Source organism: Hordeum vulgare, chromosome 2H, assembly GCF_904849725.1.
Source record: "Hordeum vulgare subsp. vulgare chromosome 2H, MorexV3_pseudomolecules_assembly, whole genome shotgun sequence".
In the NCBI taxonomy this organism is placed as follows: domain Eukaryota; kingdom Viridiplantae; phylum Streptophyta; class Magnoliopsida; order Poales; family Poaceae; genus Hordeum; species Hordeum vulgare.
The window spans coordinates 296,608,223-296,680,311 of record NC_058519.1 but is presented as its reverse complement, the minus strand read 5'-3'; positions in this window follow the sequence as shown (position 1 = coordinate 296,680,311).

Here is a 72,089-nt window from a genome sequence, read left to right as displayed (position 1 = left end):
CCTAGGGATCAAATCTTCCACAAGCACTCTCCAATGGCATAGTTCTGGTATTCCTAGGTTGCCACGTGATCAAACAAACAAGTATAGGTGGGGTGGTGCAAGGAAACTCACCACACCACCAACTATGCACTCACAAGCTGCAAAACAACAAAACTATGCAATCTATCATAAACAACATCATAGCAGTTTGAGAGCAACATACAAAGCACCTATATCCACCCAAATGTGCCAAACAAGATATGTGGCAAAAGCTATTCGAAATCTCTACAATCATGAGCAAAAAGATAATACAAAGGAGTTATACACAGAAAGATCTACATGTGCTAACTTGGACAAAAATAACAGATTTCAGGGACTTAGTGAAAATCTCAGATTCTCACCAGTTGTTTATGCTCTGAAGCATTTTGACAGCCCCCAAAACAATATCTATAGGAAATGAAAGTGCATGAAAATTGACAGAGAGCTAGACAAACACAAAATCTCCAACTCTTTAGTTGATTGCAAGGGCTGATTCCCAACACATGAACCTTTGCAACCACAACTACACGGGAAGAAAATAACAGCAGTTTCTCACACTTAGTGAAAATCACAGATTTTTACTAAGTTGACAATTTCAGCCACAAGCCTACTTTGACAATGCACAACTTGCACATACAAACTCCTAAGCATAAAGAAAAACCACCATGTTGTAGAGGGGTTCACCCACTACTAGCACATCAAGGAATCATCCTCTTAGGCTCATCACACCACATGGCACCAAGCTCTAAAAGTAGATCAAAACAGAAAAATGACATCTCCAAAAAGTGTCCAAAACAGAAATATGAATTCACCTACGGACTCCTTGGATGATTCTACCCCAAAAACATATATAATACCTAGGTACTTGCATAGAACAAAAAGGCACAAAGTTGAAAGGAAAAACTACATGGAATCACATAGATGCAAATAGTGCCATATCATATGTGATACACACTAGTTCATCACCTACACATGCACTTGCACACACCCACAACTCCAATGCTGACATGAGGGTTTAGACCGCATGTATGTGTGCCATAGCACATCACCATACACACACTTACATCAAGCATACACACACTAGCACCTACACATGCTAGTTCTAAAACACACACATACTTACACTCACACCACTATCACTAAAACACACACATACATGCTTGCACACAAGTGCTCACTAAGGCAAACCATGCCTTGGTCATGTGTGTGTCACACACAGATGCACACACACACACATAAGCACACACCATATGTAAGTTGCACCACATGACCAACTACACACATACATAAGAATCACTAACTCCCTACACATGCACACTAACTAAAACAATATGAAACCTACTGGTTTAGATATCTTAGGCAACAAAACAGTGTTGCCCAAGCAAGCTACAGCAAAAACTATGAACAACAAAGAAGAAAAACAAAATAAAAAGGGGATGCTTGGGGGGTCGAACCCTCAACCTACTGCCTCAACACACAACACCAAACCACTGCACTACCTTCTCTGGCTCGACAGAACAAAGGAAGGAAACAGGGTATGCTCACTCTGCTGCTACTGTGCCACAAAATCAATAAAACAAAAGGGGCGCCACTTGGTTTAGAACCCACGATCAACTACTGCGCAAAACACCACCTACCACTCTACTAGTCGCGCGAAAGTTAACAGAGAGGGGGGCTTTGCTCTCTTGAGCAACCCCTTCTGGATCTACTACAACCTGACGGTGGCCGGAACAGGGGAAGGTCACCGCCGGCGCTCCACTACGAATTGGACACGGGCTCATTGCTGGAAGGGAGAGGGATCTCCCACGGTTCCATTCCACACATAAACACGTCGAGATAACCCCTACAGCTACTGCTCCACGAGCACGCGGCGGCGCTGACGACAGAGAGATACACGGTGGAGTTGCTATGGAACTACACGCAATCTGCTGACAGGGGAAGGGGGACGAGTATTGCTCCTCACCACTGGCCGAGGAGGGTGCGCCTGTCGGATAGGAAGAAGGGGACGTCGAGGAAGAATCCGTTGCGGAGGTGGTCGTCGGAGCGGAAGGGGTCGTCGTTGAAGTAGTTGAAGCAGGGGCGATCGGCGATGTTTAGCCGCAGGAACGGACTCCCATGAGGTCCGGCGTGTTCGTGGATCACTTGGAGAGGAAGGAGGTGTACGGCAACGACGGCGACGAGCTCATTAGAGATTGGCCATGGCGGAGGAGGAGCTCGGCCCGCCTACTGTCGATCCAGGGAGAGGGAGGAGGAAGAGGAAAGAGGTGGCGGCGGCTTGGAGGAACCCTAACCAGGGCACGCATGCCAACGATTAAATAGCGGGCGAGGGAGGCCGCCTCGACGCCCGTGAGCCACGGCGTTAGCTCTCTGTCTCGCGCTCTCTCTGAAGAACTGACGGAAAGGAGGGGGAAGAAGAAGACAACGTCAATAGGAGAGGGCTGCCGCGCGAGGAGGTAGCTGGGCCAGCGAGGAGGAGGAGGCCCACTCGTAGGTGCCAGGTAAGAAAGGAAAAACCCACTGGGGTTTTTCCAATTAAAACAGCCACAGCAAAAAAAATCCTAGGGAAAATCTATGAACCTAAAAAAACAAAAAAACATGACCCTAGGCATAAGGGAATTATGCCCCAAATAAATAAAATGCAAAGAGGATTTTTGGAGCACTTAAATATTTACAAACAGAATTCAATAACCTGTTTTGTGAATATTTACCCCACTTAAATAAAGTTTAAAACACCTTAGATCTAGCACCACATCCCACAGAAAATATCCTAAAAGATATACATTTTTGAACCAGGGTTAGAGCAAGTAAAACTTGAGCTTGAGAAATAGAGAAGGGGGGGGGGTTTGAAACCTAGTTGAAAAACTACCATAGATGAAACCCCACTTTCAAATACACCACTTCAACATCACATAGCACATCAACATCACAACCACATACATGGATTCACAATAAAAACAAACACAATGAAGGCATGGATGATATGGATGCATGAATGCCAAGTGGAGACAAGGTATGAACACATGAAATAACACAAGCATATATCTCACAAGGCAATGACATGATGGACCCACATACATGAAGGTTCCAAATATGGCAAGTTACACTCTGGGGCATTACAGGGATCCCCTTGCCGCCCTGGCGGCCGACGGAGGCCGGCCCCGTCCCCTAGCCATGGTTAGGGGTGGGTGCCACCGACAAAGCTGAAAGAAACAAGAGAAGACAAGGCGACAGGCGTGGAAGGCGTCGAGAGTAAGATGGGTGGGAGAAACCTCCGCGCAAACACCCTAATTTATAGGGCAAAGCTCGGAGGCCACCCTCCTCGCTCCAGAAGCCACCGCCCCTCTCGCCCAATCGCCCTCAAGTCATGAGAGGAACATGGAACCGCCGTGATGCGCTAATGCATGCAGGGGCGGGTCCATCCACGCCCGCGTCTTTTGAGGCCACGATCGCCACTTGCCCGACCGTCGCTGTGCATGTCCTACACGTGGCAGAGGCATTTTCAGGGAATAAAGGGGGCCATCATGCGCATGCCGCGCACCCTCCCACTTCGCGCGTTCAATGCACGGCGTGGGGAAAGAAATCCTGTAATGGCTTGATTCTGATAAGCCCGACGCCTGTGAGTCCGTACATCACTTTGGGCCTGGCCCAACCACGCCTCGCATGCGTGTGTGGCCCAGGCCCGGGGGCTCCTGTCAATGCACTAAAGACCGGGATCTCAAGTGCCCCGGACTAGTGCATGGACACCGGCAGCCCCTCTCCAGCCGCAAGGCGCGTCGCTGGATCTTAGGGTAGAAGCAAGACTCAGGAGCCACCAAGTGCAAATTACAAACCCCCGGCAAGCACTCGCTTGCTGGGAATGAAGACGAGACCCGGGTAGGAGCTCGCTGCCGAGGAGATAGACAATGCCACGGCAAGACCATCCCGCCAAGAAAGAAGGACTGAGCCCCGGCAAGCCATCCTTGCCGGGAAGATTGACAAGGCCTCGGCAGGCCATCACCTCCCTGCTGAGAGGAACAAGAAGTGCCGCCAGCAAGGTAACCCTGCCGAGAAGGAAGAGAAGGCCCGAAGAGAGGCACCGGCCCAGGGCGCCTTCGTGACCAGTTAATGCCTCCACCGACAAACATGCCACCGCTGATGCATGGACCACGCGTCCACCCGCACGCCAGCGCAACACCCCGAAGTTGCCATGTGTGGGTACGTGTCCAAACCCCCCTGGCGAGGTGAGGGAAGTCTGTCGAAGCATTCAATGGACCGCAGTAACACTGTGACTGTCGGTCGGTGTTGTTCCACTTGTGAACCCACTATTCACCTACTGAGCCACTATGGTGACCCCTTCGCCTATAAAAGGAGGCCCGAGGCTCAGTAGTAAGGACTTTTGGCTTTTTGACCAATCGAAAGGTTGTAAAATGGACAGATCTACGGTCTATTGAATTGCTTTGGCCACGTAGTTTGGTACTTCTTTAGTGAGAGGGGTGCATTGTAGTGGGTTCAACCTCATGAGTTTCTATATCTCAGTGACAGGCGGGGACAAGTTGCATGTTTGTGCTGCTGTCATTAACGATAAAATGATATGATTGATTCATATTGGTTGAGTTTTGTTTGTCTAAATCATGTCATCGTTCTCCAAAAATTACTCTACTTGTCATGAACTTAATACGTAGAGAGGAAAGCATAGAAGCGCTCTTGAAGTGGAGTAATAGTAGTAGGTGCAGACAGGAGTCGGCCTATTTTCTTATGGATATGATGCCTATATACACATGATCATTACCGTGAAATCGCATAACTATCCGATGTTCTGTCAGTTGCCCAACAGTTTTGTTTACCCAACGTATGTTGCTTTCATTTGAGATGCCACTAGACATCACTATGGCCCCCGGGTCTATTCAATTATATATTCAGAAAATTTATAATTTCCCCGATTTTATTATTTGTATTTTATTTTATTTTCCAATATGCAATTCTCTACAATTATTTACACACCTCATTTTCTTTCAAATAACGAGATCAAGGGGATTAACCACCTTCTTGCGTGCGTTGGGTGCAAGTTGTTTGCTCTTTTGTGAGCACCCGCTAAAGAATGTTGAGGATTCATATTCCTATTGGTTCAAGAAATGATGGTTTCTTAAGTGAGGGAAATCCTTACCTGTATTGTGCTGCAATTACATGTTCCTCTTCACGAAAATCTCAACGCAGATCACAAGTATGAGAGATACATCGCAACGCGACTCCGTTCGTGCGGTGGCGACACATATCACCTTCTTTCATGTGGTAGAGCATAGCTTGCCACACCACACGCTCTGCTTCTGCGTTAATCCCCAAGAGGATGATGCCCTCCAAGTAAGAATTGATCTCCATAGTCCAACTCTTAGTCTGCGACTCAATCGCTAGCAGTAGCCGGGTGCCTGAGGATGGTCTGCAGTCTGGTGTGCCCATGGATGGTGCGAGTGGGAACTCCTAATGAGGCGCCGCAAGGCTGATGTCCGGGGGCGCTACTGAAGGCTTCAGGATCCGCTCCTCGAAGACGTCGGGGCTCTCGGGATCGCGTCGAGAACCGCACTTGGCAATGTCATCCGCCTCGTTGTTATTTCCGCAAGGGATGTAATGAAGCTCCATGATCATGAATTTCTTGTCGATCTTGCGCACCTCCTCTAGGTTGGCCTCCATGTGGTCATCCTTCAGCTTGTACTTCTTGTTGGACAAGTTGACAAGGAGCTACGAGTCCCCCTAGATGATAATGCGCCTAACTCCAAGCGCGATTGTGGCTTTGATCCCGGTGATGAGTCCCTCATATTCGGCGATGTTGTTCGAGACCTTGTCAATGCACCTGAAACAAAACTGAATTGCGTAGGTAAGCTTGTCACTTGTGGGGGTAGTGAGAACCAAACAATCCCCCGTGCGCTCGCGTGCGAAAGGCACGCCGACACACATGCTCCAGCCTCCGGAGATGGTCTCCTCGGGCAAGGGAAACACCTCCTGAGGCTTGTCCTGGCGTGCGCCCGTCCCTCATCCAAGAAGTCTTCCAAGGGTGCACCATTGATGGTCTTGGTGGTGAGGAACTCTAGATCGAAAAGATAAAACTCGATGTTCCATTCAGCAACACGTCCGGTTGTGTTCGGGCTCCACAGGATGTGCTCCAGCGGGTAGGAGGAGATCCCTGGATGCCATGAGGAGTGCGAGGAGCTTTTGCTGCATGGGGTATCGCTCGTGCGTGTCTCCCAGCATCGTGCTGACGAAGTAGATGGGGTGCTCGACGAGGCGTGTGACCGTCATGTCCAAGTCGTGCTCACCAGGGAGCACAAGCAGCATTAACATGAGGGTCTCTGGAAGCGGGACTACACAGGCCTCCTACGAGGGTGCTGAGGCATCCGGAGGAGGGCCCTCGAAAGGCGTGGTCAGGGCCATGAGGGGCCCAAGCGATGTCTTCGTGTAGGTGTACTATGGAATGAGGGCCCTTAGTCCTCGTGACTTAGGCACGGGCAGCCGTTGCCCCAGGCTAGAAACTCCTTGTCGGGGTCATCCCATGGCCGCAAGGAAAGAATGACCAAGGCTAGGACGGGGCGGCAAGGCCCTGCTGTGGCAACAAAAGTCCTTCCCTGGTGCTGCTACCAGTCCCCGGCAATGGCACTACAGGAATGTTGATGACGTGTCCCTGACTTTATGCCTCCGCGGCAACAGAGCTAGAACTGCTCCGTGTTGCTCAACAATTAGCAATTGTCTTGCAATGGCCCACCAGCGCGTGGGTTCGCGGCAGTTTTCAAGGGTAGAGTATTCAACCCAAATTTGTTGGTTCGCCCGACAGGAAGTGAAAGGATACTCTCAAGTATTAGCAGCTGAATGTGTTAGATTCAACCGCACCTGAAAGATTAGTATCTGCAAGCAAACTATCAGTAGCAAAGTAGTATGATAACAACGGTGTCAGAAACGATCTGTTGACAAGACAGACTATTCCTAACTGTCGTATCAATGGCGGCAGAAGTTGACCGTGGACGGAAAATATTCTTTCCCGTCAATAGCGCGAGGAAAAGTATTGTAGCAGGTAGCAGCAGCGTAACGAGTAACAGAGTGGCAAGGAACAACAGTAGTGACAGCAGTAGCAAGTAGCAAAAGTAGCAAGTAACAACAGCAGAGCAAAGCAAGTAACAGAAGCAGAGCAAAACAAGTAACAGCAGAAGTGGGACAAACTCGTAGGCAATGGGTCGGTGATTCGTTTGGATGACATTCATCATGCAACACTTATAACACGGAGAGATATGTGGCTAGCTCCCGTTCGTCAATGTGATGTAGGCATGCATTCCGTGTGTAGTCATACGTGCTTAGGGAAAAGAACTTGCATGACATCTATTGTCCATCCCTCCCATGGCAGCGGGGTCCAAAAGGATACTACGGGATATTAAGATTCTCCTTTTAATAAAGAACGGGAACAACGCATTAGCACTTGGTGCACACATGAACTCCTCAAACTATGGTCATCACCGGGAGTGGTTTCGGTTATTGTCACTCCGGGGTTGCGGGTCATAACACATAGTAGGTAACTACAACTTGCAAGATCGGATCTAAAACACACATATATTGGTGACAACATAATAATTTCAGATCTGAAATCATGGCACTCGGGCCCTAGTGACAAACATTAAGCATGGCAAAGTAGTAGCAACATCAATCTCAGAACATAGTGGATAGTAGGGATCAATCCCCGTCAAAACTAACTCGATTACATGATAGATCTCATCCTACTCATCACCGCCGTGCGAGCCTACGAATAGATTACTCACGAACGATGAAGAGCTTCATGGAATTGGAGAGGGAAGAAGGTTGATGATGACGATGGCGATGATTTCCCCTCTCCGGAGCCCAAAACGGACTCCAGATGTGTCCTCGAGATGAAGAACAGGATGTGGCGGCGCCTACGTATCGCAAACGCGATGAAATCTTCTCTCCTGATTTTTTCTAGACGAAAGTGAATTTATAGAGCTGGAGTTGGGGGCGGCAGACCCACGTGGGCCCCACAAGCTTGGTTGCCGCGGCCACGGGGGCCGCCGCAACAGCGCTTGTGGCCCACTGACCCATCCCCTCTGGTGGATGTTTGCGTAGGTATTTTTCATATTTTCCAGAAATATTCTCCGTAAATTTTCAGGACGTTCCGAGAACTTTCATTTCTGCACAAAACAACACCATGGAAATTCTGCTGAAAACAACGTCAGTCCGGGCTAGTTCCATTCAAATCATGCAAGTTAGAGTCCAAAACATGGGCAAAATAGTTTGGAAAAGTAGATACGATTAAGACGTATCGAACTCCCCCAAGCTTAAAACCTTGCTTGTCCTCAAGCAAGTCAGTTGACAAACTGAAAGAGAAAGAAAAACTTTGACAAACTCTGTTTGATCTTGTTGTTGCAACTATGTCTAACTCGTAACCAGAATTTCAGCAAGATCACAAGTTAACCACATAAGCAAGTGACACAAAGGTCTCACGGTAAACTAATATCAATGGCATAATCAGCTAGCGAGCAAGTAATAATGAGTTTCAGATACCAACAATTCAATCAAAACAGGCATGAAGCAATATGAATAGGTGGTATCTCGCTAGCTCTTTCTGAGACCGCAAAACATAAATGCATAGCACTTTCAAAGATCAAGGGCTGACTAAACATTGTAACTCATAGCAACGAAGATCCAGTCATAGTCATACTCAATATCAATCAAAAGCAAAGCATAAAAATGACAGAGGTGCTCTCTAATTGGTGCTTATATAAGAAGAGGATGACTCAACAGGAAAATAAATAGACAGGCCCTTCGCAGAGGGAAGCATTGATTTGCAAAGGTGTCAGAGCTCACGCTTTGAAAACAAAGATAATAATTTTGGGTGGCATGCTTTCATTGTCAAAGCAATGACCAAGAGTTCTCAATATCTTCCACGCTACTCATGCTATAGGCCGTTCCCAAACAGAAAAGTAAAGTTTTAATTCCCCCACCACCAATCAATCACACTCCACGGCTAGCCGAATCCTCGGGTACCGTCCATACTAACATCAATCCGGGGGGAGTCTTGTTTTACAGTTATGTTTTCGATTTAAGCGTGGAACTGGGCATTCCAATTAACGGCCCCTTTCTCATGAATGACAGTGAATAAACAGATGTCAAGGATAACACGCCTAACATGGAGGATATCAATAGCCCCCTATCACCACATGAGCGGTTCGGGCATGCAAAACAGATTATTTCTTGAAGGTTTAGAGAATGGCACATGCAAATTTACTTGGAACGACAGGTAAATACCGCACATAGGTAGGTATGGTAGACTCTCATGGAAAAACTTTTGGTTTTATGGAAGTGGATGCACAAGCAGTATTCCGCTTAGTACAAGTGAAGGCTAGCAAAAGACTGGGAAGCGACCAACTAGAGAGCGACAACAGTCATCAGGATGCAATGAGTTTGACTAACATGGAGTGCAAGCATGAACAGGATAGAAATCACCATGAACACGAACATCATAGAGGCTATGTTTATTTTGTTTCAACTACATGCATGAACATGCGCCAAGTCAAGCCACTTGAATCATTCAAAGGAGAATACCATCCTATCATACTACATCATAGTCATCTCAAAATCTATGTTGGAATTCAAGACAAACCATTATAAGCTCCTAGCTAAATAAGCATGGCATCAGAAACTATGATCTCCAAGTTGTCATTGCAAACATGGTTCTCTCACAACAAAGCTGAATCTGGGACGACAAGCTAGTCATATTTACAAAAACAAAATAGATAGAGTTCATACCAGCTTTTCCAGTCTCAGTCACTTCATCATATATCATCATTGTTGCCTTTCACTTGCACGATCGAACGATGTGAACAATAATAAGAGTGCTCGTGCATTGGACTAAGCGGAAATCTGCAGGCAAACACAAAGGAGAAGACAAAGTAATATGGCTCTTTGAAAGCTAAACAGGTATGCATACAATAGCTACTAAACATTGTAACCAATATCTTCTATCTTGACCCAAAGAAAAAAAAACTATTTACACGGGAAAGCTCCCAACAAGCAAAAAGAAGAAAGGAAAATCTTTTTGGGTTTTCTCAGAAGGACACAAAACAAGAAAACAAAAATAAACGAGCATGGATAATACAGTGGCACTCCCCCAAGCTTGGGCTTTTGGCCTAGCTTGGTCTACTCCCAAGGACGGTCTTGGCGAAACCCAAAATCATAATCGGGGTTATACAGGAGCGCTGCAGCCACTGCCTGATTAGCTACCTTACGGAGACGAGTAGCCGTCTCCTCCCTCTCATACTCTTTGCCTCTCCTATGGTTATGTAGTATCTCCGTTTAACCTGAAAGTCAAAGAAAGCGGGAGCAGGAAGGGTAATATGGAAAACACGCTGCCAGTTAAATATCAGTCGGTATAGGATGGATTCATCATCCCTCTCAAGGAACTGGTAGCGTGTCATAGTGACGCGATAAAGGAAAGTTGTATGGAGCAGGGGATCTCCTGCGCGATGGGTACTCCAAGAAAAATTGCTATGCGAGTGGCATAGATGCCGCCAAACAAATCCCCCTCAATAGCTCCCATGTTGAATCTCTTGTCACCCATAACTGCGCTCTTAAGGATACTAAGGTCGGATGCACATAGGTGATAATGTTCAACCTTACCGTTAATGCATCTACCTACGAAGACGGCAAAGTAGTGCAAGGCAGGGAAATGAATGCTTCCTATGGTAGCTTGCGTGATGTCTCTAGTTTCACCAACAAATATACTAGAGAAAAAAATCTCTAACCAAAGATTTAGCAGGATCTTTAAGATTACCCCGTCGGGTAGTTTCCAAATTCTGTTAAAATCCTCCAAATCTATGGCGTAGTATTTATCATACAGATCAAACAGTATGGATGAGTCACGACCAACTGAAAATTTAAATCTACGCACGAAAGAGGCAGTGAGCATAGCATACTGTTCACATTTATCTGAGAGGAATTCTTCTAACCCGGCATTGCGGACAAGTGTATCAAACTCATCCTTGAAGCCCGCTTCGATCATGAACTCATCAGAAGGCCATTCACATGGTTGTACCTGTGCGTCCCTTAGTTGATAAGGATCGGGCTCCTGAATAGAAAGACGGGGACCCTTCTTACTTGAGGAACCAACATTAAAATTCCTCCAGAACATAATTTATTTTTGCTGAAATTTTGAAGTTCAAGAGAAAAGTGAATAAAGACCAACCACACCTTGTAGCAACTACTCCTACTAGCGCCCAGAGACCGTATCACGCGCTAAAACTACTTGGGACCAGCTAAAATCAACATTTCAAGCTCACGAACAGGGTCACCAAGGTAGCAAGAATACGCGAAGGATAAAGCACTAGAGCAAAAACTAAATGGATTAATGGAGGAGTCACTTACGAAAGAGTAACTTCCCCAAAACGGTTCGTAGAATGGTGCTTTGAGCAAGGAGATCCAAAATCACAGCCAAATGAGCAAGAACACTGGTTTGAGCTGCGAAACGATTTTTTCTGGAGGTAGAGGAAGAGGATGGGAGCTGGAATGAGTGGAGGGGGTCCATGTGGGCCCCACAAGCTTGATTGCCGCGGCCAGGGGGGAGGCCGCGGTGATAGGGCTTGTGGCCCACTGTTGTGGCCCCCAGGCCAGCTCTCAGTCCCAATATTTTTCAAATATCCCAGAAAAAATCATACTAGATTTTGAGGACCATCGGAGAATTTTTATTTTTGGGGTATTTTTCTCCGGGACGCTAAAACAGAAAACACGAAAAACTAAACTAAACCTATCATTTCTCTTCTAAGCAAAAGAAAGTGAAAGCTTAAAACAAAGGTATATGACTCTTTGATTCATCCATTTCATGGTCATCGAAAGAAAACCGTCAATGGGGTTGATCAAATCCTCATGACAAAACTTTGTCGAATCGCAAAAGAGAACGGAGAATTTTCGAATAGCCACTAAGTCACCTCAATGGGGATTTGTATCTCCCCAACAAGAAAATCATACTTCATCTTGACACGAGGAATAGTGCATTCAAAGCTCCCAATAAGAATCGATGAAGATTTTTCGATAGCATTGATGCAATGTACTTGATATCGTTTCTTCGGAAAGTGCATGGTATGCTCATTACCGTTGACATGGAAATTGACATTGCCTTTGTTGCAATCTATAACAGCCCCTGCAGTATTTAAAAAGGGTCTTCCGAGGATGACAGCCATGGCATCATCCTCAGGAATATCCAAGATAACAAAGTCTGTTAGGATACTGGTATTAGCAACCACAACAGGTACATCCTCGCAAATGCCAACAGCGAAAGCAGTTGATTTTTCGGCCATTTGCAGAGAGATTTCAGTGGGTGTCAACTTATCTAGTTCAAGTCTACGATAAAGAGAGAGAGGCATAACACTAACTCCGGCTCCAAAGTCACATAAGGCAGTTCTTACGTAGTTTCCTTTAATGGAGCAAGGTATAGTGGGCACTCCGGGATCACCAAGTTTCTTAGGAGTTCCACCTTTGAAAGTGTAATTGGCAAGCATGTTGGAGATCTCAAGATCTGGTATCTTCCGTTTATTGGTCACGATATCTTTCATGTACTTGGCATATGGAGACATTTTGAGCATATCAACTAACCACATCTGCAGAAAGACGGGTGTTATCATTTCAATAAAGCGCTCAAAATCCTCATCATCCTTTTTCTTGGATGGCTTAGGAGGAAAGGGCATAGGTCTCTGAACCCATGGTTCCCTTTCTTTACCATGCTTCCTAGCAGTGATGTCATTCTTATTGTATCTCTTAGGTGGTGGATTATTTGGATTAACCGTAGGTTCAATCTCCACATCCTTATCATTGCTAGGTTGAGCATCATTATGAACATCGTTGTCCATATTGTCACCAGGTTCATGTTCATCACCAGATTGTGTTTCTGCATCACATGCAGAAATATCATTTGGTTCTTCGGGTGTGACAATATTTGGTGAACTAACATGCAGGTTTCTATCATCCTTCTTCTCCTTAGGATGACTGGGTGTATCAGCATTAATTCCTTGAGAATCTTGATCAATTCTCTTAGGATGGCCTTTAGGATACAAAGGTTCCTGAGTCATTTTGCCTCGTCTAGTGATGACTCTGATAGAGTTGTCATTTAATTCATCGAGCAAGTCATTCTGAGCTTTAAGTACATGTTCTACCTGAGTAGTAATCATAGAGGCATGTTTACTCAGAAGCTTCAGATCATTGACATTTCTGTCTACACAAGCACTTAAATGACTAAGCATACGAGTACTTTGTTCCAAATGTCTGCTAACATAATCATTGAAACTCCGTTGTTTGGCAAAAAAGTTGTCAAATTCATCGAAGCATAGGCTAGCAGTTTATCAAAAGGAATATCACTCTCATTAAACCTATGCAATGAATTTACTTCCACTACGTGTATCGGGTTATCGAGACCATGGATCTCTTCGATAGGTGGTAGATTTTTGACATCTTCAGATCTTGTGGGGACCCCGACTAGTAAGAAGAGATCACCATGCCCAGTGATCCCAAGGATCAATGCTCACTGAACAAAGATACTGAATCATAGAGTCTTACATTCGAATATGGAATATTACATCAAATGATCGAAGGGTCAGGTTCACAAGCAGGGCCTAAGGCCAATTAAAACGGGTACGACGGGTAGCGGAAACTCATAAGGGCTAAGCGGGTGCCCATGCCATCAAGCCTACACCGACAGGCATTCTGACTTGGAAGTGTCCTAGATCGTAGGTCCGTCTCCGAAGACGTACTCATCACTAAACTCCGGTCCTTCCGTGTCTGGTCAATAATATAACCGGTGGAAAGCCAATGAATGTAATCGCAAACAGCCCATGATATGAACTTTGAATGTACTCGCAAACAGCCCATGATATGAACAATGAAAGCGAAGTACAACAATAACATGCAGCTGATGAAATGCAACTTGGTGGGATGATCATGTATATGCATCAAGCTAAATAATTACTCTTGAAGAACAGGTTACAGATGCCATCGCATCTGTCAAGGGCTGAACACTCAGGGTTCACCCTATGTGCCAAGTCAACGAACTTGGTCATATCATTTCATCTAGTAACACCAGTTACCACACATACACACACACTCACACTTGGTTTATGCGGAAATGATGGACGTAGTTTAAGCAGGATTACCCAACTGTACTTGACCATGGACACGGCTATTCGAATAGTTTCGCACTTTGCAGAGGTTGCCCGTTGTACCCATGAGAACCGGGAAACTTCCGTGTCATCCACGACTCGCGGTATATCAAATATACCCGAGGTAAGTACCCGATCATTATCTTTCCTCTTACGGTACTAAACAAGGAGGTCCACTCGATTGGTACCCAACCCACATGTTGTACGTCTTACGAGCACCGACTCTGGGCAATATCCACCATGCGGGGTCCAACGGTGTGCCTGGAACTCATAAAAATGGCATAGTCGCCCTTCCTGGCACGACCCCATCACGAGAGTGACGACAATCACTCCCACCACTAGTAATGTGGTTCTTTGCTAGTACCGACCAGAGTAATCAACAAAGCCCGTCCCATAAAGGGGTAACGTGGTCGCACAGGAGAGGTTGGGACGCTCGACACATCACAAATCTAATCCCATTTCCGAAACCATACTCACACAAAACATCGGTGCACCACTTCACCAAAAGTGGCCACCCATTTCATCATCACCCTCGGGCATTAGTGGCACCCGACGGGGTGTTTCATAAACCTTTGATTTAACTCATCATCATGCTCATGCGATGGTTCTCTAACTCTACTAGTCAACATGATAGTAGCATGATCCTCATAGATGGTAGGATCAAGCTCATCATGCTTGTGCTCCGAGGAGCCATATGTATAACATCACCATCATGCAAGTGCTTCGAAGAAGCCTTCGGTACCATCACACCAATGATGAACCGGCACTATGATCACATGCAACGGAAAAGTACTTGCTATTCTAGCATGCATCAATTTATATGCTCAAGTCATGGTCAAAGGGTTGCTTGCCTTGGTCAGCTAGGTATCCATTGTCTTCGAGGTCTTCCGCTCTGAATCCTTCATCACTCGGTAATTCTACCGTCGAGAATAGAATAAATAAGAAATAGCTCACACAAAAATAGATCACAAATCACTTTCAAAAATGTTGCAAAACTTGGTTAAATTCAGGTTGTTAATTTGAAAAATATCTTCTCTTAGTTTTTACTAGCTAAGCATTTTTAATAATTACTAAACAGGGGCAAACTATTGCCTTTAATGCCTTTATATTATTAAAAAACAGATTCTGTTTTTGAAAAATGTGAGCAAGGGCGGAATCAAATACTACTCATTTTAGAAAAATATCAGTGGAACAATTATATTTTTCCACTAGGCAGTTATTTTTAGAAAAATCATGTTAGTCTCCATTTTAAAAATAAAAGAAAAAGGCCAAAGCCTGGCCTGGGAAGCAGGTCGGCCCAGCCAGCTAGCAGGCTGCCAGGCGCGTGCGCGTGCCAGGTTTGAACCAGACAAGCGCGCCCCTGGGATCAGCGGCTGTGGCTGCACGCGGGGTGGCTCCAGGACGCCGACAGGTGGAGCCCACCTGTCGGGTTCTTCCCCTACCTCCGGCCAGGGAGGAGGAGATGAACTCCGGCGAGGCTACCGTCGTCCTTGGGCCTAGCTAAGGGCAGGAATGGGTTCAGCTTGGCTCCGCCTACCTGCAGGTGGTCGGGACAGCGCCGGAGAGGCTCGGAGTCGCCGACGACGAGGTGGCCGTGGCAGAGGGGTTTCGGGACCTGGTTGAACTGGTAGCTAGGGGCACAGAATCACTCGGGGCAGTTGTGGGAAAGGTTCCTGGTGTCGAGGGGAGTGCTTTGGTGGGTCGAGTGTCGCAGGAGCCGGCGTGTAGCCGGAGATCGACCGGAGCTCCGAGGCGGAGGGGCCTCGGTCGATCGCGAGCACCGGGGCTTTGCGAGCTCGATTGGGTGGCTAGGGAGGAGCTAGTGGTCATGGAGAGGCTGCTGGAGGGGTATTGAGGTGACGGGGAGGCCTATTTATAGGCTCGCGATGGTGAGCCAACTCGGTGCGCCGGTGACTCACCGTGGTCCGCGTGCGTATACATTGAGGAGCTGGCTGCGAAACCACGGTCTCCGGACATGGTTTGGGATGCTCTGAAGCATCGGTCGCAGAGGGAGAAGGCGTTGGGTCGAGCTGCAGTGTCTGTTCATGCTCAGCTGAGTAGGGTGCGTGCGGTCACGCGTCGCCCGAGCTCTAGCGTGGGAGAGGAGGGTCCCTGGCGGCTGCTTTACACAGAGGGGTTGTCGGGGGAGGTCTTGGACACTTCGAGGGAGGTTGGAACCGGTCGGGAGCATCGTCCCCTTCTCGGTGGCTCCCTGTAGCGCGTCCAGACCGCAGTTTTGGCATGCCACAGCATGCTGGTGCGCTCTGGGGCACTTTAGACGTGTCCCTCATGTCTTGGGTGTTGCTAGGAGTGTTTCTAGCCGTTGTGTGCTAGTGAGAGCACTGTCTAGTCAAGGGGGACAGGTTTCATTAGTGCTGTCAGCCCTGATCTGTGGCACAAATTGAGGTTCTTGTCACTTGTGCTTTGAACTAGGGAGGGGCCAGTTGACTGCGTGTTTAGGTTGATGTGAGGCACTAATACACCAAGTTTGAGGCTTTGCCATTGGGTAAAACAGTGGCTAGGTGGGTTTTTACCTTCCTGTCAGAAGGTATTCGACAGTGGTTTGGGGTGCTTCTACTCCACCACTTGAACTGCAACTTAACAGGTTTGGTCTTGGGGTTAAAGTAGGGGTTTTCACCAATTTTGAGCTCCATTGAACATGTTTAGCTTTGTAAACTTGAAAATGCATCAAAGTGGCCGGCTCTGTCCCCTCCAAAGGGAGTGTGACTAAACAGAGTCTTACAAATCACATTTTTGGTGTGGAGTCCTCATTTGAGGCGCCAAACACCCCTACAAAGTTTCAGCCCAATTGGACAAACTTTGCTATGTAATGTTGTGCCAACTCTATTCTGGACAGAGAGGGGTTTAGGCTCATTTGGTGACCGTCCCCACCTTGGATCAAGGTGAGATTTTATGTGGGCACCAATTATGGCTTGGGGAGGCTCCTGTAATTTAATGGGATTTTATTGAGAGTATTTCCTTTGGAAATATCTAAAAAGCTTAAAACAGACAGGAATGGTTTTCATGGTTTTATTCAAACAATTATAATATAAAATAGGGTTGAAAATCTTATATATGGAAAATATATGTCCTTCTGAGTTTCCATGATTTTACTCAGAATTTTCTAAGGCAGAGAAGCATTTTTCCTTGTTGGAATATCATTCCTGGCCTTAGAAACAGACATGTATTTAAAATAGAAAAATAATGTTTTAAATCATTAATTAATGTTTTTGGTAAATAATAATAGTATTTGAGTTCAGATCACCAACTTTGGTTGGGAGTGCTACTAGGCATCATGAGCTAGTAGTGTAACCCAAGCAAGGTAGAGGTGATCTGGTGTGTAAAGGAGAAGAGTTTTGGAAATTCATTTAAAAATAAATTTATCATGGGTTTTGGATCAACAAGAAAACAAGCATACATTCATACAAGGCATTCATAGCATTCACAACATCATTAGAAAAAGTTTTAACAAACTCTGATTTTTGAAACTTAAAACATTGGTGGTGAAAAACAGGTTGTGACAGACCTATCCCTCTTACAAGAATCTCGTCCCCGAGATTCCTAAGCCTGGCGTTAAATAGCTCTGGAAATTCTGATCGGAGATAGTCTTCACGTTCCCATGTTGCTTCTGCTTCGGTATGGTTGCTCCACTGAACCTTGAAATACTTGATGGTGCGGCTTCTGGTGCAACGCTCTGCTTCATCCAGAATGCGAATCGGCTTCTCGCGGTAGGTAAGGTCCGGTTGAAGGTCAACAGCTTGGGGGTCAATGTCCTTGCAAGGATCCGAACGGTTCGGCACTTGTAAGCACTTCCGAAGCTATGACACGTGGAACACGTTGTGCACACCTGAAAGTTTTGGGGGTAGCTCCAACTGATAAGCCACTTCCCCGCGCCTTGCCATGATCTTGAAGGATCCAATAAACCTTGGGGCTAGCTTCCCCTTGACGTGGAAACGCTTGGTTCCGTTGAAAGGTGTAATGCGTAGGTACACCTGGTCTCCGGGAACGAACTCCACATCCATGCGGTGGGAGTCCGCATAGCTCTTTTGTCGAGACTTAGCTGCCTTCAGGTTTTCTTGGACAAGCTGCACCTTATTTTCCGCTTCCTGAAGTGCTTCTGGCCCAAAAACTAGTCCTTCTCCGTTTTTGGACCAATTGAGTGGGGTGCGGCAATTTCGCCCATATAGCACCTCGAATGGGGCCATTTGAAGACTAGACTGGTAGTTGTTGTTGTATGAGAACTCAGCAAACGGCAGACAGTCTTCCCATTTGGCACCATGAGCCAAGACACATGCGAGGAGCATGTCCTTGAGTATCTGGTTTACCCTCTCGGTCTGTCCGCCCGTCTGCGGGTGGAAAGCCCTGCTGAAAGAGAGCTTGGTTCCGAGAGCTTCTTGAAACTTCTTCCAGAATCTTGAGGTGAACTGTGTGCCACGGTCGGACACGATCTCCTTAGGAACTCCATGGAGGCTAACGATGCGCTCAATGTAGAGGCTAGCCAACTTGTCGCCCCGTATGTGGTGTTGACCGGAATGAAATGAGACACCTTAGTTAAGTGGTCGATGATGACCCATATGGAGTCATGACCCCTTCTTGATCGAGGTAGTCCGGTGATGAAGTCCATGCCGACCTTATCCCATTTCCATTCTGGCACTTGAAGAGGTTGTAGCAGCCCAGCAGGTCGCTGATGCTCAGCCTTGACCCGCTGGCATACATCGCACTTAGCGACGTAGGAGCCTATCTCTCTCTTCATGCCATGCCACCAGAATCGTTCTTGGAGTCCTTGATACTTCTTGGTACCACCGGGATGGATGGAGTATGGCGTGTCATGAGACTCTTGCAGGATCAAGTCCTTGAGTTCGGCCTTGTTGGGCACGCATAAGCGTTTCCCGTACCACACCACTCCTTGATGATCAACCGAGAACTCTCGGGCCTTGCCTTCCTGTATCTTCCTCTTGAGGCCTTCAATAATCTTGTTCCCTCCTGGGATTTCTTGATACCATCAGCCAGAGTTGGTTTGACTTCGAGGTTGGCCAGGTATCCTGGTTCGACTAACTCCAGCCCGAAGCTTTCCATCTCTTCATACAAGGCGGGCAACCTTTCCTTGAGCATGACATTCAAGGTGCCAGCCTTCCGGCTTAAAGCATCGGCTACCATGTTTGCCTTACCGGGGTGGTACTGAATGCTGAGATCGTAATCCTTGATTAACTAAAGCCATCTTCGTTGCCTCATATTCCACTCCCTTTGGGTGAAGATATATTTCAGACTCTTGTGGTCCGTGTATATTTCACATCGCTTCCCGAGAAGGTAATGTCGCCATGTCTTGAAGGCATGCACTACGACTGCTAACTCGAGATCATGGGTGGCGTAGTTCTCCTCATGTGGACGCAGTTGCCATGACAAGTACGCCACGATTCTGCCATCTTGCATTAAGACTCCACCGAGTCCGGTTCCGGAGGCATCACCGTAAATCACAAACTCCTTGTTGATGTCCGGGGTAGCTAGTACCGGGGCGGTAGTCAGTCTTTTCTTCAACTCTTGGAAGCTCGCTTCACACGCCGGTGTCCACTCTAACTTCCGACCTTTCTTCAAAAGTTGAGTCATAGGTAGAGCAATGCTGGAGAATCCCTCTACGAACTTGCAGTAGTATCCCGCGAGCCCGAGGAAACTCCTGACATCCTTCAGGTCTCTCGGCGATTCCCAGTTGGTCACTTTGGTAATCTTGGATGGATCTACTGCGAATCCGCTTGCCATCATGGTATGACCCAAAAATCCAACTTCGTTCAGCCAGAATTGGCACTTGCTGAACTTGGCATACAGTTGGTGCTCTCGAAGCTTTCCCAGAACCAACCTCAAGTGTTGCTCATGCTCTTCTTCGGATTTTGCGAAGATTAATATGTCATCGATGAATACGACGACAAACTTGTCCAAATACTCCATGAAGACCTTGTTCATGAGGTACATGAAGTAAGCTGGGGCATTCGTCAATCCGAAGGACATGACAGTGCACTCATAGAGACCGTATCGGGTCACGAATGCAGTCTTGGGTATGTCCTCGGGTCGAATCTTCAACTGGTAATATCCGGATCGGAGATCGATCTTGGAGAATACCTTAGCTCCATTGAACTAGTCAAACGGGTTTTCTATCTTGGGGAGTGGGTACTTGTTCTTGATTGTGACTTCGTTGAGAGAAAGGTAATCGACACAGAGTCAAATGGTATCATCCTTCTTTGATACAAACAGAACAGGTGATCCCTAAGGTGATGCACTCGGACGAATGAATCCTTTCCTGAGTTGCTCATCCAACTGCTTCTTCAGCCCTGCTAGCTCTTCGGATCCCATCCTGTAAGGCTTCTTATATATAGGCCTTGACCCGGGCATGAGCTCGATGATGAACTCGATGTCTCGATCAGGAGGCATTCCAGGTAGCTCGTCAGGAAAGACGTCCGGGTACTCATAGACTTCAGGCACTTGGTCGAGCTCTACCTCGAATAGGCTATTGATTCGAGGTACTTGAGCTGATACCGGCTCAGAGACATACTTGACCTTGACCCCTTGGTCGCTTGTCATGGTAATGGCCCTGTTGGCACAGTCCAAGGGACTCTGGTGCTTGGCCAGCCAATCCATGCCGAGAATTACTTCTAAGCCTTGCGACTTAAGCACAATGAGGTCTGCCAAGAAGCTCGTCCCATTCATAACTATCTCGACCCTTCTACACCCTAGATTGGTCCTCAACACTGCTCCCGGGGTTTGAATTGCCATCTGCCCGCCAACAAGAGTGGGTTTTAAACCAGAGTTCTCCGCAAACCTTTGAGTAACAAATGAATGTGAATCACCACAATCAAACAACACTGTAGCTAGGGTGGAGTTGACGAGGAACGTACCCAGAATGCAGTCCGGGTCTTCCTGCGCCTCTTCGGCGGTGATGTGGTTGATCTGCCACCTGCTATTGAACTGCTGGTTGCGGGGAATCTGGTTTCTTCCTGGTGCTCCTTGACCTGGGTTGGGTGCATTGGGACGCGGTGCATCGGGCTTCTTGTTGGGACACTGCCTGGAATAGTGTCCGGTTTGACCACAACCAAAACAGGTGACCTGACCCGGAGGGTTGGTCTTGACTCCACTGTTATTCGCGGGTTGGAAACTCGCTTGGTGTTGACTTGAGGCTGATAATTTTGACGGAATACCGGGGTCTTGTACTGCTGCTGCTGATAGTTAGGCCTCGCAGGTGCTGACTGCCATGGTCTCGGTCTTGCATTAGTGGGTCCTCCACTACCTATCAGCTTGCGCTTGCGGCTGTCGTCCATTGCACGACGCTTGTCTTCCAGCATAAGTGCCTTGTTAACCAGGTCGCTGAAGGTCTTGAAGTCGCAAACTACCAACTGGTATTGCAGGGACTGCTGCAACCCTTCCATGAAGCATTCCATCTTAGCGACCTTAGTGTTAACATCCTGAGGGTCATACCTCGACAAGAGGTTAAACTTCTGCAGATATTCTTTAACAGTTCCACGGCCTTGCCTCAAGGCTCGAAATTCCCGCTTCTTGATGGTCATCATTCCTGGCAGAATATGAGCTGCGTGGAATCCTTCCTTGAACATTGCCCAAGTGATGACTTGCCCAGCTCGCATGATCTGGAAACCATCCCACCAAGCCCTGGCGGTGCCTCCGAGATAGAGAGAAGCATAAATGACCTTCTCACATTCATCGGTGCACTTGACCAGTGCAAGGAGGTCTTCAATAGTGCGAATCTAGTCATCGGCATCGAATGGTTCAGTCGTCTGTGTTAATATGGGAGGCGTAGTCCGCATAAACTCAGAGAGAGTAGAGCGGCCATTGCCATTCCCGTTCTGCGGCCGGTTGTTCACTAGGACTTGAGCCAGATGCTAAATAGCGGCATTGTTGGCTTGAGGCTCCTCGCGAAGAGCCTGAAGGAACTGATCCATAGTCAAGTTCTCGGGAGGAGGTGGCGGAGGAACATTGCCAGGCTGCTCATGGTGATCTCCAGCGTGAGCTTCTCCTTCGGTTCCCCGCGGCTGACCTGAGGAGGCGGCACCGGGGTTGCCGAAGGTGCTGTTGCGGGTTGTGTTCACCATCCTGTCATGGAAACAGATAGGTCAATATTCCACCTTGCTTGAAACCACAAGGGTTTGCTCTAGTAAGAGGGGGGTCCAAATGTGCGCTAGTGCGAGTCTTTAAAACCAAAGTCCTGGAAACGGAATTTGCAATCATTGAAAACAAGTGACGTAGTCGCGTACAGGTTGCCTAAGGCAGAATGGGGCTTACATCATACACACTCATAATTTGGAAGATCGGATACATGGATACCCTACGCTCAGGGGTACTCCCAGCTGCCTACGCTGAAATCCTACGCGGCGGACTGCTCGGTCTCATAGGTGGGTTCGGCAGGATCTTCGTCTTCGTCAGTGTCTTCTTCCTTCAAAGGAGTGGAAGAAAGAAGCGGTACATCACGGCATCTCTTAGGTGAGGCGGCGAAGAGCTCAGTATACTCTTCCGCTGTCAGGCGGCGACCCGGAAGAGGGACAGCCCGGATTGGTAGCATACCACCCCTGGTAGCAACACCGGTCCTTCCTTCAGGTGTGCCTGTTTTCTTCACCTTGCGATTCTTCATCTTGTCGGTGTGAAGTAGGCCCTTGACTTGGTGCAGTTCTTGGTGAAGCTTCGTTGATTCCTTAACCAGAAGGTGAGTTAGGGTGTCGGATTAGAGACTGAAGTAAGTCTGAAACCTTAATGGCATCCCTCCCTCAGACGATGGGGTGAGTGTCCAACTCCCATCCACTCCTTCCTTAATAAAAGGTAGGTGAAAAGTAGCGGGCTCATCTGCCATCTCAGGGAGGATATCGCGGAGACGCACGAGCGCCTCTCATGCCGTTGTCTCCACTGCCAGCATCAGTTCCCCCATTTGTGGTCCTTCAAAGAACCAACTAGACAGGGAGTCGTTAGCCTTCACTATCACGTGCACGTGATATTCCTTGGTGTCGGCGTTGACCCAGTGCTCGTGGTAGAGGAAGATGGGCGTGCGGCGTACGTGGCACTTCTCGAGACTATCCACCAGGAGTAGGGGAAAGTTGGTCTCCAGAAACGTCTCAGGTACGGCGGCCATCTACAAGATATAGGAGAGAGAGAGAATCAGAAGGTTTTAGGTGCAAAATCTTAAGTGTAAGGCTGGTGTACTAATCGTTTTCGGCTAAGGTCCATGCTACCTAAGGCTTCCTATATTCAGGATGGCTCTGATACCAGTTCTGTGGGGACCCCGACTAGTAAGTTGAGATCGTCGTGCCCAGTAATCCCAAGGATCAATGCTCACTGAACACATATACAGAATAATAGAGTCTTACATCCAAATACCGAATATTACATCAAATAACCGAAGGGTCAGGTTCACAAGCACTGCCTAAGGCCAATTAAAAGGGGTACGACGGGTAGTGGAAACTCATAAGGGCTAAGCGGGTGCCCATGCCATCAAGCCTACACCGACATGCATTCTGACTTGGAAGCGTCCTAGATCGCAGGTCCGTCTCCGAAGACGTACTCATCGCCAAAAATCCGGTCCTTCCATGTCTGGTCAATAATATAACCAGTGGCAAGCCAATGAGTAATTTGAATATACTCGCGAACAGCCCATGATATGAACAATGAAAGCTAAGTACAACAATAACATGCAGCTGATGAATTGCAACTTAGTGGGATGATCATGTATATGCATCAAGCTAAATAATTACTATTGAAGAACAGGTTACAAATGCCATCGCATCTGTCAAGGGCTGAACACACCGGGTTCACCCTATGTGCCAAGTCACCTAACTTGGTCATATCGTTTCATCTAGTAACACCAGTTACCACACATACACACACACTCACACTTGGTTTATACGGAAACGTTGGACGTAGTTTAAGCAGGACTACCCAACGGTGCTTGACCGTGGACATGGCTATTCGAATAGTTTGACACTCTGCAGAGGTTGCGTGCTGTACCCACGAGAACCGGCAAACTTCCGTGTCATCCACGAGTCGCGGTATATGACATATACCCGAGGTAAGTACTCGATCATTATCTTTCCCCTGACGGTACTAAACAAGGAGGTCCACTCGATTGGTACCCAGCCCACATGTTGTACATCTTACGAGCACCGACTCTGGACAATATCAACCATGCGGACACCAACGGTGTGCCTGAAACTCATAAAAATGGCATAGTCGCCCTTCCTAGCACGACCCCATCACGAGAGTGACGACAATCACTCCCGCCACTAGTAATGTGGTTCTTTGCTAGTACCGATCAGAGTAATCAACAAAGCCCCGTCCCATAAAGGGGTAACATGGTCGCACAGGTGAGGTTGGGACGGTCGACAGATCATAAATCTAATCCCATTTCCGAAACCATACTCACACAAAACACCGGTGCACCACTTCACCAAAAGTGGCCACCCATCTCATCATCACCCTCGAGCATTAGTGGCACCCGACGGGGTATTCATAAACCTTTGATTTAACTCATCATCATGCTCATGCAATGGTTCTCTAACTCTACTAGTCAACATGATAGTAGCATGATCCTCATAGATGGTAGGATCAAGCTCATCATGCTTGTGCTCCGAGGAGCCATATGTATAACATCACCATCATGCAAGTGCTTCGAAGAAGCCTTCGGTACCATCACACCAATGATGAACCGGCACTATGATCACATGCAACGGAAAAGTACATGCTATTCTAGGATGCATCAATTTATATGCTCAAGTCATGGTCAAAGGGCTCCTTGCCTTGGTCAGCTAGGTATCCGGGGTGTTCGAGGTCTTCCGCTCCGAATCCTTCGTCACTCGGTAATTTTATCGTCGAGAATAGAATAAATAAGAAATAGCTCACACAAAAATAGATCACAAATCACTTTTAGAAATGTTGCAAAACTTGTTTAAATTCAGGTTGTTAATTTGAAAAATATCTTCTCTTAGTTTTTACTAGCTAAGCATTTTTAATAATTACTAAACAGGGGCAAACTATTGCCTTTAATGCCTTTATATTATTATAAAACAGATTCTGTTTTTGGAAAATGTCAACAAGGGCAGAATCAAATACTACTCATTTTTAGAAAAATATCAGTGGAAAAATTATATTTTTCCACTAGTTGTTATTTTTACAAAAATAATTTTAGTCTATGTTTTAAAAATAAAAGAAAAAGGCCAAAGCCTAGCCTGGGAAGCAGGCCGGCCCAGCCAGCCAGGAGGCTGCCAGGCGCGCGCGCCAGGTTTGAACCTGACGTGCGGGCCCCTGGGGTCAGCGGTTGTGGCTGCGCGTGGGGCGGCTCCAGGACAGCGACAGGTGGAGCCCACCTGTCGGGTTCTTCCCCTACCTCTGGCCAGGGAGGAGGAGATGAACTCCGGCGAGGCTACCATCGTCCTTGGTCCTAGCTAAGGGCAAGAATGGCTACAGCGTGCCTCCGCCTACCTGCAGGTGGTCGGGACAGCGCCGGATAGGCTCAGAGTCACCGGCGACGAGGTGGCCGTGGCGGAGGGGTTTCGGGACATGGTTGAACTGGTAGCTAGGGGCACGGGATCGCTCGGGGCAGTTGGGGGAAAGGTTCATGGTGTCGAGGGGAGTGCTCTGGTGGGTCGAGTGTCGTAGGAGCCGGCGTGTAGCCGGAGATCGACCGGAGCTCCGAGGCGGAGGGGCCTCGGTTGATCTCGAGCACCGGGGCTGTGCGAGCTCGTTTGGGTGGCTAGGGAGGACCTAGTGGTCGTGCAGAGGCTGCTGGAGGGGTGCTGAGGCGCCGGGAGTCCTATTTATAGGCTCGCGACGGTGAGCCGACTCGGTGCGCCGGTGACTCACCGTGGCACGCGTGCGTGCATAGTGAGGAGCTGGCTGCGAAACCACGGTCTCCGAACGTGGTTTGGGATGCTCTGAAGCATCGGCTGTAGAGGGAGAAGGCGTGGGTTCGAGCTGCAGCGTCTGTGCATGCTTGGCCGAGTCGGGTGCGCGCGGGCACGCGTCGCCCGAGATCTAGCGCAGGAGAGGAGGGTCCATGGCGGATGCTTTACACACAGGGGTTGTCGGGGGAAGTCTTGGACACTTCGGGGGAGGTTGGCACCGGCCGGGAGTGTCGTCCCCTTCTCGGTGGCTCCCTGTAGGCGCAGTTTTAGCATGCCACGGCATGCTGGCGCGCTCTGGGGCACTTTAGACGTGTCCCTCATGTCCTGGGTGTTGCTGGGAGTGTTTCTAGCCGTTGTGTGCTAGTGAGAGCACTGGCTGGTCAAGGGGGCAGGTTTCACTAGTGCTGTCCAGCCCTGATCTGTGGCACAAATTGAGGTTCTTGTCACTTGTGCTTTGAAGTAGGGAGGGGCCAGTTGACTGCGTGTTTAGGTTGATCTGAGGCACTAATACACCAAGTTTGAGGCTTTGCCATTGGGTAAAACAGTGGCTAGGTGGGTTTTAACCTTCCTATCGGAAGGTATTTGACAGTGGTTTGCGGTGCTTCCACTCCACCACTGGAACTGCAACTTAGCAGGTTTGGTCTTGGGGTTAATGTAGGGGTTTTCACCAATTTTGAGCTCCATTGAACAAGTTTAGCTTTGTAAACTTGAAAATGCATCAAAGTGTCCAGATCTGTCCCCTCCAAAGGGAGTGTGACTAAACAGAGTCTTACAAATCTCATTTTTGGTGTGGAGTCCTCATTTGAGGTGCCAAACACCCCTCCAAAGTTTCAGCCCCATTGGACAAAGTTTGTTATGTAGAGTTGTTCCAACTCTATTCTGGACAGAGAGGGGTTTAGGCTCATTTGGTGACCTTCCCCACCTTGGATCAAGGTGAGATTTTATGTGGGCACCAATTATGGCTTGGGGAGGCTCCTGTAATTTAATGGGATTTTATTGAGAGTATTTCCTTTGGAAATATCTAAAAAGCTTAAAACAGACAGGAATGGTTTTCATGGTTTTATTCAAACAATTATAATATAAAATAGGGTTGAAAATCTTATATATGGAAAATATATGTCCTTCTGAGTTTCCATGATTTTACTCAGAATTTTCTAAGGCACAGAAGCATTTTTCCTTGTGGGAATATCATTCCTGGCCTTAGAAACAGACATGTATTTAAAATAGAACATTAATGTTTTAAATCATTAGTTAATGTTTTTGGTAAATAATAATAGTATTTGAGTTCAGATCACCAACTTTGGTTGGGAGTTCTACTAGGCATCATGAGCTAGTAGTGTAACCCAAGCAAGGTAGAGGTGATCTGGTGTCAAAGAAAAAGAATTTTGGAAATTCATTTAAAAATAAATTTATCATGGGTTTCGGATCAATAAGCAAACAAGCATACATTCATACAAGGCATTCATAGCATTCACAACATCACTAGAAAAAGTTTTAACAAGCTCTGATTTTTGCAACTTAAAACATTGGTGGTGAAAAACAGGGTGTGACAAATCTAATGCCTTTCTCTTGCATAGATTTCTTGGCTTCTTGCATATCTTCGGACTCACGAATAGAATACCTATTTTCTTTGGAATTGGCTTAGGAGATGGTTCGGGAATAGTCCAAGCATTATCGTTGATCAAGATGTTATTCAGTAGAGTCTCAGCTTGTTCTACAGTCCGCTCCCTAAAAACACTACCGGCACAACTATCTAGGTGGTCTCTAGAAGCATCGGTAAGTCCGTTATAGAAGATATCAAGTATCTTGATCTTCTTAAGAGGGTGATCAGGCAAAGCATTCTGTAGCTGGATGAGCCTCCCCCAAGCTTGTGGGAGACTCTCTTCTTTGAGTTGAGCAAAGTTGTATATTTCCTGCAAGGCAGCTTGCTTCTTATGGGCAGGGAAATATTTCTCACAGAAGTAATAGACCATATCCTGGGGACTACTCACACATCGAGGAGCAAGAGAAGTGAACCAGGCTTTAGCGTCATCCTTTAGAGAGAAAGGAAACAACTTAAGGATATAGTAGTAGCGGATCTTCTCCTCACTAGTGAAAACGGTGGCTATATCGTGTAGTTTGGTAAGATGGGCTACGACCGTCTCAGACTCATAACCGTGGAAAGGATCAGATTCGACTAGAGATATTATCTCAGGGTCGACAGAGAATTCATAATCCTTACCGGTGATTAAGATAGGTGAAGTGGCAAACTTCGGGTTGTGTTTCATCCTAGCTTTCAGAGATTTTTCCTTCCAGTTGAGAAGTAATTTCTCAGCGTGAGACGCATCCTTACACGCAAGAAAATCCTAGGCTATCTCTCCCTCCATAACGTAACCCTTAGTTATATCAGGCAATTCATATCTAGGAGAGCTAGATCTAGCAGGAGCAAAATCAGGTTCTATCTCAATAGTATCGGCAGTTTCAGAAGCATCACGAGCATTGGCAGTAACTCTAGCAATATGAGCATCAAGGAACACCCCTAGTGGCACATCAGGCAAAGTAGTATCTCTAGCAATAACAAGCATAGCATCATCAGGCAAAATAGCATCTCTAGCATCATCAGGCAAAGTAGTATCACGCATAGCATCTCTAGCAGTATCAGGCATAGCATCTCTAGCAGTAGCAGGCATAGATCTCTAGCAGTATCAGGCATAGCATCATCAAGCACAGGCGACATATCAAGATTTCTAGAAGGAGGTGATGTCGCAAACTTACTCATAACTGAAGGTGAATCAAGTGTAGAGCTAGATGGCAGTTCCTTACCTCCCCTCGTAGTTGAGGGCAAGACTTTGGCTTTTGGATCTTCCAAATTCTTCATAGTGATCAGCAGATATAATTCCCATGTGACTCAGAGAATATAGCAAACCCTCCCCGGCAACGGCGCCAGAAAAAGCTGCTGCTAGCAGTCCCCGGCAACGGCACTAGAGAAATGTTGTTGACGTGTCCCTGACTTGATGCCTCCGCGGCAACAGAGCCAGAACTGCTCCCAGTTGCTCAACAATTAGCAATTGTCTTGCAATGGCCCACCAGCGCGTGGGTTCGCGACAGTTTTCCAGGGTAGAGTATTCAAACCAAATTTGTTGGTTCGCCCGACGGGAAGTGAAAGGATACTCTCAAGTATTAGCAGCTGAATGCGTCAGATTCAACCGCACCTGAAAGATTAGTATCTACAAGCAAAGTATCAGTAGCAAAGTAGTATGATAACAACGGTGTTAGAAATGATCTGTTGACAAGGCAGACTATTCCTAACTGTCGGATCAATGGCGCCAGAAGTTGACCGTGGATGGGAAATATTCTTTCCCGTCAACGGCGCGAGAAAAAGTATTGTAGCAGGTAGCAGCAGTGTAAAGAGTAACAGCAGTGGCAAGGAACAACAGTAGCAAGTAGCAAGAGTAGCAAGTAACAGCAGCAGAGCACAACAAGTAACAGCAGCAGAGCAAAACAAGTAACACGAGCAGTGGGACAAACTCGTAGACAATGGGTCAGTGATTCGATTGGATGACATTCATCATGCAACAGTTATAACACGGAGAGATATGTGGCTAGCTCCCATTCGTCAATGTGATGTAGGCATGCATTCCGTGTGTAGTCATACGTGCTTAGGGAAAATAACTTGCATGACATCTTTTGTCCATTCCTCCCATGGCAGCGGGGTCCAAAATGATACTACGGGATATTAAGGTTCTCCTTTTAATAAAGAACCGGAACAAAGCATTAGCACTTGGTGAACACATGAACTCCTCAAACTATGGTCATCACCGGGAGTGGTTCCGGCTATTGTCACTCCGGGGTTGCCGGGTCATAACACATAGTAGGTAACTAGAACTTGCAAGATCGGATCTAAAACACACATATATTGGTGACAACATAATAATTTCAGATCTGAAATCATGGCACTCGGGCCCTAGTGACAAGCATTAAGCATGGCAAAGTAGTAGCAACATCAATCTCAGAACATAGTGGATACTAGGGATCAATCCCCGTCACAACTAACTCGATTACATGATAGATCTCATCCTACTCATCACCGCCCAGCGAGCCTACGAATAGATTACTGACGAACGATGAAGAGCTTCATGGAATTGGAGAGGGAAGAAGGTTGATGATGACGATGGTGACGATTTCCCCTCTCCGGAGCCCAAAACAGACTCCAGATTTGTCCTCGAGATGAAGAACAGGATGTGGCGGCACCTCCGTATCGCAAATGCGATGAAATCTTCTCTCCTGATTTTTTCTGGACGAAAGTGAATTTATAGAGCTGGAGTTGGGGGCGGCAGACCCACGTGGGCCCCACAAGCTTGGTTGCCGCGGCCAGGGGGGCGCGGCAGCAGGGCTTGTGGTCCACTGGCCCATCCCCTCCGGTGGATCTTTGCGCAGGTATTTTTTCATATTTTCCGGAAATATTCTCCGTAAATTTTCAGGACGTTTTGAGAACTTTCATTTCTGCACAAAAACAACACCATGGCAATTCTGCTGAAAACAGCGTCAGTCCGGGTTAGTTCCATTCGAATCATGCAAGTTAGAGTCCAAAACAAGGGCAAAAGAGTTTGGAAAATTAGATACGATGGAGATGTATCACCTGGCGCTTAGGAATTCTTCTTGTTACTTCTCTGGTTTGCATCGGTTTTTCCCTTGAAGGGGAAAGGGTGATGCAGCACAGGAGCAGTAAGTATTTCCCTCAGTTTGAGAACCAAGGTATCGATCCAGAAGGAGGGCCTCGTCAAGTCCAAAGTACCTGCGCAAACACAAAGAAGATTGCACCCAACGCTTCAAAGGGGTTGTCAATCCCTTCAACATTGTTTGGAAAGTGAGATCTGTAGGCGTTAAGTGCAACGAAGTAAAACGTGTAAGGCTGAAAATATGGTGTGGAGTAGACCCGGGGGCCATAGTGTTCAGTAGAGGCTTCTCTCAAAATAGCAAATATCATGGTGGGTGAACAAATTACTGTCGAGTAATTGATAGAACCGCGCAAAGTCATGACGATATCTAAGGCAATGATCATACATATAGGCATCACGTCCGAGACAAGTAGACTGATACTTTCTGCATCTACTACTATTATTCCACACATAGACCTCTACCCAGCATGCATCTAGTGTATTGAGTTCATGACGAACAGAGTAACGCCTTAAGGAAGATGACATGATGTAGACAGATAATCTCAAACCAATGATGAAAACCCCATCTTTTTACCCTTGATGGCAACAACACGATGCGTGCCTCTCTACCCCTTTTGTCACTGGGTGAGGTCACCGCATGGTATGAACATAAAACCAAGCACTTCTCCCATTGCAAGAATCATAGATCTAGTTGGCCAAACAAAACCAACAACTCGTAGAGAATTACAAGGATATGAAATCGTGCATAAGAGAGATCAGAAGATACTCAAATAAGATTCATAGATAATCTGATCATAAATCCACAATTCATCGGATCTCGACAAACACACCGCAAAAGAAGATTACATCAGATAGATCTCCATGAAGATCATGGAGAACTTTGTATTGAAGATCCAAGAGGGAGAAGAAGCCATCTAGTTACTAGCTATGGACCCGTAGGCCTATGGTGAACTACTCACGCATCATCGGAGAGGTCATGGTGTTGATGAAGAAGCCCTCCGTGTCCGAATCCCCACTCCGGCAGGGCACCAGAACGTGCCCCCGATGGGATCTTGCGGAGACAGAAGCTTGCAGCGGCGAAAACGTGATTTAGATGATCTCCTGATTTTTTTTGGGATTTTTAGGGAATTTATAGGCCCAACCCCTAGGTCAGGGGACTCTCAGGGGGCCCACAAGCCTGGATGGCGCAGCCTACCCCCTGGCCGCGGGGTGGGGGCTTGTGGGGCCCCTGGGCTCCCCTGCCTTGGATCCCAAGCTCCCCGATCTTCTTCTGTTCCAAAAAAAATCTTTTCGGGGATTTTCTTTCGTTTGGACTCCGTTTCAAAATCTCCTCTGAACATGGAAAAAACAGGAACTAGAACTTGGCACTGAGTTAATAAGTTAGTTCCAAAAAATACATAAAAGGCATGCAAAACATCCAAAGTTTGACAAGATAATAGCATGAAACCATCAAAAATTATAGATATGTTGGAGACGTATCAAGCATCCCCAAGCTTAACTCCTGCTCGTCCTCGAGTAGGAAAGTGATAAAGAATGAATTTTTGATGTGGAATGCTACCTAGCATAGTTGTCCTTTGTAGCTTCTTTCACGTCACATGAATGTTCAGATCCATAAGATTCAAAACAATAGTTTGCTATTGACATGAAAACAATAATACTTTAAGCAAACTAGCAAGGTAATCATGAACTTTCAAAATAACAAGGCCAAGGAAAGTTATCCCTACAAAATCATATATTCTGGCTATGCTCCATTATCCTCACACAACTAATGTACATCATGCACAACCCCGGTATTGGCCAAGTAGTTGTTTTCGCACTCTTACTTTCTCAAACTTTATAACTATCAGGCAATACATGAGCGCGAGCCATGGATATAGCACTATAGGTGGAATAGAGTGTGGTGCTGGTTGTGAGACAAAAAAGAGGAGATGGTCACATTGACTCGGCGTATCAATAGGCTATGGAGATGCCCATTAATAGATATCAATGTGAATGAGTAGGGATTGCCATACAAAAGATGCACTAGAGCTATAAGTATGTCAAATCTCAAAAGGAGAACTAGTGGGTGTGCATCCAACTTGCTTGCTCACGAAGACCTTGGGCAATTTTGAGGAAGCCCATCGTTGGAATATACAAGCCAAGTTATATAATGAAGATTCCCACTAGGACATGGTAGTGAAAAAGCAAGAAGGTCTCAATCATGAAGAACATGGTGCTATCATGAAGCACAAGTGTGGAAAAAAGATAGTAGCATTGTCCCTTCTCTCTTTTCTCTTCTTTTTTCATTTGGGCTCTTAGGCCTCTCTTTTTTTCTCTCTTTTTTTTGGGCTCTTTGGCCTCTTTTTTTTTATTCCTCACATGGGACAATGCTCTAATAATGATGATGATCACACTTTTATTTACTCATAGCTCAAAGATCACAATGATGATGACTCCATAGGAAATGCCTCTGGCAGTGTACAGGGATGTGCAACGATCTAGCATGGCGTATGACGTTGAAAACATCTCGCTAGCTATCTTACGATCATGCAATGGTAGTATGAGAGTGACGGCACAAGTCATGAGACGGAACGGTGGGAGTTGCATGGCAATATATCTCGGAATGGCTATGAAAATGCCATAGTAGGTAGATATGGTGGCTGTTTTGAGGAAGGAATTTGGTGGGTTTGTGCACCGGCGAGAATTGCGCGGCACTAGAGAGGCTAGCAATGGTGGAAGGTGAAAGTGCATCTATACCATGGGCTCACATTAGTCATGAAGAACTCACATACTTTTTGCGAAAGTTTTTATTAGTAATCGAAACAAAGTGCTAAACGCATACTCTGAGGGGAAGGGTTGGTAGGTGTTAACCATCGCGCGATCCCGACCTCAACACAAAGGATGACAATCAATAGATCAATCATGCTTCGACTTCCTAACATAGCGGTTCACCATACGTGCATGCTACGGGAATCACTAACTTCAACACAAGTATCTCTAAATTCACAACACCCTACTAACATAACTCTCAATATTACCGAATCCACGTCTCAAAACTAATTGAGAGGAATCGAAACTTCTCTTTCTACTCAATGCACATGAAGATGGTGGTTTTTGCATCCTCTTTGGGTACCTATCACATTTGGGACTACTTTCATAGGATAAGCCAACTACCAGATCTTGCACTGCCGTGCTCTAAAAGATAGAAGTGAAGCACTAGAGCAAAAGTATCTAGCTCAAAAGATATAAGTGAAGCACTATCAGCATTCTTGCAAAAATCACGATGAGTGCATGTCTCTCTCTCTCTCACACACACACAAAGGTGTGCAGCAAGGATGATTGTGACACAACAAAAATAAAAGACTCCTACGATACAAGACGCTCCAAGCAAAACACATATCATGTGGTGAATAAAAATATAGCTCCAAGTAATGTTACCGATGGATTGAAGACGAAAGAGAGGGTGCCTTCCCGGGGCATCCCCAAGCTTGAGCTCTTTCCACTCCTTGTCTCATCGTCCATGAGAACATCACCCAAAACTTGAAAACTTCACAACACAAAACTTAAACAGAAACTCGTGATAACATTAGCACAAGAAAACAAACTACCACTTCTTTTCGTACTGTAGAAAACTTGAATTATATATATATATTGATGATAGGCTACTATATTCTCACTTTTCCATGGCTAGTACCCCCCGATACTAACCATAGTTTCATCAAAACAAGCAACCAACTCAACAAAAACAGAATCTGTGAAAAACAGACCAGTTTGTAGCAATTTGTATACTTCGTATACTTATAGTACCTCAAAAAATCTGAAATATTACGAAGGCCTGGGAAACCAGCATATCAATCAGAAGCAAAAAAGAATCAACTCAAAAGCTCTGTCTGAATAAAAATGAAAAATCATGTCGTGTGCGAAAAGTTTCTGTCTTTTTCCAGCAAGATCAAACAACCATTACCAAGACTAGTCATAAAGGTTTTGCTTGGCTCAAACACAAAAAGAAACACAAAAAACACAATCACACCAGAATGGTGATGGTGTGGACACAACAAAACAGAAAGAAAAAGATAAATTCATTGGGTTGCCTCCCAACAAGCGCTATTGTTGAATGCCCTTATCTAGGCATTGATAATTCAATGATGCGCACACAAAAGACAAGAATTGAAGCACAACGAGAGCATCATAAAGCATGTGAAAATCACATCTAAGTCTAACATACTTCCTATGCGTAGGCATTTTACAGGAAAACGGATTGTCAAGACAACCAATAGTTGCCATATGCAAGGAAGAAGAAAGAGACAACAGCAATCTCCACATAACGAGAGGTAATTTGGTAACATGAAAGTCTCTACCACAATATTTTCCTCTCTCGTAGCAATTACATGTGGGATAATAATCAAATTCAACAATGTAGCTATCACAAAGGATATTCTTTTCATGATCCACATGCATGCAAAGTTGACGCTCTTCAAAAATAGTGGGATTATCATCAACTAAATTCATGACTTCTCCAAACCCACTTTCAATATTATTGCAAATATCATTGCAACAAGTAGTGGACAAAGCAAAACTAGCATTCCCAAGCTTAGGGTTTTGCATATTTTTAGCATGATTGTCATTAATAGAATGTATAATGAAATCATTGCAATCATGCTTTTCATTCAAAGAGCCCTCGTGAATCATTTCATAAATTTCTTCCTCACAGTTTTCAGATTCACGCATCTCAAGCAAAACTCCATCAAGATAGTCAAGTGCACTCAACTCACTAGCAATTGGATCAACATAATTGGATCTCTTAAAGAGATTAGCAAGTGGATGAGGATCCATATCAATAGATTTTCAGCAAGCAAACATGCAAGCATATTGAAGGCACATGGCAACACAAGCAAACAGAAAGCAAGCGAAAGAAAGGGCGAACGAAAAAAGGCAAACGAAAAAGACAAACGAAAAAGGGCAAATTGTGAAATGGGGGAGAGGAAAACGAGAGGAAACTCGCAAACAAAGTAAATGCAAGAGATGAGTTTGCGACACCTACTTGGATGAGTTCTTGACTTGATCTTCCTCCCCGCCAACGGCGCCAGAAATTCTTCTGCTACGGCAACAAAAGTCCTTCCCTGGCGCTTAGGAATTCTACTTGTTACTTGTCTGGTTTGCGTCGGTTTTTCCCTTGAAGAGGAAAGGGTGATGCAGCACAGGAGCCGTAAGTATTTCCCTCAGTCTGAGAACCAAGGTATCGATCGAGAAGGAGGGCCTCGTCAAGTCCAAAGTACCTGCGCCAACACAAACAGGCTTGCACCCAACGCTTCAAAGGGGTTGTCAATCCCTTCAAGATTGTTTGAAGAGTGAGATGTGAAGGCGGAATGTGCAACGAAGTAAAAAAGTGTATGGCTGAAAATATGGTGTGGAGTAGACCCGGGGGCCATAGTGTTCACTAGAGGCTTCATTCAAAATAGCAAATATCACGGAGGGTGAACAAATTACTGTCGAGCAATTGATAGAACCGCGCAAAGTCATGACGATATCTAAGGCAATGATCATACATATAGGCATCACGTCCGAGACAAGTAGACCGATACTTTCTGCATCTACTACTATTACTCCACACATCGACCGCTATCCAACATGGATCTAGTGTATTGAGTTCATGAGGAATAGAGTAACGCCTTAAGCAAGATGACATGATGTAGAGGGATAATCTCAAACCAATGATGAAAACCCCATCTTTTTACCCTCGATGGCAACAACATGATGTGTGCCCCGCTACCCCTTCTGTCACTAGGTGAGGTCACCACACGGTATGAACCCAAAACCAAGTACTTCTCCCATTGCAAAAATCATAGATCTAGTTGGCCAAACAAAACCCACAACTCAAAGAGAATTACAAGGATATGAAATCATGCATAAGAGAGATCAGAAGAAACTCAAATAAGATTCATAGATAATCTGATCATAAATCCATAATTCATCGGATCTCGACAAACACACTGCAAAAGAAGATTACATCGGATAGATCTCCATGAAGATCATGGAGAACTTTGTATTGAAGATCCAAGAGAGAGAAGAAGCCATCTAGTTACTAGCTATGGACCCGTAGGCCTATGGTGAACTACTGACGCATCATCGGAGAGGTCATGGTGTTGATGAACAAGCCCTCCGTGTCCGAATCCCCCTCCGGCAGGGCACCAGAACGTGCCCCAGATGGGATCTTGCGAAGAAAAAAGCTTGCGGCGGCGGAAAAGTGATTTTGATGATCTCCTGATTTTTTTGGGGTTTTTAGGGAATTTATAAGCGCAACCCCTTGGTCAGGGGATGCTCAGGGGGCCCACAAGCCTGGATGGCGGGCGTCCACCCTGGTCGCGGGGTGGGGGCTTGTGGGGCCCCTGGGGCACCCCTACTTTGGCTCCCAAGCTCCCCGATCTTCTTCTGTTTCAGAAAAAATCTTTTCGGGGATTTTCTTCCATTTGCACTCCGTTTCAAAATCTCCTCTGAAAGGGGTCAAAAACATGGAAAAAATAGGAACTCGCACTTGGCACTGAGTTAATAAGTTAGTTCCAAATAATATATAAAAGGCATGCAAAACATCCAAATTTTGACAAGATAATAGCATCAAACCATAAAAAATTATAGATACGTTGGAGACGTATCAGGCCCCCACAGGCCTCTACGGGCGTTCGCTCATGACGCCCAGCAAGACCAGAGCCCGCCAAGCCATCGCTCCACATCATCAGGGCCTGATTGTCTACATCAGCCAAGGTGTCAAGGGGCAGGTTGACGGGCGGGGTTGGCAGAGATACGCGGCCATGGTAGATGGGCTGACGCCACAGATATAGAGAGGAAATCCTTGCCGAGAGACGCCTTCCGCGCGACACCTCACAAAGCATTTTATGTGTTTGTCCCAGTCCGTACGAGTTAGGTATTTTCCACTACCACTCTGGTAAAGAAGTCCGATCGTTGTAGTTTGCACTGTACACCTAGTGAAATGACCATTTTTACCACTCTCGTAACCCCTTTGTCCTATAAAAGGAGGTCCATGGCTACCTTTGAAAAGGTCAACACTCTATTCAATCTCACGCGTAGCTGAGCCCTCGAGCATCCTTGTTGGGCCACTACACTCCTATGTGTATTTCCACCCAATCAACCACCGCCAACAGGAAGTAGGGTGTTATGCCTTCGAGTGGCTCAAACGTGTATAAACCTTCTCGCAGGTGGCCTTGCTAACCGATGCTTTGTGTGCACCGAACCTCCCCCCCCCCCAAAGAACCATAAAAGGACCATCGGCAGTCCCATAGACTGTCGTGGGTCCATTCCCCCGACATCTTTGGTGCACCAGGTAGGGCGGGATTTCTATACGCGTACCTTCATCGGCATTTCCACATGCCTTTCTGGCACCAATGGCACCCAAGAAGACCAGGGGTGGCACGTTGGCCGCCCCTTCAACATCCAAGTTGTCCGCGTCGGCGACAACGGGTGATAGGGGCGAAGGAGGTCACAAGGCCAATTGCGTTGGTGAACACAACCACAATATTGCACGAAGCTCTATGAGGCACGGTCTGGACCGCACCGTCGTGTTAGCGCAAGCCGCTCCGGCAGTGGCCGGGGGCGACGCCACGACCACGACAACTGCTGGGGCACTGGCTCTTCGACCTCCTTCATGTCCCTGCATGGACGACCGTGACTCATGCCCGTAGGACGACGACCTAGGTCGTCACGCGGACAAGACTCCTAGCAAGGAATGCAGAACCAATCACAGACACCTCCCCCTAGTGAGGTCCACCGGAAGGCGACTAGGCGGGAGAGTGCTCCTTCACGCACTCCCAGGAGTAACAGCGCTACCCATGCCTCGGCCCGCCTGGTTGGAGAAGACCGCGGGAGAAGATCTAGCGCAGGCTTAGCTGCTGCTGAACTTTCTGCCTGCGTCGAAGTTGATGGAGGACTTGAGGGTCTCCATCCAGAGCCTATTGAGCTTTTCCAACAACGACAAGCCAGACTTTGCGGGTTCCTCGCGTGAGTGATGAAAGACACCTTAGGGGCCACCGCCAGGCCTGACATCGTCGTGGCCCCCATGGTGCAATCGCCCCCACGACTGCAGCAAACCGCCCGTCGGACCGATGAACAAGACGAGGTGTCCCAAGCCTCGACGCAACCGTGAATCAAGCAAGATCAATGTCATGTCTTCAAGGACCAGAACAGGGAGGACGCGCGTACCGCAATCGACATGTGGCATGGGACACCCCTGTTGTTCCATGGTCACGCAGACACACCCATCAATGAACAAGCTCTTGGTAGCTTGCCCTACGAGGCAGGATGCCCGACGTTCACGTGTCAGCTGCGGCAAATCCGCTGGCCTTCCAGCAGGGACTTCTAGCCAGAGCTGTCGTACAAGTATGACGGTAACATCACTCCATCGGAGTTCCTAGGCATTTACACCATTGTCGTGCAGGCTACCGGGGGATGTGATGAAAAGGTTCTTGCCAACTACTTCCTATTGGTGCTCCAACTCAACATGAGGAGCTGCGTGATGAACTTGCTGGAGGGGTCCATCTCCTCGTGGGCGGACTTGTGCAACCAGTTCGTTGGGGCCTACCATGGGGGACACAAGCTCCCACGGTAGCCTAGTGACCTGCACGTCTTGGCTCGGCAGGACGGTGAAATCCTCTCGAAATACATCCAGAGATTCAGCCGCATGCAACACAGTATCCCGGACATCCACCCCGCTGAAGTGATTGCTTTGTTCCACATGAACGTGAGAAATCGCCGCATGCCTAAGGATATGAGCATCAACAAGGTGCGGACGTCGCCGAGCTATATGTCCTGGCCGATAAGTGCGCACGGGTTGTAAAAGGAAGAAGGCTCATGTGGGAGGATGCTGGCATGGAAGTTGGCTCCAACGACAATGAGAGCGCACCGGCCTTCTTGAAGAAGGGACGTAAGCGCAACAAGAAGCGCAAGGGGAAAACAGTAATGGCGGTCGAGAGCTCCGGCAAGCCTAAGGTCGACAAGAAGTCCAAGCTTGAGGGGCCCGACAAGGATGTTGTCGCGTGCTCCGGGGACGACAAAGTCATGGCAGGCTAGAAGACCAGCAAGCCGTACTTCAAGATTCATCTCACCAAGGGCCACGACATCAACGAGTGACGCCCAGTAGAACAACTTGTTGAGAAGCGGAAGCAAGAGTACAAAAGGCGCGACACGAAGAAGGGCCGAGATGGTGGAGGAGTGTCCGACAAGAAGAACCGTGACAACCAAGGTGGCCGCAGCGGCCAGGCCAAGCAACAAAATAAGAAGCCCTCCAGGGGCCGAGACAACCAATCGGGAAGTGATGATGACAAGGATGGAGGTGAGTCTGAAAGACGGGAGTTCAAGAAGGCTATAGATGTTATGTGTGTTGACGGAGGCACATCTTTGCACTCCTCCCACAGGAAGCTTAAGCAGTGGGTCCGCCAAGTCAACGCGGCAGAGCCAGCAGCAGAAGCGATGAGGCCTATGAAGTGGTACAATACTCCCATCATCTTCGACACTAAGAACCACCCTGATCGCATCACTGCAGTCGGGTGCGGGCTGTTGTTGATCTTGCCAACAATGTGCAACCTCAGAGTCACATTGATGTTGGTCCATAGTGGGGCCAACCTGAACTTGATATTGCCCGATGTGATCAGAACATAACAAATCCCCAAATTAGATCTTAAACCCACAGGTTCCTTCCTAGGAGTGGACAGCAGGAGGTTTCAGACAAAGGACAAGATAACCCTTCCACTCACATTCGGTAATGAGTTCAATTTCAGGACAGAGAAGGTCACCTTCGACGTTGCCAAGATGACACTGCCGTATGATGGAATCTTGGGTCGTCCTGCTGTGGCCAAGTTCATGGCGTCGTCTCACCACACCTACAACATGCTCAAGATGCCACGGCCGATGAGCATCATCATTATTCAAGCCGACAAGAAAGAAGTGATCCTTTCCATCGACAAGATTTACCGCGAAGCAGTCGCAACATCCCTTGACGAGGCGCTCGCTCCTGCCAAAAGCAAGCACAAGACCTCCGGCAAGGCATGTGACGAATCTAAGAAGCGCACCGCCGAGAGGAGTGCGCCCGCCGATGACTCACCTGAGACTTCTACCGTCGGGGGCAAGAGAAACAAGGTGACAATCCCCGAGACGAAGCAAGTGGCTCTGCGGGAGGACACAAAGGGGGGTACTTTCACTATAAGTGCCACCCTCGACAGCAAGTAGGAAAGCACGCTCATCTTCTTCCTGCGGGCGAATATCAATGTGTTTGCTTGGCAACCATCCGACATCCCCGGCGTTCCCAAGGTGGTGATTGAGCACCACCTTGTTGTATGTCCTCACGCGTGCCCCGTCAACAGAAGGTCCGTAGCCAAGCTTTGGAGCATCAAGAATTTATTCCCGAAGAAATCAAGAAATTGGAAGTAGCAGGGCTAGTCAGGGGTGTGCTACACTCGGCATGGCAGGCAAATCTCATAGTGGAGCGCAAGGTGAACGGGAAGTGGAGGACTTGCATTGAGTTACGGAATTTAACAAGGCTAGACTAAAGGAACCCTTTCCTCGCCGCGCATCAACCAAATCTTGGACTCAACCGTCGGCTGCGATGTGTTGTCGTTCCACAATGCCTACTCCCGTTACCACCAGATCTTCATGGTCGAGGAGGACGAAGAAAATACATCCTTCATCACTCCTTGCGGCACGTACTGCTTCAGGCGCAAGCCATTCGGCTTAAAGAGCGTGGGCTCCACATTCAAAAGGGCCGTCCAAATCATACTTGGAACACAGTTGCACAGAAATGTGCAGGCCTAGATGGACGACATTGTAGTCAAGACAAAGGACAAGGCCATGTTGGTCCAGGACTTGGAAGAGATCTTTGTGAACTTACTCAAGTTCAACTTGAAGCTCAACCCCGAGAAGTGCATGTTTGGTGTCTTGTCTCGTAAGCTCCTTGGTTTCTTCATATATCAGCGCGGGATAGAAGCTAACCCCGCCATGATTGAAGCCATCAAGCAACTAGAGGCCCCTAAGCGCATCAAGGACATCCGTCGGGTAGCGGGCTGTGTCACTGCCCTCAGCTGATTCAACTCCAAGTTCGCGGAACGGGGCGTGTCGTTCTTCAAATTCTTGAAGAAGGCCGGATCCTTTACATGGACTCCAGAAGAAGAAGTAGTGCTACAAGACCTAAAGAAGTAGATATCCTCAACCCCAGTCCTAGTCGCTCCCAAACCTGAGGAGCCGTTGTTGTTGTATCTAGAAACGACAAATCAGGTGGTTAGCGCCGCACTAGTGGCAGAAAGGGAGGTCGAGGATGGCGAAACAATGACCTCTGGCCCGACAACCGACAGTCCCAAGTCAACACCAATAAGCCAAGAGCCCGACTCAGAAGCAGCACAGGAAGTGGGGCAATGGGTGTTGAAGAAGAAGAAAACAATGTGGGAGCTAGTGTATTTTGTCACCTCCCTCTTGTAGCGGGCTCGAGCAATATATTATGGGATTCAGAAAATACCTCTTCAGCCTCCTCATGGCCTCTCGCAAGCTGCATCACTACTTCCAAGCGCACTGCATCACAGCTTTCACCCGTTCCCACTACAGCAGATCCTGAGGAACCCGGAGTCAACCGGGCGGATCATCGAGTGGGCCCTGGAACTTGCCAACTTTGATATGAACTTTGAGAGCACATCAACCATCAGGAGCCGAGCACTGGCAGAGTTCATTGCCGAGTGGACGCCAACACCAGATGAATAGATCTTAGAGACAACCTTTCATGGCAAGGAAACCCCTCGGGCATGGGTCATGTACTTTGACGGAACCTTTTTGCTGCGAGGTGCCGGTGCCGGAGTGCTACTCATAGCACCCACCAGAGAGCACCTCAATGATGTGATCTAGATGCACTTCCCCTGGGAGGTATCAACCAACAACATGACGGAGTTATAAGATTTGATTGTCGGCCTGCGAGTGGCGGCAGACTTAGGGATTGAAAAGCTTATAGTGTGAGGAGACTCACATCTGGTAGTGTGTCAAGTCAACAAGAAGTATCAAAGCCTCCTTATGGAAGCATATTTCCATGAATTGAGTAAATTGGAGGAATGCTTCGACAGTCTGCAGATGGAACACATCCCAAGGATGGAGAACAGCATCGCTGATGACTTGTTGAATTAGGCATCTTAGAAGACGCATGTGGAACCAGGCACTTTCGTGCTCCGACTCACTCAGCCATTAGTTACACCATCAGGGTGGCAAGCTCAAAATAGGAAGGTCAGCACCGGCCACTATTTCCTTGTAGAGCCGCCCGTGGCTGCCAAGAAAGTTGTCGGGGAGAACAAAATGCTCGACGGTGAGTGCCAAGCTTCGGTAGGACAAACAACCTTTGCCGTCGAAGCTACCGCTCCCATTGTGAAAGGGACGCCTTTAGTCCTTGTCATCAAGCCAAGGGCTCTGTCATGGGTGCAGCAGATTGTTCGATACCTCCACACAGGAGACCTCCCCGAAGGGAAAGAGGAAGCGGAAAGAGTAGCCCAACGGTCACGCATGTACCAGTTCGTAGACAATGACCTGTCCAGGCGGAGGCCTAATGGGGTGAAATTGAGGTGCATCACCTAGGAGGATGGACAACAGCTGTTGGCAGAGATAATGTGGGGACCCAAACACATAAGTTGTGATTAGCGAATGCACGTGTGCAGTGATTCCACTGGTGAATGCTGACTGAACACACAGAAGATGAATAACAAGAGTCACACATCCATACATACCGTCTCATACAAACAGAGACCATTAAGGTCATGTCTTACATAGATAGGGCCTCGAAGGCCAACACATCAAACTTAACTAGAAGCAGAATTCTTGAACAAAAGGATGAACCCATGTCATCTATCTTAACCTACAGGGATTATGAGGGGAAGCGTCCTAGTTCGCATATTCGTCACGAATGAACTCTTCACCATATTCCTGCTCTTCCATGCCAGGCCAAATAAATAACCAGTGGCAATCCATTGAGTACTTTCAATATACTCACAAGCAACACATGTCATGGAACAAGGTAATGACAAAACATGATATAGAAATAAATAGATAATTTGCAGAAAGCTAATTTTAAGTGCAATGACATGATCAATACCTTGGGGGCATTTATCATAGGGTAACCAATATCCATACGAACGGGTTGCAGATATCAATATCAACTGAGGGTTGAACATCCCATGTTCATCCTTCATGCGAAGTCGTCCGACTTAGACCATGAATCACACTGCCATGTTTCCCACAGAGTCATCTTTCTCACACACACGCACTTGGTTTATGCGGAAATTTCTGGAAGTAATTTAAGCAAGTCCACTCAACTGTCCTTGACCGTGGACACGGATATTCGAATAGTTTTACACTCTTCACAGGTTTGCACGTTGTACCAACAAGACTCAGGGAACTTCCATATCATTCACGACTCGTTGTATATTACATACCTAAGGTAAGCACCCGAAGAATGCCTTTCCCGGGCGATACTAAACAAAGAGCCCACTCGTTGGTTCCATCCCTCATGATGTACATCATATGAGCCTCGGTCTAGTTCGTACCATCCATGAGGGCACGCAATGGTGTGCCCGGTGCCTGTTAAAACAGCTCATGGTGGCCCTACCTGGCACGACCTCATCTCTAGAGGGTGACTCAGCCCTCCCTCCACTAGTAATGCGGGTTTTCTGCTAGCATCGACCAAGGTAATCAACAAGGCCCCGTCCCATAAAGGGGTATCGTGGTCGCACATGTAAGGTTGGGACGGTCTAGAAATCTTAAATCTAATCATGTTTTTGAAACCACACACACAACTTTCCTCTCGACACCAGTAGTCTATCAAGTGGTTACCTAGCTCAACACATCTCCCTCAGGCATTAGTGGCACCTGACGGGGTTTTCGAAAAGTCTTTGAAATCATTTCCTTCACCGTCACCATGCATAATCCCATCCCATTTGTGTAGCAAATACTAGCATACTAACTACTTCCCACCCGCACAACCCTCATAGGACAGTAGGGTCATGCTCAAGTGGAAGTGTCAACGAGTAGTTATCAGAAACAATCCACCAAGGTGGTCACCGATTCAACACGATTCAATGCATCGTATCGGATTGCTATATGGCAAGCATAAAAATAGTTTCTCACACATGGTCAAAGGGTTGCATGCCTGGCTCAACTAAGTCTCTCGGGTCTTCAAAGTCTTCTGTTCCAAGTTCATCGCCAACCATGCAGTCTATCTTGCAGTATTAATGGAACAAAAATAAGAACACATCAAAAACAGAGAAAATAACCCTCTTCTAAAATGTCACACCACTGTGTAAAATACTATACTAAAACCTAATAATGTTTGTCTCTCGTTTTGAAGGGTAAAAAGTTGTGAAACCTATTTTGGTAGTGGTTCAAAAATATTCAAAACTAGGTTTTAAATAAAACCAATAGATAACATATTTTCAAAATAAATCATAAGTCGCATCATTAAATACTACATAATATTACAAGATTTTAGGTGGAGGAATATTTGAATTTGGATAAATATTTAATTCTGGGAATTTTTGCAAGTCTCTACAAAAATAAAAAAGGAAAGAGATACTGTGCCTAACAGGGTAGAGCAGCAAGCTAATGCGGCCCAACCAGTCGGGCTGGCCCAGAAGAACCAGGCGCGCGCGGCACATGTGTTCAAACCCGGTCAGGGGGCCCGGGCTGCAGCGGGTTAGAGAGGAGGGGAAATAGGGGATAGGATGACAGGTGGAGCCCACCTGTCATCTCTTTCCTCGCGATGAAGTGTGAGAGGAACTCACCGGAGGTAACTCCGATGATGGTTTGGCGCGACGAATGCACTGTTGGACTCCGGGGGCCACCGCTTATCAATGGGAGGTGGAAAAGGTCGCCGGGGCTCACCGGTTCACCAATTATGAGGAGTGCGGCAGAGGTAGCTTCACAAGGTGGTCGTTAGGGCCGATTCCTGCAGCAACAGGGCCGGGGGTGAGGCGGAGAATTGTTAGGAGCTTATTGCGGCTCCAAAGGGAAATAAAGGAGGGCCGAAGAGGCTCCGTACCTAGAGGTTGCCGGAGTCCCGATGTGGCGTACTCCCAGCTCGATCTTGAGCTCGAGAGCTTTAGGCTAGGATTGGGTGGACTAGGGGTTCGATTAGGAACAACAAGGGGTCGAAGCAAGGGAGGAAAGGCCCGGGGTGGCTTTATATAACCGGGGCATGGTCCAACGAAAGCTTGTGGGCTAGCGAGGTTGTTGCCGTCGCTGGAGCACATAGGGAGCTGCAGGAGCGTGTCTGAGGCGGTCCTGGGGTTTGTCTAGGACCACGGGAGAGAAGAGAGAGAGCGGGGGAGCTCGCGCGTATGAGGCCCTAGTTGGCTGAGAGGGGCGGCTGTGGCTTGCATGTGGAGAACTATTGGACAGAGAGGGACGGGGCCGTAGTCCAGTGTGTTGCGGATGCCAAGTCACCTCGACTAGTACGAGGGGGATGCTCAAGGTGGCCACGGTATGGGCAGGCGGTGAGGTCAACTCTGAGGAGCGCGCGTGCGCTCTCAAGAGTGCGACTTTGGTTGACATGATGGCACTTTTGACATTTTCTAACGCGTCCGCTAATGTCCACCGTGTGCGGGAAGATTAAATAAAGGGGGACGAGCATATGATGATGTGGTAAACCCATGGGTGGACGAGAGAAGAGAGAGGGGTAAAAAGTGGTTGTCCAGGAACTTGCAAGTGGGGTTTTACCCCTCCAATCACGGAGACAGATGTCGGGAAGTTTACTCGGGGTTCTGGAGGTTTTTATGAAGTTGTGGTAAAACTTTGGGGTGAAGGGGATTAGCTTTGGATGCCCTAGCAGTAGATTTGGTATTGTGCGAGAAGGTGTTTGATGGGGTTTTGGTCAAGATTCCTTTGGAAAATTGTTGTGAAACTTAACAAGATGGAATTGTGGGTAAAATCAATAGGGATCACCAAGCTTGAGCTCATTTGAGAAAAGTTGGCAATGTAAACATGAAAATCCCTAGAAATGGATAGAATCAGTTTCATGTGGTCCTAGGTGATCAAATCAACTACCACAAATGCACAACTTGGTGTAGCATCCTTATTTGGGGCCTAGATCACTCGTGTAAAGGTTGGGATCAACTCGATAAACTTGGCAATGTTAAGTTGTTCAAATTTGGTTCTGGCCAAAGAGGGTTTTGGGATAATTTGGTGAACCAAATTAACTTGGATTGAGATGAAACTTTGCACAAGTCTCGCAGTCCGCGTGGAGACCGAGGATAGCACTCCGACAACCACTTTTGTACAAGTCTCGCAGCAATGTGTGTAATCCTTTGTACCAAGCCAGGTGATGACGTTGTGCAGAGTTGAATAAAGACTAAAAATCCTGCAACTCTTTGTGCTTAATTGCATATTTACATTATGCTTATCATGTGGATCGTTGCGGTAGACTGTAGCCGACGTAGAAACGTTATCGAACCGCTAACACACTCTAGACATCCTATTTTCTCCTTTTGTTTTTCTCAACGGAAAACAGGGCATCTCGGGAAAGCGCTCACAACGCGCAAGTCATCACAGCGGAAGGAAAGGGGAGTAGGATCGGACGGAAGGTCCCACGAATGCGTCCAAGTCTACCGCCCCGTGGCAAGCACGCTGGTGAGCGAAGGAAAAGATAAGTAAAACCTTTCCCTACTGACTAAATCATGCCCATATGAGAATACTTGCGCGCGATTGATCCCCTGCTAGACTCGCTGCCCACCGGGAGGGAACTTCCCCCCGAGTGATCACGACAAGGATGGTAGGTTAGCTTTGACGGGCGTAGTGCCGCCAAGGTTGTTCTCGGGATCCATCCTTAGAAGCGCTCAAGAGCAAAACGACACTCCCCAACAAGCTTTATGTTATGCGTCTTAAAGTCAGAAGGGCACTCGAATGTGACCTTCTTGTTCAAAAAAAGAGAACACCGAAAAAGAGGCAAGCCAGGCCATCAACACAGTAGTAATACCCAACTATTTTTTTAATATTATTTTAGGATTACATTGTGCACTAATTAAGAGTAAACAGAAGAGTCCCCAAGGTCAGCAATGGCACTCGCGACGAGGTCAAGTTGGAGTACGACTTGCTATAGCGCCACCACCGGCTCTCGAGAGGAGGTGTGCCACTATGATGTCACGGAATCGGACCCGCAGGACGGGGCCATGTTCTCCGGATTGCTCCATGGAACCGGCCGCACTACTCGGAGTCATCGCCTCCTGCTTGAGGCTGAAGACGTCGCTATCGTCGTTGCTTTCACCGGAGGTATTGACGTTGTTGCTGCTCAAGCTCTCGACACAACATTCCCCGGGGACACCACTCACTCCAAATAAGTTCACAAAAACAGTGGTGGAGCCGTCGAAGAGGAAGTGGAGAATATGATCGGGGCCAATCCCCTGGAATCGGGCGAACGACTTCCACCCCCGCGCCAATAACATGGCGCTTCCAGGGATGAGGTCGACCGCCACCCACATGGGTCCATTACAGCAACCATCCACCCAGAGCCACAAGCCGCGGTGTTGGCTGGCCACCATGGCCCTCACGAAATGGTTCGGGAGTTGCAGCCAGCTCCTGCGCCCCCGGGGAGTCACCACGACGAACTCATATACCTCTTCCCCTGCATGAATCCCCACATGTGGCTATGGAGGAAGGCGCCACCATGGGTTGATGGGGCCGCTGCCACACGGCCCCCGGATGTCGTCCGCCCACAAGAGATGGAGCCGACCCCCGGCGTCGTCACCATGATGTGCATCGAATTCCGGGGGATGCCCCTTGCAGCACCCCTAGAGTTTTGGGCCCGTCTGCGGCCCCTAGCCATCTTAAGGAGAGGGCCACATTGTGGTGGTGATGAAGGAGGAAGATGGAAGAGCTAGGAAGTGGGGAGAAGAAAGGGGCCGCGAGTGAGCTACATCCTCCCTCCAATCGTCCCCTATTTATAAGGATGAAGGTGAGTACAAGGGGAAGGGAGTGGATCCGTAAACGGTCCAAGGCGGGTTCGCATCCGCGCGCGCGACCCTAGCGACCACGCGCCCTGGCCAATGGCGGAACGCGTATCATATGCGGCACAATGTAAATAGGAGGGAAGGCAATGCCACTTATATTTTGGAAGGCTGGCACCACATCGTGTTCCCATTTCAAGACCCGAGGAAGGTTAGGTGCTAGCAGCTCGTGTTCCGACACGACCATTCACTGTGAGGCATGCGGCTCGGGCGACCACCCCTCTCCACAAATACTATCCCCCACGGAATTGCACATCGTGGGAACGGTCAGCAAAACCATTATTATGGAAGAGCGTGGTAGGGCATGCATGTGCGCTGTTTTTGGGCCTAGCCCAGCAACGCTGCGCGCGTGCTTGTATGGCCCAGGCCCGGGGGCTACTATCGGTATACTAAGGAATGGGGGCCCTTAGTCCCCCTGACATAGGCAGCCGCAGCCCCCAGGATGGAAAATCCTTGCCGAGGTCATCCCATGGCCCCGAGGAAAGCATGACCAAGGTTAGGGTGGGGCCGCAAGGCCCCCACCGGCCTCTATGGGTGTCAGCTCATGGCGCCTGGCAAGACCCCAAGCCGCCAAGCCACCACTCCACCTCACCAGGCGCTGATTGTTTACATCGGCCAAGGTCTCAAGCGGGCAGGCGGATGGGTAGGGCTGGCAGAGACACACAGCCATGGAAGTGGGCATGTCCGAGTCGCGGTGACACCTATCCCATGGCGTGGCATCAAGATGGAGAGACAACTAGGCGTGCGGCACAAAGAGAGAGGAAATCCTTGCCGGGAGACGATGTTCGTGTGCCACCTCACGGGGCATTTAATGCACATGTCCTAGTCCGTCAGAGTTAGGTATTTCCCACTACCACTCTGGCAGAGCAGTCCCATCGACGTAGTTCACACTGTACACCTATTAAAATGTCCATTTTAGCCACTGTGGTAACCCCTTTGTCCTATAAAAGGAGGTCCATAGCTACCTTCAAAATGTCGACACTCTGTTCATTCTTATGAGTAGTTGAGCCCTCGAGGGTCCTTGCCGAGCCACTGTACTCATGTACCTATTTCCACCCAATCAACCACCACCAATAGGACGTATGGTGTTACATTTCCGAGCATAGGAGTTTCAACAAATGATCATGTTCAAAAAATTTAAGTGTTTCTGAAATATTTGAGAAAAATAGGTGACAATAATTTAAATGTTTCCAAAATATTTGAGAAAATTTAGGAAAACTAAGTGAACATATATTTTCCATACATAAGTGTTTCAACACATGGTCATGTTCAAAATATTGGACAAAGCCCTCCAAAACGCTTTCTCGATATTTCAAGTATTTGAAATATTTCTATAAGAAATATTATTTAATAAATCCATGAAAATCCCAGCATATCTCATATGCCACATGTGATGACCTTGCCAAGTTTCATCACAATCCCAATAATTTTGGTTCACCAAAATGCCCCAAAACCCTCTTTGTCTAGATCCAAATTTTAGCAATTTTACATTGTCCAACTACTCCATTTGATCTCAAACTTTTGGGCATGATCCAATACCCAAATGATGACACTACACCAAGTGTTCCATTAGGGAGAATATATTTGCATGAATAGATCTAAAGAAACCTATTTCTGTTGATTTATAGGGTTTGCCAAAGTTACATTGGCAACTTTCTTCAAATAAATTCAACCTTCGTGATCAACCTCATTTTTATTTACCATTTGATCCTGTTAAATCCCATGGCAAGTAGAATATTTTTACTCACCTAAACCAGCATCAAACACCTTCTAGTGATTTGGTAAAACCCCTGTTTTGTCCCCTTTGACTCCTTTCTTCACCTGAAAATTTACCACAATCCCTCCTAGTCGCCATGCACCTCCAATATATTTCCCTGGCCTCTGCTCAATCATTAATGAGATGATACTCCATTTTTAACCCCTGAACAGCCAAGGCATGAGATTCCCTCCCCCTCCAATTAGTTCTACACCCTCTCCTTACTTCCTAAGTATCCTAAGAGCAACTCTAGCACCGCAAATGCCAAGGGACAAGCTCGGACGCGTCTGGAGCAGGCATGGAATTCCATGTCATGCCGAAGTTACGCACTGGAGCATTCTACGGTGCCCATACGTACTTTAGCCACCCACCATCTCGAGGATCGACATCATTCGAAGGTGGGGCCATGTCCCCCGAGGCTACCTTGGCGTCTGCGACACACCAATTGCTCGCAACCTTTTCTCTCTTCCTATATTAACCCACCTCGCATGCGCGCCATGGTCGCCCGAGAGCTCCAATCCCTAGCTTCGCATACGCGATCCCCTAGCGCTCCCCCGCTCTCCTCTCTCTCTTCCTTTGGTCGTAGACCATCTCCACAAATGCCCGTGAACCACTCGGCTACCTCCCGGGGCTCCCACAGCTACCACAGCTGATTTGAGCGGACCTCGCTGGTGGTGCACGTGTGCCAGCTTATAAGAGACCTCCCCGAGCACTCTCCCCCACTCTGATTTCTCTCTCTCTCTCGTACACATAATCGAGCAGAAAAATACCTCGAAGCCCATCCAAGACCCCCTAAGCTTGAGATCGAGCTCCACGCCGCCGCCTTGGGTCGCTGGAAATCTCGAGGTTGGGAGCTCCTCACGTCCCGTTTTCTTTCCCCACGGCCGCGTCACACCTCTCTGACGCGATCCCCTATATCTCCCATTTGTTTGCAGCAAGGAATCGTCAATGACTACATCCTCCCGAAGGCCTCTGCCATGGCTTCCTCATCGACAGTGGACCCGTGCACTCTCGACCCATTTTCGTCTCTAGCTCGTCCTCCCTTGCCCTCCTTCCCCGTCGGTGAGCCCATGCACCTCCCTGTTCGCGAGGTTCAAGATGATAGGCGGGGCTTGCGGGTAAACCTATCCCCTCGCTCACTCCCTACTTCTCTCTCTGGTGGCTGGGGCCTGCCTGCCAGGTTTGAAGACCCGGACAATGCGTGCCTCGCTCGCCTGGGCTAGCTCGAACAACCATTTATGGCCAAAATCGCAGTGTCCTTACTATTTTCCTTTTTCTAGCATTTTCCCTAAAATTTCTGACCCCTTGTTTGGATGTAGTAAAAAATGGGTCGGAATTGAACTCGACTGGAATATCAAATCCAAGATGGAAAGGAAATGGACTCTAATTCAAAATCTGTTGTTTGGCTGTGCTTGGTATTTGTTGTTGGAATCAAAGGCTAGCACCTAATTCCAAATCATGTTTGGATGTGCAAACCAAGGAATCACTGACGAAGCATCCGGATGCGGGGTCGGAGGTGGCCGGATGCAGCCGCGGCGGTGGTGGCTGTGGGCGAACCCTAGGCGGTGGGCCTTCGGGTCTTGCTCAGGGAGGAACAGCGGTGACGGCTCATGGAAGAGCAACAGGATGTAGGGGCGGAGGTGGCTGGATGCAGGGGCAGAGGTGGTCGGATGCCACGACGGTGGAGGTCGCCGGATGTGGGGGCAGAGGTGGCCGGATGTGGTTGTGGCGGAGGTGTCCGGATTGTGGCGGTGGTTGGGCGGCTTCTTGTCTTGCACGATAGTGAAGGGACATGCGGGGGTGAGGGCAGAGAGCATTTTTGTGCGATTCTAAGGTCCCGGGCTTGGAAACTTGTCGCACGGGGCGGACAAGTGCGCGGGCTAGCTTGTAAACTTGTCGCACGGGGCAAAGAGGTGCGCGGGCTGACTTGAAATTCAACTGTGTTTCCATGGGCCAATTCTGTAACCACCCAAAACAACGGAATCGGTCCATAAATTCCTAATTTCCAATTCCGAGCCAGTTTTTCCTACATCCAAACACGGTGTTTGGGCAAAATATTTGCCCGAATGAGGTGAACTCAATTCCTAAATTCTCTGAATAATCCAACCTATTTAATGGTATAGTTTTCATACATGTCAAATAAATATTTCTCTATTGTATTTATTTAAAACCATATTTAAGGCATTTAAAACCACTGTTTAAATGCTTTTCACTATTTTGACACTCGAAAACCAAAAACTAATAACTTTGGTATTTTTAGTTTTCACCCTAGTATTTTACAAAAATGTTTGACATTTCTAGGAGTTGTTTATTTTTATCGTGGCCTTATTTTTGCCCATTATATTGCGACAATAGATTACGTTGTGGATGGATAAGTTGTGCCACAAGCTTTCGAAGACCCCGAAGAATTTGCTGAGCGAGGGAAGCAGCCTTTGGACCATGTCCAAGTAACCCATTTTATGCATGGCCTATATCACCTAACTTTGTTGCATCAAATCATGATGAAATGGTGACCATGTTGGTGGGTTACATTTGTTACTTTCCTCGTTGATACTTGCTTTGACATGATTCTACTTTCTGCTTAGAGTTGTGTGTGTGGGAAATAGATAGGATGGTAGTAGTGTTAGAAATATGAGCTAGAGGCAATAATAAATTGGTTATTATTATATTTAATTTTTCATGATAATCGTTTATTATCCATGCTATAATTGTATTGATTGGAAACACAAATACATGTGTGGATATATAGACAAAACAATGTCCCTAGGGAGCCTCTAGTTGACTAGCCTGTTGGTCAAGGATGATTAATGTTTCCTCGTCATAGACAAGTGTAGTCACTTGATGATGGGATCACATCATTAGGAGAATGATGTGATGGACAAGACCCAAACTATAAACGTAGCATATGATCGTGTCAGTTTATTGCTACTGTTTTCTGCATGCCAATGTATATGGTCCTATGACCATGAGATCACGCAACTTCCGGACACCGGAGGAATACCTTGTGTGTGTCAAATGCCGCAACGTTACTGGGTGACTATAAAGGTGCTCTACAGGTATCTCCAAAGGTGTTTGTTGGGTTGGCATGGATCAAGACTGGGATTTGTCACTCCGTGTCATGGAGAGGTATCTTGGGGCCCACTCGGTAATACAACATCACAACAAGCCTTGCAAGCAATGTGACTAAGGAGTTACTTACAGGATCTTGTATTACGGAATGAGTAGATACAATTGCCGGTAATGAGATTGAACTAGGTATGGAGATACCGATGATCGAATCTCGGGAAAGTAACACACCGAAGGACAAAGGGAACAACATATGGGATTAATTGAATCCTTGACATAGAGGTTCAACCAATAGAGATCTTCGTAGAATATGTAGTAGCGAATATGGACATCCGGGTCCCGCTATTGGTTACTGACCTGGGAGTGTCTCACGTCATGTCTGCATAGTTCTCGAACCCGCAGGGTTTGCACACTTAAGGTTCGGTGACGTTTCGGTTTAGTTGAGTAATAGGTGTTGGTAACCGAAGGTTGTTCGGAGTCCCGAATGAGATCCTGGACATCATGAGGAGCTCAGGAATGGTCTGGAGGTAAATATTGATATATAGGAAAGTGGTTTTTGAACTCTAGAAAAGTTCCACACATTTTTGGTAGTGTACCGGGAGTGACGAATGGGTTCTGAGGGTCCACCTGGTGGGCCCACCCACCCCAAAGACTCTCATGGGCTATGGGAAGACATGGACCAACCCTTAGTGGGCTGGACGAAGCCTCCACTAAATCCCAAGGCGGATTGGATGTGGGAAGGAAAGAAACCTAAGGTGGAAAAGGTGGAAAGGGTTTCCAAGTAGAGAGGAGGAATCCTACTCCTAGCAGGATTGGAGTAGGACTCCTCCACCTCCAATTTCGGACAAACCGTGAGGGTTTGAGGCTACCTCCTCCCCTCCCTCCCTCCTATATATACTAGAGGTTTTAGTGGTGAGGGCTAACCCTAATTGCCACCTGCTCCATCTACTTCTCTCTAGATCTGTTCTTCCCCTAGATCGGTTTTTCAGCAGCGCTTAGGGGAAGCCCTGCTGGAATAGATCCACCACCACCACCACCATGCCACCGTGCTGGAGAACTCATCTACCTCTCCGCCCCTCTTGCTGGATCAAGAAGGCAGGGATCGTCATCGAGTTGGACGTGTGTTGAACGCAGAGGTGCCGTCCGTTCGGCACTTGATCCGATGGATCATGATGGGATCGCGGGACGGATCGTGATGAGATCGTGGGACGGGCTACAATTTGAATCGCGAAGATGTTCCACTACATCAACCGCGTTATATACACTTCCGCTTAGCGATCTACACACTACTAGAAAAAAGCCTATAGCTAATATGGACATTAATGGCGCACCATGCATGTGGTGCGCCATTAGTGTCCATATTACTAATGGCGCACCCTGTGTCTGGTGCGCCATTACTATCTTTGACCTGGCCCCCCACCCTTTCCTACACTTACCAGTGGCGCACCGCGGGAAGCGCGCCATTACTAGTTTTAACTAGTAATGGCGCACCATGTCCACGGTGCGCCACTACTAATATTTTTTTCAGTTTTTTTAAACTACTAATGGCGCATTCTTCCTAGGTGCGCCATTAGTAATCCTGGTTACCAATGGCGCATTCTTATGTGGGTGCGCCATTGATAACCAGAAGTGAAAAAAAACTCCCGCTCCCCTCCCCTCGTGGTCTCCCTCCCGATCCAAATCCAGAAACTCCCGCTCTCCTCCCTCCGGCCACCCCTCCCACCGGCAGCCCCTCCCACCGCACCTGCCGCCGCCGGCTGGCCCTCCTGCCGCCTCCCCCACCGCACATGCTGTTGTCGGGTGAACCCCCTGCTCCCCCCTCGCCGTTGCGCCACCGTCCGCCTCGCACCGCGCCCTCCCCGCTCCCTGCCTCTCCCCACTGCCGCCAGGAACCCCCGATGATGGGCGACGACAAGGACGCCGCCGCCTCCGCCGTGCTCCCCTCCTTCGGCTGCGAGGTTCACCCCGAGGTTCGCCCCCTCCCTGCCCCGCATTTTTGAACATAGATTGAACATAGATGGTGGTCTTGTTCATGTGTTAGCTGATCTAGAACTTCCAGCCTCCACTGCCGAGAGAAATATCAGGTGCCAGAACTAGGACAACCAACCAATTCAGAATAGCACAGCTAGTAATCAGGCTTGGTGGAGTGAAAGGATTCCAGCTGAGCCCAATAAGGGTTGCTGGTGATGGTTTTCACATCACCCCCCTTGGGTAAATGGACATACAATCTGTCTTGAACGAGTTTATAATCAGCGAAGAGTCGCTTGTAAAGTTTGCCACTGTCATCTACGATAGCTTGAACTAGATGGTCAATCTCCTTTTCAATCTTAAGATCGAGCAAATCAGAGCAACATGGCTTCCTTAGCTTTCCATCAGCGATTTCAGTAATTCCCTTTCTGTATCCCACGTTAGGCTTGTTGTGGATGTGCAGGACAGTCTTTTAAAATAGTTGTTGAGTCGATTGTTTGAACTACTGGGGTTCTAACTTTGAATAGTATACTCGCTCTATTTTAAAATTCCTCTTGTGGTTTTAGTTCAAATTTGAACTAAGATAATGAAACTTATAATTTAAACTAAAACCATGACACTTTAGTTTGAAGCATGGTTACCAGGCAAAAGATAGTTAAGATGTAGGTGAATCGTTTCATCTTTGTTACTCACGTGCCGATGATATGAAACAAATGCATTTTCTGGTTGATGTAGATAACTAAGTAGCTGTTGTTGTTAACTTGTGATGGTGCTGTTTAATCCTCACATTCCCCTCCTATGATATGATGTTTGCCAATTATTATCCGAACCAATTATTATCTGACAAAGATGGAAATAGAATTACAATATAATGATGAAGCATAATTAACTTGTCAGGAGATACATCATATTGTCCATTTTATCATTGATCTTGAGAAGTACAATACCAATCAGCAAACTTCCCCACATTATTATCAATATGAGCCACTAGTGCACGTGGTGAAGTACGGTAACATGCATGGAGATTACATGGTAAGATTTTCTACTATTACGACATCCATGCATCTTTTGCATAAATTCTTGTAAAACTAAACTACATTGCTAGCTACAAAGCTAATACTATGTTTTTCAACAGAAAATCTCGGAAGATTGTGTGCCTCATCTAATGTTACCAAGAGGTAGCGTTCATGTTATGATGATACGACCAGCGTGGCCAGGTCACCCTAGGTATCTGATGTACACCTGTCCATACCGGATTTCTAAATCCGATGAAGTCATGACAATCAAAGATTGGAAAAAATGTATGGTCTATCCTAGAGAGCTACTTGGAAGCATGCTACGACAACAAAAGTCCTTTCCTGGCAACGGCACCAGAAATTATTCTTGCTACTTCTCAAACAATAGCGCCAGAAATTAAAACGTTGACGGAGACTTGCTTGCATTGGTTTTTCCCTTGAATATGAAAGGGTGATGCAGCAAAGGAGCAATAAGTATTTCCCTCAGTTTGAGAACCAAGGTATCGATCCAGTAGGAGGGTCTCGTCAAGTCAAGAGTACCTGCGCAAACACAAACGAGCTTCCACCCAACGCTTCAAAGGGGTTGTCAATCCCTTCAAGATTGTTTGCAAAGTGAGATCTGAAGGCGGAAAGTGCAACGAAGTGAAAAGTGTAAGGCTGAAATATGGTGTGGAGTAGACCCGGGGGCCATAGTGTTCACTAGAGGCTTGTCTCATAATAGCAAATATCACAGTGGGTGAACAAATTATTGTCGAGCAATTGATAGAACCGCGCAAAGTCATGACGATATCTAAGGCAATGATCATACATATAGGCATCACGTCCGAGACAAGTAGACCGATACTTTCTGCATCCACTACTCTTACTCCACACATCGACCGCTATTCAGCATGCATCTAGTGTATTGAGTTCATGACGAAGAAAGTAACGCCTTAAGCAAGATGACATGATGTAGAGGGATAATCTCAAACCAATGATGAAAACCCCATGTTTTTACCCTTGATGGCAACAACATGATGCGTGCCTCGCTACCCCTTCTGTCATTGGGTGAGGTCACCGCACGGTATGAACCAAAAACCAAGCACTTCTCCCATTGCAAGAATCATAGATCTAGTTGGCCAAACAAAACCCACAACTCGAAGAGAATTACAAGGATATGAAATCATGCATAAGAGAGATCAGAAGAAACTCAAATAAGATTCATAGATAATCTAATCATAAATCCACAATTCATCGGATCTCGACAGACACACCGCAAAAGAAGATTACATCGGATAGATATCCATGAAGATCATGGAGAACTTTGTATTGAAGATCCAAGAGAGAGAAGAATCCATCTAGTTACTAGCTATAGACCCGTAGGTCTATGGTGAACTACCCACGCATCATCGGAGAGGTCATGGTGTTGATGAAGAAGGCCTCCGTGTTGGAAATATGCCCTATAGGCAATAATAAAATGGTTATTATCATATTTCCCTGTTCATGATAATCGTCTATTGTTCATGCTATAATTGTATTAACAGGAAACAATAATACATGTGTGAATAAATAGATCACAATGTGTCCCTAGATAGCCTCTAGTTGGCTAGCTCGTTGATCAATAGATGGTCATGGTTTCCTGATCATGGGCATTAGATGTCATTGATAACGGGATCACATCATTGGGGGAATGATGTGATGGACAAGACCCAATCCTAAGCATAGCACTAGATCGTATTGTTCGTATGCTAAAGCTTTTCTAATGTCAAGTGTCTTTTCCTTCGACCGTGAGATTGTGCAACTCCCGGATACCGTATGAGTGCTTTGGGTGTATCAATCGTCACAACGTAACTGGGTGACTATAAAGGTGCACTACGGGTAACTCTGAAAGTGTCTGTTGGGTTGGTACGAATCCAGATCGAGATTTTTCACTCCACGTGACGGAGAGGTATTTCTAGCCTGACTCGGTAGAACATCATCATGAGATCAATGTGACTAAGGAGTTTGTCACACAAAGAAGTGCTACGGAACGAGTAAAGAGACTTACCGGTAACGAGATTGAACAAGGTATAGGTATACCGACGATCGAATCTCGGGCAAGTTCTATACCGACAGACAAAGGGAATTGTATACGGGATTGATTGAATCCTTGACATCGTGGTTCATCCGAGGAGATCATCATGGAGCAAGTGGGAGCCACCATGGGTATCCAGACCCTGCTGATGGTTATTGGCCAGAGAGGTGTCTCGGTCATGTCTGCCTGTCTCCCGAACCCGTAGGGTCAAGGTTCGATGACGCTAGGGTTATAGGGAATTGTTATACGAGGTTACCGAAAGTTGTTCGGAGTCCCGGATGAGATATCGGACATCACGAGGAGCTCCGGAATGGTCCGCAGGTAAAGATTGATATATAGGATGGATGGTTTTAGACACCGGAAATGTTTCGGGCGTCACCGGTAATGTACCGGGACCACCGGGACCACCGGAAATGGTCCCGGGGGTCCACCGGGAGGGGCCACCAGCCCCAAGAGGTAGCATGGGCCAAAAGAGGGAGGGCAACTAGCCAAAAGTGGGCTGGTGCGCCTCCCACAAGGAGGCCAAAGGTGCAGGAGGTGGAGAGGGGGGGAAACCCTAGGCGCTGGTGGGCCTAAGGCCCACCTAGGGGTGCGCCACCCCCTCCCCTTGCCCTGGCCGCCGCACCTCCGATCAGGGGGGGGGGCTGCCACACCACCTAGGGTGGGAACCCTAGGGGTGGCACCCCCCTTCCCCTCCTCCTATATATAGTGGGGGTTTTGGGGCTATTTCACACACAGTTTTCCCTCTCCCTCGGCGCAGCCCTGCCCCCCCTTCTTCCTCCTCTCCCACGGTGCTTGGCGAAGCCCTGCCGGGAGACCTCGTCTCTCCATCGACACCACGACGTCGTGCTGCCAGAGATCTTCCCCAACCTCTCCCTCCTCCTTGCTGGATCAAGGTGCGGGAGACTTCACCGAGCTGCACGTGTGTTGAACGCGGAGGTGCCGTGGTTCGGCACTAGATCGGAATCACACCACGATCTGAATCGCCGCGAGTACGACTCCATCAACTGCGTTTTAGCAAGGCTTCCGCTTAGCGATCTTCAAAGGTATGAAGATGCACTCACCCCTCCCTCGTTGCTGGTCTCTCCATAGGAAGATCTGAATATGCGTAGGAATTTTTTTGAATTTATGCTACGTTACCCAACAATGGTATTAGAGCCAGGTTTTCTATGCACGAGTAGAACGCAAAAGGTTGTGGGCGATGATTTGTCAATTGCTTGCCGCTACTAGTCTTATTCTTTTCCGGCGGTATTATGGGATGAAGCGGCCCGGACCAACATTACACGTACTCTTATGTGAGACTGGTTCCACCGACAGACATGCACACCGTGCATAAAGGTGGCTAGCGGGTGTCTGTCTCTCCTACTCTAGTCGGATTGGATTTGATGAAAAGGGTCCTTATGAAAGGTAAATAGCTTTGGCATACCATCGTTGTGGCTGTCACGTAGGTAAGAAAGCGTTCTTGCTATAAACCCAAATCAGCCACGGAAAACTTGCAACAACAATTAGAGGACGTCTAACTTGTTTTTGCAGGGTTTGACATGTGATGTGATATGGCCAAAGTTGTGATGTTGCATTTATGATATATGAGATGATCATGTTATTGTAATAGGTTTCACGACTTGCATGTCGATGCCTGAAGATGTAGATCGAAAGAGCAAAGATGATAATGGCCATATCATGTCACGATATGATTGCATTGTGATGTTTATCATGTTTTTCATCTTATTGCTTAGAACGACGATAGCATAATAAGATGATCCCTCTTAAAATTTCGAGAATGTATTCCCCTAAGTGTGCACCGTTGCGAAGGATTGTTGTCTCGAAGCACCACGTGATGATCGGGTGTGATAGATTCAAACGTTCGCATACAACGGGTGTAAGCCAGATTTACACACGCAAAACACCTAGGTTGACTCGACGAGCTTAGCATATATAGACATGACCTCAAATACAAGAGACTGAAAGGTCGAACATGAGTTGTATGGTTGAATACGATCAGCATGAAGTTGCTCACCATGTTGACTAGTCCGTCTCACGTGATGATCGGACACGGGTTAGTCAACATAGATCATGTATCACTTAGATGACTAGAGGGATGTCGATTTAAGTGGGAGTTCATACTTAATTTGATTAAATGAACTTAATTGTCATGAACTTAGTCTAAAAGTTGTCTTTATAAATATTGTAGATGGCCAACGTCAACCTCAATTTCAACGCATTCCTAGAGAAAAACAAGCTGAAAGATGATGGTAGCAACGATGCGGACTGGGTTCTCAACTTGAAGCTCATCCTTGAAGCAGCTAAAAAGGCTTATGTCCTTGATGCGCCGCTAGGTGACCCTCCCACTCCCGCAGCAGCCTAGGACATTATGAACGTCTGGCAAACGCGGAGTGATGACTACTCTCTGGTTAGGTGTGGCATGTTATACAGTTTGGAAAGGGGGCTCCAAAGGCATTTTGAGCAACACGGTGCATATGAGATGTTCCAAGAGCTGAAACTAGTTTTTCAACCTCATGCCCGTGTCGAGAGATATGAAGTCTCCGACAAGTTCTTTAGCTATAAGATGGAGGAGAACAGTTCTGTCAATGAGCACATACTCAAAATGTATGGGTTACACGGTCGTGTGACTTCACTTGGAGTCGAACTTCGGATGATGCTATAATTGAGAGAATCCTCCAGTCTCTCCCACCAAGCTACAAAGGTTTTGTGCTAAACTACAACATGCAAGGGATGGAGAAGACCATTCCCGAGTTGTACTCGATGCTCAAGTCTGCAGAAGTAGAAATCAAGAAAGAGCATCAAGTGTTGATGGTCAACAAGACCACTAGTTTCAAGAAGGGCAAGGGTAAGAAGAACTTCAAGAAAGACGACAAAGACGTTGCCGCGCCCGGTAAGCCAGATGCCGAGAAGAAGAAAAAGAATGGACCCAAGCCTGAGACTGAGTGCTTCTATTGCAAGGGAAAAGGTCACTGGAAGCGAAACTGCCCCAAATACTTAGCGGACAAGAAGGCCGACAATGTTAAAGGTATATGTGATATACAACTTATTGATGTGTACCTTACCAGCGCTCGTAGTAGCTCTTGGGTATTTGATATCGGTGTTGTTGCTCACATTTACAACTCAAAGCAGGAACTGTGGAATAAGCGGAGACTGGCCAAGGACGAGGTGACGATGCGCGTCGGGAATGGCTCCAAGGTCGATGTGATCGCCGTTGGCACGCTACATCTACATCTACCATCGAGATTAGTTTTAAACCTTAATAATTGTTATTTAGTACCAGCTTTGATCATGAATATTGTATCAGGGTCTTGCTTAATGCGAGACGGCTACTCATTTATGTCTGAGAATAATGGTTGTTCTATTTATATGAGTGATATGTTTTACGGTCATGCTCCGCTGGTGAATGGTTTATTCTTGATGAATCTCGATCGTGATGTTACACATATTCATAGTGTTAGTACCAAAAGATGCAAAGTTGACAATGATAGTCCCACATACTTGTGGCACTGCCGCCTTGGTCATATCGGTATTAAGCACATGAAGAAGTTCCATACTGATGGACTACTAGAGTCTCTTGACTTTGAATCATTTGACACATGCGAACCGTGCCACATGGGCAAGATGACTAAGACTCCATTCTCAGGAATAATGGAGAGAGCAACCGACTTATTGGAAATAATACATACTGATGTGTGTGGTCCAATGAACGTTGAAGCTCGCGGTGGCTATCGTTATGTTCTCACTCTCACCGATGATTTGAGTAGGTATGGGTATATCAACTTGATGAAGCACAAATCTGAGACGTTTGAAAATTTCAAGCAATTTCAGAGTGAGGTCGAGAATCAACATGACAGAAAATTAAGTGTCTACGATCTGATCGTGGAGGAGAATATTTGAGTCACGAGTTTGGCACACACCTAAGGAAGTGTGGAATCGTTTCACAACTGACGCCGCCTGACATACCGCAATGCAACAGAGTGTCTGAACGTCGTAATCGCACTTTATTAGATATGGTACGATCTATGATGTCTCTTACCAACTTACCGCTATCATTTTGGGGATACGCATTAGAAACTGCAGCATTCACTTCAAATAGGGCACCGTCTAAATCCGTTGAGACGACACCGTATGAACTATGGTTTGTCAAGAAACCTAAGTTGTCGTTTCTTAAAGTTTGGGGCTTCGATGCTTATGTGAAGGAACTTCAACCAGAAAAGCTCGAACCCAAAGCAGAGAAATGGGCATTCATAGGATACCCTAAGGAAACTATTGGGTATACCTTCGATCTTAGATCCGAAGGTAAAACCTTTGTTGCCAAGAACGGATCCTTTCTAGAGAAAGAGTTTCTCTCGAAAGAAGTAAGTGGGAGGAAGGTAGAACTTGATGAGGTAATTACACCCCCTCTCGAACAAGAAAGTAGCGCAGTGCGGGAAATTTTTCCTATGGCTCCTGCACCAACTGAAGAGGAAGTTAATGATAATGATCATGAAGCTTCAGATCAAGTTACTACTGAACCGCGAAGGTCCACAAGAGCATGCTCCGCACCAGAGTGGTACGGCAAACCTTTGATGGAAATCATGTTGTTAGACAACGGTGAAACTTTGAACTATGAAGAAGCAATGGCGGGCCCGGATTCCAACAAATCGCTTGAGGCTATGAAATCCGAGATAGGATCCATGTATGAGAACAAAGTATGGACATTGATGGACTTGCCCAATGACCGGCGAGCCATAGAAAATAAATGGATCTTCAAGAAGAAGACTGATGCAAACGGTAATGTAACCGTTTATAAAGCTCGACTTGTCGCAAAGGGTTTTCGACAAATTCAAGGAATTGACTACGAAGAGACTTTCTCTCCCGTAGCGAAGCTGAAATCGGTCTGAATCATGTTAGCGATTGCTGCCTTTTATGATTATGAAATTTGGAAAATGGACGTCAAAACAGCGTTCCTTAACGGGAACATTAAGGAAGAGTTGTATATGATGCAAGCAGAAGGTTTTGTCGACCCTAAGGGTGCTAACAAAGTGTGCAACCTCTAGCACTCCATCTATGGGCTGGTGTAAGCATCTCGGAGTTGGAACATTCGCTTTAATGAGGTGATTAAAGCGTTTGGGTTCATATAGGTTTATGGAGAAGCCTGTCTGTACAAGAAAGTGAGTGGGAGCTCTGTAGCTTTCCTCATACTGTATGTGGATGACATATTATTTATGGGGAATAATATAGAGATGTTGGAGAGCATAAAGGCCTATTTGAACAAGAGTTTTTCAATGAAGGACCTTGGAGAAGTTGCATACATATTAAGCATCAAGATCTATAAAGATAGATCGAGGCGCCTCATAGGTCTTTCGCAAAGTACATACCTTGACATGATATTGAAGAAGTTCAATATGGAGAACTCAAAGAAAGGGTTCTTGCCAGTTTTGCAAGGTATGAGATTGAGTAAGACTCAGTCACCGACCACGGCAGCAGATAGAGAGAAGATGAGTACTGTCCCCTATGCTTCAGCCGTAGGCTCTCTAATGTATGCCATGCTATGTACCAGACCTGATATAAACCTTGCCATAAGTTTGGTAGGGAGGTACCAAAGTGATCCCGGTATAGAACACTGGACAACGGTCAAGAATAGCCTTAAGTACCTGAAGACGACTAAGGAGATGTTTCTCATTTATGGAGGTGACGAGAGCTCGTCATAAATGGTTATGTCGATGCTAGCTTCGACACAGATCCGGATGACTCTAAGTCACATACCGGATACGTATATGTTTCGAATGGTGGGGCAGTGAGCTGGTGCAGCAGCAAGCAAGAAGTCTTGGCAGCATCTACATGTGAAGCGGAGTACATAGCTGCTTCAAAAGCAGCTCATGAAGGAATTTGGATGAACGAGCTCATCACCGACATTGGAGTGGTTCCAAGCGCGTCGGGTCCAATGACGCTCTTCTGTGATAACACTGGGGCCATTGTCATAGCCAAGGAGCCCAGGTTTCACCGAAAGATCAAGCACATCAAACGCCGTTACAACTCCATCCGGGACCATGTCCAGAGTGGAGTAATAGAGATTTGTAAAGTACATACGGATCTGAATGTCGCAGACCCGTTGACTAAACCTCTTCCTCGAGCAAAACATGATCAACACCATAATGCTATGGGTGTTCGATACATCACAATGTAACTAGATTATTGACTCTAGTGCAAGTGGGAGACTGTTGGAAATATGCCCTAGAGACAATAATAAAATGGTTATTATCATATTTCCCTGTTCATGATAATCGTCTATTGTTCAGGCTATAATTGTATTAACAGGAAACAATAATACATGTGTGAATAAATAGATCACAATTTGTCCCTAGCTAGCCCTCTAGTTGGCTAGCTCGTTGATCAATAGATGATCATGGTTTCCTGATCATGGGCATTAGATGTCATTCATAACGGGATCACATCATTGGGAGAATGATGTGATGGACAAGACCCAATCCTAAGCATAGCACTAGATCGTATTGTTCGTATGCTAAAGCTTTTCTAATGTCAAGTGTCTTTTCCTTGGACCGTGAGATTGTGCAACTCCCGGATACCGTAGGAGTGCTTTGGGTGTATCAAACGTCACAACGTAATTGGGTGACTATAAAGGTGCACTATGGGTAACTCTGAAAGTGTCTGTTGGGTTGGTACGAATCGAGATCGGGATTTGTCACTCCACGTGACGGAGAGGTATCTCTGGGCCCACTCGATAGAACATCATCATGAGCTCAATGTGACTAAGGAGTTAGTCACACGATGACGTGCTACGGAACGAGTAAAGAGACTTACCGCTAACGAGATTGAACAAGGTATAGGTATGCCGACGATCGAATCTCGGGCAAGTTCTATACCGACAGACAAAGGGAATTGTATAAGGGTTTGATTAAATCCTTGACATTGTGGTTCATCCGATGAGATCATCGTGGAGCAAGTGTGAGCCACCATGGGTTATCCAGACCCCGCTGATGGTTATTGGTCGGAGAGGTGTCTCGGTCATGTCTGGCTGTCTCCCGAACCCGTAGGGTCTACACACTTAAGGTTCGATGATGCTAGGGTTATAGGGAATTGTTATACGAGGTTACCGAAAGTTGTTCGGAGTCCCAGATGAGATCCCGGACGTCACGAGGAGCTCCGGAATGGTCCGGAGGTAAATATTGATATATAGGATGGATGGTTATAGACACCGGAAATGTTTCGGGCGTCACCGGTAATGTACAGGGACCACCGGGACCATTGGAAATGGTCCCGGGGGTCCACCGAGAGTGGCCACCAGCCTCAAGAGGTAGCATGGGCCAAAAGAGGGAGGGCAACCAGCCCAAAGTGGGCTGGTGCGCCTCCCATAAGGAGGCCCAAGGCGCAGGAGGTGGAGAGGTGGGAAACCCTAGGCGATGGTGGGCCTAAGGCCCACCTAGTGGTGCGCCACCCCCTCCCCTTGCCCTGGCCGCCGCACCTCCCATCTGGGGGGCTGCCGCACCACCTAGGGTTGGAACCCTAGGGGTGGCACCCCCTTCCCCTCCTCCTATATATAGTGGGGGTTTTCGTGCTGTTTCACACACAGTTTTCCCTCTCCCTCGGCGCAGCCCTGCCCTCCTTCTTCCTTCTCTCCCACGGTGCTTGGCGAGGCCCTGCCGGGAGACCTCGTCTCTCCATCGACACCACGCTGTCGTGCTGTCGAAGATCTTCCCCAACCTCTCCCTCCTCCTTGCTGGATCAAGGTGCGGGAGACGTTACCGGGCTGCACGTGTATTGAACGCGGAGGTGCCGTGGTTCGGCACTAGATCGGAATCACACCGCGATCTGAATCCCCGCGAGTACGACTCCATCAACCGCGTTCTAGCAACGCTTCCGCTTAGCGATCTTCAAAGGTATGAAGATGCACTCACCCCTCTCTCGTTGCTAGTCTCTCCATAGGAAGATCTGTATATGCGTAGGAAATTTTTTGAATTTATACTACGTTACCCAACACTCCGTATCCGAATCCTCCCTCCGACATGGCACCAGAACGTGCTCCAAATGGGAACTTGCGGAGACAGAAGCTTGCGGCGGGGGGAAAGTACTTTCGATGATCTCCTGATTTTTTGTGGAATTTTTGGGGATATATAAGCGTAAAACCTAGGGCAAAGGAGGTCCAGGGGGACCAAAATCCTGTGGGCCGCGGCCTCCCCCCTGGCCGCGGGGTGGGAGCTTGTGGGGCCCCTGGGGACCCCCTGCCTTGGCTCTCAAGTCTCCAAATCTTCTTCTGTTACGGAAAAGATCTTGTTGGGGCTTTTATTCCGTTTGGAGTCCGTTTTTAAATCTCCTCTGAAAGGGGTCAAAAACATGGAAAAAACAGGAACTCGCACTTGGCACTGAGTTAATAAGTTAGTCCCAAAAAATATATAAAAGGCAGGCAAAACATCCAAAGTTTGACAAGATAATAGCATGAAACCATCAAAAATTGTAGATACATTGGAGATGTATCTAGCATCCCCAAGCTTAACTCCTGCTCGTCCTCGAGTAGGGAAGTGATAAAGAATGAATTTTTGATGTGGAATGCTACCTAGCATAGTTGTCCTTTGCAACTTCTTTCAAGTTACGTGAATGTTCAGATCCGTCAGATTCGAAACAATAGTTTGCTATTGACATGAAAACAAAAATACTTCAAGCAAACTAGCAAAGTAATCATGAACTTTCAAAATAACAAGGCCAAGGAAAGTTATCCCTACAAAATCATATAGTCTGGCTATGCTCCATCATCCTCACACAACTAATGTAAATCATGCACAACCCCGGTATTGGCCAAGTAATTGTTTTCGCACTCTTACATTCTCAAACTTTTTATAAGTATCACGCAATACATGAGCGTGAGCCATGGATATAGCACTATAGGTGGAATAGAGTGTGGTGGTGGTTGTGAGACAAAAAGGAGGAGATGGTCACATTGACTCGGCGTATCAAAGGACTATGGAGATTCCCATTAATAGATATCAATGTGAATGAGTAGGGATTGCCATACAAGAGATGCACTAGAGCTATAAGTATGTGAAAGCTCAAAAGGAGAACTAGTGGGTGTGCATCCAACTTGCTTGCTCACGAAGACCTAGGGCAATTTTGAGGAAGCCCATCATTGGAATATACAAGCCAAGTTATATAATGAAGATTCCCACTAGCATATGGTAGTGACAAAGCAAGAAGCCCTCAATCATGAAGAACATGGTGCTATTATGAAGCACAAGTGTGGAAAATGATAGTAGCATTGTCCCTTCTCTCCTTTTCTCTCTCTATTTTTTATTTGGGCTCTTGGCCCCTTTCTTTTCTCTTTTTATTTTTTTATTTTTGGGCTCTTTGGCCTCGTTTTTTTATTTCCTGACATGGGACAATGCTCTAATAATGGTGATCATCACACTTTTATTTACTCACAGCTTCAAAGCTCAAAATGATGATGACTCTATAGGAAATGCCTCCGGTAGTGTACCGGGATGTGCACACACACTAGCATGGCGTATGACGTTGAAAACATCTCGCTAGCTATCTTATGATCATGCAATGGCAATATGAGAGTGACGGCACAAGTCATGAGATGGAACGGTGGGAGTTGCATGGCAATATATCTCGGGAATGGCTATGAAAATGCCATAGTAGGTAGGTATGGTGGCTGTTTTGAGAAAGGCATAGGGTGGGTTTGTGTACCGGCGGGAATTGCACGGCACTAGAGAGGCTAGAAATGGTGGAAGGTGAAAGTGCATACATACCATGGACTCACATTAGTCATGAAGAACTCACATACTTGTTGCGAAAGTTTTTATTAGTAATCGAAACAAAGTGCTAAACACATACTCCTAGGGGAAGGGTTGATAGGTGTTAACCATCGCGCGATCCCGACCTCAACACAAAGGATGACAATTAATAGATCAATTATGCTCCGACTTCCTAACATAGCGGTTCACCATACGTGCATGCTACGGGAATCACTAACTTCTACACAAGTACTTCTAGATTCACAACACCCTACTAACATAGCTCTTAATATTACCGAATCCACGTCTCAAAACTAATTGAGAGGAATCAAGACTTCTCTTTCTACTCAATGCACATGAAGATGGAGGTTTTTTGTATCCTCTTTGGGTGCCTATCACCTTTGGGACTACTTTGATAGCATAAGCCAACTACAAAATCACGCACCGCCGTGCTCTAAAAGATATAAGTGAAGCACATAGAGCAAAAGTATCTAGCTCAAAAGATATAAGTGAAGCACTATGAGCATTCTAGCAAAATCATGATGAGTGCATGTCTCTCTCTCTCAAAAAGGTGTGCCGCAAGGATGATTTTGACACAACAAAAAGAAAAGACTTTTACGATACAAGACGCTCCAAGCAAAACACATATCATGTGGTGAATAAAAATATAGCTCCAAGTAATGTTACCGATGGATTGGAGACGAAAGAGGGGATGCCATCCCGGGGCATCCCCAAGCTTAGGCTTTTTGGTGTCCTTGAATTTGGCTTTGGATGCCTTGGGCATCCCCAAGCTTGAGCTCTTTCCACTCCTTATCTCATCGTCCATGAGAACATCACCCAAAACTTGAAAACTTCACAACACAAAACTTAAACAAAAACTCGTGATAACATTAGCACAAGAAAACAAACTACCACTTCTTTTGGTACTGTAGAAAACTTGAATTCCATCTATATAGGTGTTGGGCTACTGTATTCTCACTTTTCCATGGCTAGTATCCCCTGATACTAACCATAGTTTCATCAAAACAAGCAACCAACTCAACAAAAACAGAATATGTCAAAAACAGACCGGTCCGTAGCAATCTGTATACTTCGTATACTTCTGGTACCTCAAAAAATCTGAAAGCTTTCGAATGCCTAGAAAAAATGCATATCAACAAGAAGCAAAAATAATCAACTCAAAAGCTCTTTCTGAATAAAAATGAAAAATCATCTCGTGAGCGAAAAGTTTCTGTATTGTTCCAGCAGGATCAAACAACCATCACCAAGACTAGTCATAAAGGTTTAGCTTGGCTCAAACTTAAAAGGAAACACAAAAAACACAATCACAACAGAATTATGATGGTGTGGACGTAAGAAAACAGAAAGAAAAAGATAAATTAATTGGGTTGCCTCCCAACAAGTGCTATTGTTTAACGCCCTTAGCTAGGCATAAAAGCGATAGAATCACGTATCGTCGTCTTTTGTGCTCAAACCATAAGTGGCCCTCATCATGGATTCATAAGGCAATATTGTTTTCTTTCTAGGAAAGTGTTCCATGCCCTTCCTTAAAGGAAATTGAAATCTAATATTCCCTTCCTTCATATCGATGATAGCACCGATAGTCCTTAGGAAAGGTCTACCAAGAATAATAGGGCATGCAGGATTGCAATCAGTGTCAAGCACAATGGAATCCAAGGGTACATAGTTCCTATTTGCAATAATAAGAACAACATTGATCCTTCCCATGGGTTTCTTGACAGTAGAATCAGCAAGATGCAAATTAAGAGAACACTCTTCAATCTCATTAAAACCCAGAACATCACATAAAGACTTTCAAATTGCAGAAACACTAGCACCCAAATCACACAAAGCATTGCATTCATAGTTTTTGATTTTGATTTTGATAGTAGGTTCCCACTCATCATGAAGCTTTCTAGGGATAGAGACTTCCAATTAAAGTTTCTCTTCAAGAGATTTTATCATAGCTTTGACGATATAATCGGTAATGGCCTTGTTTTGGCTATAAGCCTGTGGAGAGTTTAACCTGGATTGCATCAAAGAAATGCATTCAATCAAGGAGAAACTATCATAATTGAATTCCTTTAAATCCATAGTAGTAATTTCATTACTACTCAAAGTTGTAACATCTTCTACTCCACTTTAAATGCTTTTAGCATCAATATAGATGGACTCCGAATCATTGGGGCACTTTTCAACCAAAGTGGATTCATATCCAGCCGCATAATCATTAGGTTTGACACAAGAAAACAAAGATTCAAAGGGAGTCACACCAAGCACTTTAAGATCTTCGTGATTCTTATCACGAGAACACGCCTTTTTTAAGCCATTCATGTCTAGCACAAATTTGGGCGGTTCTTTCTTGGCTCTCAATCATGGAAACACGCATAACTTTCAAAGTTTCATCAATGTTGATCTTGGGAGGAGCACATCTAACTTTCAAAGCATCAACATCACTAGACATTCTATCAACGCTCTTAGCCAAATCGTTAATTTTGAGTAGCTTTTCCTCTATGGACGCATTGAAAATCTTTTGAGAGTTGGTGAACTCTTTGATATTACTCTCTAGATCAGAGGGTAATCTATTGACATTTCCAGGAGTATTGTTGTAGGAGTTGCCAAAATTATTAGAGGAGTTACTAGGAAAAGGCCTAGGAACATAGTTTCCTCTAAAACTGTTGTTGTTGCCAAAGTTATTCCTACCAACAAAATTAACGTCCAAGCTAGCGTTGCTACTCTCAATCAAAGAAGACAAGGGCATATCATTAGGATCCAAAGGAGCACTTCTACTAGCAACCAAATTCATTAACTCGTCCATCTTAGCACTCAACGAGTTAATTTCTTCAATAGCGTGTACCTTCTTACTAGTAGGTGATATTTCAGTGTGCCACTGAGAGTAGTTTGTAATGATGTTGTCTAGGAGCTTTGTGGCTTCCCCTAACATGATTTCCATGAACGTTCCACCTGAGGCGGAGCCCAAGATATTTCTAGAAGCGAAAGTCAAGCCAGCGTAAAATATTTGAATAATCATCCAAAGACTCAAGCCATGAGAGGGACAATTTCTAATCACCAATTTCATTCTCTCCCAAGATTGTGCAACATGTTCATGATCAAGTTGCTTGAAATTCATGATATCATTACGGAGAGAGATGATCTTAGCTGGCGGAAAAAACTTGGATATATAAGCATCTTTGCACTTATCCCAAGAATCGATACTATTTTTGGGCAAAGAAGAAAACCAAGTTTTTGCGCGATCTCGCAACTAGAAAGGAAAAAGCTTCAATTTAATCACGTCATTATCCACATTTTTCTTCTTTTGCGTATTGCAAAGCTCAATGAAGGTATTGACATGGGATGCGGCATCTTCACTAGGAAGGCTGGAGAATTGCTCTTTCATAACAAGATTCAGCAAAGCGGCATTGATTTCGTATGACTCCGCACTAGTGCCAGGAGCAATCGGAGTACTAATAAAATCATTGTTATTAGTATTCGAGAAGTCAAAAAGTTTGGTGTTTTCATTCATGGTGAATTCTGCAAGCAAGCAAGCACACAAGCGAAGAAAGAGCAAGCGAGAAAAAGGGCGAATGAAAACGCAAACGGAAAAGGCAAACGAAAAAGGCAAATTGGTGAAGTGGGGTAGAGGAAAATGAGAGGCAACTGGCAAACAAAGTAAATGCAAGAGATGAGTTTGCGACACCTACTTGGATAAGTTCTTGACTTGATCTTCCTCCCCGGCAACGACGCCAGAAATTCTTCTGCTACGGCAACAAA